The sequence below is a fragment of the Eschrichtius robustus genome, chromosome 15, assembly GCF_028021215.1.
Source record: "Eschrichtius robustus isolate mEscRob2 chromosome 15, mEscRob2.pri, whole genome shotgun sequence".
NCBI lineage: Eukaryota > Metazoa > Chordata > Mammalia > Artiodactyla > Eschrichtiidae > Eschrichtius > Eschrichtius robustus.
This window is the reverse complement of record NC_090838.1, coordinates 92,701,014-92,773,102: the sequence shown is the minus strand read 5'-3', so window position 1 is coordinate 92,773,102 and position 72,089 is coordinate 92,701,014.

The window sequence follows — 72,089 nt, the reverse complement described above, 5'->3', positions numbered from 1 at the left end:
GGGCAATACACTGTTCCTAGAAGCTTGCCTAGACATTACCTAAAAATGCCCAAATTGTGAACTTTGCCGGTAACTTACACACCGTTTATCATGACTGCAAATTCATGAACTTTGTTAATTCTTCTTTAGTTTGTCTCTATACATTTCACATACGTAAAAACAAAAATAGGTATAAAGATGCTCCAAAAAACTTGGTCTGGGAACAGATTGGAATTTGGGTTTTAGTCATCAAAGATGTGATAAACAATACCGGGCATTAATGTAGAAAACAGATTGAGCTTTTTTAATGGGACATCAAACAAGACTTTATTAGCGTCTATTAGGTTCAACCCAAAGCTCAAGAAATCGCATTAATGAGCATCATATATCAGCGTGTCTGTTATTGGATAACAGTATCCCTGAAAACTAGCAAGCCGTATAGGACTTTATACTTTTTTACCTTTACCTTTAGAATTAGCTGACATTCTATCCTGTTACACTGGCCTTACTATTAGTAATAGGGAACCAATTTATAAACCCATTAGTGACACTTTTTCCAGAAGATAAAAACAGTCAAAATTATCTGGCAGCAATTAATCTTAATGGCTGTATGCAGTAAACAGCAATGGGCTAATTCCAGCTCTGTCAGCCCCATCAAACAATCCCGCATTAGGCAGCCTTTCAGTGATCCATTAAGCATATTCAGAACAACAACAAATTCAATGCTGAAGGCATATGCACTAAACATTACAACAGTGATCTTCTGAAGCCATCATTATCTCTTAAATAGTACTTCCCCCATGTATTATCATTATGCTGTACATTAGAAATACTTTGATTAAACTCCCTTAATTCATAACAGACAGCTGCAGACCATTTATGCAGTTAATCTCAACACAACAGCTATTGAGGAAATATAACAAACGAAGGCTGTAAACTGGAAGTCATTACTATGAAAGATACTGGTTTCCTAGCCCTCTTAGAGCAGAGTGCATCATGAGTATAGGCTTTGGGTCTACAAGGATGGGGGTGAAGCCATTAATGACCTTCCACTCTCCCTGGAACATCTGTCCTGAGGGTTGTTGTCTTGTAGGCTGGGCGTGTGACCAGTTTAGACAGGGCTGTTTCCTGGGTACTGACTACCCCAAGGGTCTGACCGAGGAGAACCAAAGCTTTGGTGTCAGCAAGTCAAGGCTTGGGTTATATGAATAATCTCATTGATTTCACTGAATTGTTACCGTAAAGCACTGACAAACCGTTCTGCTTGTGTGGCACCCTTAGGAACAGCTTCCGATTTCCTTTCCAACACGCAGTGTCTGTTAAAGTTTAGTTCATAGTACTTGAGTTCACATACTTTCAAAAAAAGATCCCTACCCAATTTCCCCGGAAGCTTTCTTTCCCACGTGTGTGGTATCTTTATTGAACAATTTAGAAAGATCTCTGTGCAAAAAATTCCCACCCCCAACAATTTAAGTAGCCACACCACAAGTTCATGTTCTGCTGAGTAAAATATGCGCTGGCTTAATTTGATGTACAAGAAAGCTGTGTAAACTTCCCCCATAATATACCTTCACAAATCTTTTCCTTTTCGCAGGTAGAGAAACCATAAACATGCAGATGAATGGGTTCTATGTGCCTGGCAATTTTTCCCCTCACATAGGGTTTATTTCAAAGTTCAAAACCACAGACATCGTGTCTACCTTTTGATGAAATGGCCAACTAATTAAAACATAAATTTTGCGTCCCCTTGCCGACTCTGACAGTATGTTCAGTTTTCGGGCTTAGCATTGATGAATTAAATATTGATTCCAAATGTAAAGCACCCTCACTGTGGAGCGATAAGGGTTTAGCTTCAGAGGCAAAGACCAATCCCAGTGGCGGTTTACTCTGAATGTCTCAGTGGTTAAGTTGGCCCATCCCTCCAAGACGTCCGTGAACTCAAGACTGTTCATGCTTCTGCCCGTTTGCAGAGACCAGATGGGCTGGGTGGAGGTGACTCGGCACTCTGGCCCCTCGGTGACCTCTGGGGCAGTAGAGACCCCTTCTTCCCCTCTCCCATGTTCCCACCCACCCCCTCCTAGAACACCATGCTTTTTAAAAAATGACAACTCTGTGGAACTTTCCTTATTTTTTTCTCCTTTCCCTTAAATTTGTTTGAAACCCGTGAATATAGTGACTGCTTGCTCTATCCCTTATTTCTCAGACTTGCTTTTGTGACAAAGCTGTGATGAAACAGCCCCGCACACCTGGACATCCTGAGGTCAACTTCAGGCCTGAAGTGCAGTTTGGACCAGCCAGGACTTTCACCCATTTTGACAAGTCTTTCCATCCTGAGACCTCACTCCCTGCCACTTCCAGTTCCTGAGACACAGATCAGTTTGAGAAAATAATGTCCCTCCTTAGAAATTCACAACACCTGTCAGCATAGGAAAGCCTCCGAGTTCTAGAAAAAAAGAAGCCTGGTTTGACTGTGATTAACTCAGTACACCAATCCTACCCAACGGATTTCTCCTTCAATGGAATAACCGTTAACATCTTATAGGGCATCAATCTATTATGGTCTCTATTTTGGGGACATGTTTTTCTAAATTCCTTCTTGTAATATTATTGCCTCAAGATTAATCTGTGATAGGAAAGAGCAAGGCTGTGATTTGATTAATTATGTTTTCTTCTAATTTTTGTTCATAAGATTTGGTTTAACTTAAAGCTATTCCACTGTTGACAAGTGCCAGCAGCAAACGAAAATGTGTTTGGAATTCACAAGTTTTTGGACTTCCATTGATGTTGCCATTCATTCCAGGAATCTAAAAGCATCAAACAGTGTTTACAGGGAATTTTTTGTTTTCTGATTGAGGGTAAGCTTTTCTTCAACTAATGATTAGATCTTCGCAACTGATGCTAAACATATGGATAATTCACGAATGTGCTAATTTTCCCTGCTGTGGAACATTATCTTAGCTACAACACAATTATATCATGCATCCAGAGTTCTATCTAGACATATTTACATACATCAATACCTGCGTCTATTCAGGAAACTTCAAATTATGAGCAGGTAACTTCTACATTCTAATTTGAAGTATGTTGCTTGGGAACTCAGTACACACTTTCCAAAAGAAATGTATTACAAATGGTGTTTATGTTCGCGATCTAACCTATAAAAGTCTGTTTAATCCACTGCACCTGCATGGCTGAAAAGCTACATACCGCAATAAGCCAAATATCAGTACAGTTGCTATGCTGGTAAATTAAACCGAGTAGAAAAATCATAAGGTGATGAAATTAGCTAAGAAATTCTTTGAAAGGTTTGATCTAAAATGCTAAAGCTTGAGGAAATATCGGTTTAATTTTAAAAGATGAGGTTGTAGACGGAGATTTGTGTGTGTGTGTATGTGTGTGTAGCTTCTGTTGCAAATTTCTAATTGCAATATTTCTAATTTTTCTTCTAAACATCCTCTCCTACTCCAGCCCTCTGTTATACAGACATCACAGTAAGTCTCTTTCCAGGAAAAAGGAGTAAGACCCCTGTAAGAAATATAAGTGAAACAGAATGAGAGAGAACAGAAAAAAAAGTAGTTTCCTATGAAATCCAGGTAAGAATTGGCAGTGATAAGGAAAGGAGAAAGTACCTTTCGCGCGCGCGCACACACACACACACACACACACACACACACACACACACACACACACACAAGAAACAGAGTTCCTTTGATGGATTTAGGTGAAATATGAGGAGTGAAATACAGAACAACTTGGGGAACAGCATGTGTGCAGCGATGTTTCTGAAGGTGGCCACTTGGAGCGGGGGTCAAGTAGGGAGAATAGTCTTGCACATGCGCCCGGTGTCCAGCGTGTCTTGGATTGTGCCCCACACACCTGTATAGCCACCAACCCCCAACTTTTGCAAAGACTCCTGCTGCAGAGTTTAGCTCCTGTGACTAAGGTCCAGCTCCCCTTCCTGGGTTTGCTGTCTGGTTCTCCACTGAGCTGGTGCCCGGGCACCTCAACCCTCATTAGTCCTTTTCCCCAGAAGGCTGGCCCCTGCCCGCTGTGCTCAACCCACTGCCTCGACCCCGATGTGGACCCCTTTCCAGCCCCCACGCCCTTGCCTCCTCCTTTCCCCCCTGCTCCCAGCTGCTTCCTTCTGTTCCGGGTCCTTCAAGAGCTTCTCATCACCTGGGCTCAGGTCAGCCTTCCCTGCCGTCCACTCGTCTACTCTGCCGCGTCCACACTTTACACTGTTCTCGGAGTAGCCTTAATAAATGCCAGCTCGACCTTGGCTGAACCCTCCCAACGAGCATCACCCAGCCTCTGCCTTATGTCTCCGCTCCCGGGCGCCAGCTCTCCTGACCTCCAGGCTGTTCCTCAAATGTGCAATGTTTATTCTCAACTCCTGGTCCCCTCCCCCTCACTTCTTCCCTATTAACTGCCTCCTACTCATCAATACTGAGTTCATTTATCATGTGTTTGGAACATCTCAGTCTCTGGCTAAGTAAGATGCACCTACTCACTGAATTATAATTCACGGAACTGTAATTACTTTCTTTTCTCACTTTGACCCACGTGAAAGCAAGGACATTTCATTTTGCATCAGGAGCCTGGAGACTATTTCTTGGAACATAGTAGGTACTTAAAAAAATATTCATCGGATGAAGGGACCAGAGAATATACAGAAATGTCAAGTACAACGATTACTCCTCTTTCAGGCATACTGTAGAGCTGCAGAATTCTTAGATGGTTAACAGTGAGTTACTAGTAGATATGAACTACATTATATAGAGAAAAAGGTATTCATAGTGTTCACATAAAAAGATTAACAAGTGCCGATCTGCCTGTGGTAGGATTACAAGTGGTCTCATTCAACTTTTACAGGCATGAGTGTCTCGCTTAAATTGTTCTTGAAAAGCATGGACTATTTTCATTATGAGAAACACTGAGAGAGAATGAAAAAAGTAAAGTGTCTCCTTAGCATGGTGCATGACTTTGCAAAGAGACAGGACACACAGGGCCCACTGCTGCCTCCTGTGTGGCCCCTGGGCCTCTGGTCTATTCGGCTCTTCTTGCCCCTCTGTTTCCCTCATTTTCTTGCTTTCCCCCATGGCGTCTGTGATGGGCGATTTGGCCTTGACCTGGTGAGATTTGGCTCATGTTGGAACGCGGGTGGGATGCTTCCAATATCAGTGTGATTGTCCAGGTTAGTCACCTCTGCTGAGACGGACCGCTGTGTATGGTCGATCAGCTGATCCCTGTGTTGACGTGTCCCAAAGTTGTGGTGGAAGGGGCGCAGAGCCTTGCTAGAGGGTTCACTCCTCCCGGCATTCCTGGAGACGTGGGTTTGCTCGAAGGGAGAGTCGTGGACCGTCGTTTACTTGCCTCAAGACACACGGAACCAATTTTTCATAAGGAGGCAGAGTGGCTGGTTTACCAAACAAAAATAAAGGAACTCAGCCAAGAGGCCACACAAGGTCCCTCCAGCAGCTGTGTGTGTCCCGAGCACCCCTCTGGACCATTAAGGCGGCACCTCTGCCCACGGCAGGGCTGAGTGCAGAGCCCACCCTATAAGTGCTCTTCATGGGCTAGTCTTTCTGAGTTCCACTGAATGGGCCTTTCATTCCTATGAAAGTTAGTGAATTCTCTTAAATAGCAATGCAATATTTCATGTTTTTTCCTAACACTACATCTACATGCATATTGAGGAAAATTGGTGTGCTAGTCTAATAGTATTAAAGATGATCAAGAAAAAACATAATGATACTTGAAACAGGCCAACCTTCTCTATTCATGACAGCGTCAGGTGACTGGAGGCTTTGTTTAATGACGAGGTTTGTTGGTATGCTAAATTAATTCAGTTCAACAAACATTTAGTGGGCGTCTCACCCATTCACGGCACCATGCTCCCATGGTAGGGGCTTTGGGGGGATAAACGATACAGGAATTTACAATATGGTGCCTGTAAAAGAACTGAGATATAAATTCTCTCCTCCTTGATCATAACTTGGTTGAATAAACATTTTTTTTTAAAAAAATAATTAATTAATTTATTTTTTATTTTTGGCTGTGTTGGGTTTTCGTTTCTGTGCGAGGGCTTTCTCCATTTGCGGCTTGTGGGGGCCACTCTTCATCGCGGTGCGCGGGCCTCTCACTGTCGCGGCCTCTCCCATTCCGAAGCACAGGCTCCAGACGCGCAGGCTCAGTAGTTGTGGCTCACGGGCTTAGTTGCTCCGTGGCATGTGGGATCTTCCCAGACCAGGGCTCGAACCCATGTCCCCTGCATTGGCAGGCAGATTCTTAACCACTGCACCACCAGGGAAGCCCCTGAATAAACATTTTTATTTGCATTTATTGGATGATTTTCTTTTAACCAAGATTTACTCTGAGACCTCCTTGAAAATTTCGGTAACTTACAAACTCCGTTATCCATAACTTTTCAGCACGCTTCTGTTTGCTCACTGATCCCTTCATTTATGACCTTTCAACAAATGTTTGTTTAATGCTCCTCTAGGCCAGGAACTGTTCTAGGAGTTTAGAGATATAGCAGTGACCAAAACTTTACACACACACACACACACACACACACACACACACACACACTCCTTACCGAGAATGATTACCGGCTGAGGAGAGACAGAGAGCATCTGGAAAGGGGGTGAGAAGCTCTTCTGAGATGGGGTGTCAGGAAGACTCCCTGAAAAACTGGCATTTGAATGGAGACTTGACAAGCCTGGGGGGTGAGCACACAGGACAGGTGTCCCCGCAAGTACAGAGGCCTGAAGCACAATGAGGTAAGAGTGTCTGCCCAACAGTGAAAAGAGCAAAGCAGCTGAGGAGAGCGCGCTGGGTAGGAGGTGATGGCTGAACCGTGATTAGGCTCCAGAATCGAGGGGCTTGTCGGCTGGGGTAAGGCCGATGGGCCACATCCCAAGTGGAGGGCGTTGGGCTTAGAAGAGTCCTAATTTGACCTTCCCTAAAACTGTGAATCACTCTATTGTACACCTGTAACTTGTATAATATTGTATATCGACTATAATTTAAAAAAAGGAAGATCCCTCTGACTACTCCATGGAGAAGAGCTTGCAGAATAAGTTAACGAAAATGAATAAATAGCTACGCCATTATTTTAGTCCTTGGTCCAAACGAATTTGCACGGACATACAACTCTTTCCTGCTTTCCACTACACTGCTAACAATTTGTCAACACCATTGGTATTATCCAAGAGCAATTTCTGCCTAGAAGATTGGGCTCCATGTCTAGAACTTCCCAGCAACGAGGTCCTGTCTGGAAGGGATCCAAATAGAAACTGGGTGACCCGCTTGTCTGGGGCCTTGTAGGGGTGGTTCCTACCCTGAAAGGACACAAACCCAGGTGCCTCTAAGCTCCTGTCCTGCTCTGAGACTTGCTAATACTCGGGATTCATTTGCTCAGCACTTAGTAGTATCCACAGCGCAGGAGTCTAGGTTTCAGAGAAGATGGGGAGGGTACCGCGGACGTCGGCAGTGCTTCCCACTCGTGCATTCCGGGAGTGGGTGTGGTGGGGGCAGACTACTCTCATCTCTCAGCCTCTCCTGACCTCCTCCTCGGCTTGAGAGAGCTCTTTGCCCAGGGTCGTGCTGGGATACCCCGTGTCAGTGACCAGTCGATGTGGGGTTTTAAAGGCCTGACCCCTTTGCTCCATTCTGAGACAAATATGAAGGGCCATTCTGGCCCCGGAGCCCCCCGAGGTTGCTGGGACATTGTCGACACCGCAGCCCGGCATCTCCCTCTGCCCAGTCCCGCTCTGTTCCCTTCCTTCCTACCACGTTGGACACTGGTCCCTAGACATGTCCCCACTAACCCTCCTGCAGGCTACGTTCCGTCCCTGTGTCTGCTTCTTGGGAACCCAAATAGAGAACATCATCGTGTGAGAAAGCAAAGTGCCTCTGATGCAGCTCAGGGTTCCTGGGAGCATCTTGAGGATGTGCATCTTCACATAAGCCTCAGGGGGGCCTCGGAGCCAGCCAGGGTCTCTCAAGCCAGAAAGAACACAGGGGTCTCCACGCTCGCTCCAGGGATGGGCAGGGAGTGCAGTACTGGGTTCGCAGGGGTGGCTCAGTGAGTTTGTATTAAAAGTCGTCAGCACACATCACAAACCTGTACCCCAGTCACGTGTGCACAAGCACCGTGCTCCAATGTGGAAGGTTCCGAGCGTTGCCCTAAGGGCCAGCGCACGCTGGAGCTGGAGACCTGCAGCTCCCGAAGGCAAGGGGGCTTCTCCATAGTGCATCCATGTGATGCGCCAGGTGGTAAAGAGGTCAGGACTGTGGTTTCTCCTTGGTGGCGAAGGAGAAAGAAGGTTGTCACATGCTCTGCAAACTGCAGGGGGCCCTGGGCCATCTCCCAGCATTGAGTGAGATAACGGGGCAGCGCTGTAAGAGAAATTCAGAAATCACCTAGACACGGAGAAGCTTCCTTTCTCAAAGGTTTTCAGCCCGTGCTATAGTTGATAGCTTCACCCCAAATCATTTTATATCATCCTCTGACACTTTATTATTCCTTTTATGTCCCTTCCTGAAGTGCTTCAAGAATAAATTTTTTGGCAAGTATCTTTCATACGAATTGGCCCGTTGGCATCGAAAAGTTACACTATGAATTTAGCTACAATACAGAAACATTAAATATAATATATATAGGCATAGATGTCACTGGAACTAAGTCTGTATGTAACTGTATTTCGGTCTGAGGGTAGGAGACAAATTTCGTGGACATTAATTTGAATTCTTATATGCACCATAGAAAATGAAAGCATCCGAATATGTTGTATGAAAAGGAATAACTAGTTGAGTCCATTCACAAGAGGGTTTTAATCAACGTTTCTAACCTTCTTGCTGCCCAGAGTCTGGGATGGGTCACTCTGACCAACCACCATTGCTTTTGCAGGATGGTCCAGAGCAGTTCAATGGTCCAGGCCCAGGAAGCCCATCCCGGGATCAAATCCTGGCTCTACTCTCCAGCTGCATGGCATTGAGCAACTTACCTAGTCTTCATGGCTCAGTTTCCTCATCCATAAAATGGGCATGAAAACAATAATACCTACCTTATAGGGCTGTTCTGAGAAGTTAATATACATCAAATACTTGGAATAGTGCCTGGCACCTAAAAGGCTCTAAATAATTGACTATTACTCAAGTGGAGCTCCCCTTTAAAAAAAAAGTGTGCCCAAGATATTTTGAGGCAGTTTGTGTGTTGTGTATCACACTTGACTTCTCCCACCTGAGAATGTTACAAAGTTAGGAAGCCTATTTAGGAATCAAATATGGTGACAAGGGAAGGCTGATACCCTCTACCACCACTGGAAGCGTCCCTGGCTTTTCTCCCATTTCCAGCTCTATAATTCATTCATCTTGGCTTCGGAGAAATATTTTACTTTATGCATTTTATTTCTCTCATCTGTAAAATGGGCAGAAAATACTTAACTCTCTAGAGTTCAGGGCAAAATACTTGCTGAATAATTAGACTCCTTAGAGTCCAGTGGGAGCTGCTCATATAGGAAACCAAGATCATACTTGGTTTTGCAAGAACATTCGGGATGAGAGGTGGCTTCTCTTATCGTCTCTTGCATAGCTTCTTCTCCAGCGCCTGCAGCACGCGGCTGAGGCATCTGGATTTGAGCCTTGACTGTTCCCTCTCATCACTGGATCATCTCAGGCTGTAAACAAGTCTTGCTTTGGAGTCCATCGGACCGGGGTCCAATCCAGGCTCTGAGAAAGCAGAGAGTTAGTTAGGCAACCTCCTGTGGGGTCTGATACCTTATCTCACGGACAGCTGTGAACAGGAAGGAAGCATCAGACAAGGCAGAGGACCCAGCAGTGGTGGTCTCCTTCTCTTCCTTCTCATGCTCAGGGGTGGTGCTCTTATACCTGCAAAGCTCCATGGTTGGCACATCACAGGTGCTTCATCCATGATGACAGAATTCGAATTTGTGGTACTTATTTCCAGAGTTCAATCTAAGAACGATAACACGGTGTGTTTCCACACGAACTTGAATCATCGTTTCCCTGTGGCGCACACGTGCCTCCATATCAGTAATCTATACTTGTCCCTGTGTCTTCATTCCTTGACTAAAACAAACAAACAGACAGACAAAAAAGATAAGAGGTGAGAGATTTACTCATTTCAATTTCCACCGTGTATTTAACTTAGAGTGAAGTTTCAGAGGAGTTTTCTGATTTTAGGTACCTTATTTTTCCATTCTCTCAAATGGGTAACTTGCTAATCGAAGAGTTAGAATTTAGTGAAAGTATTTTCTCCATACTTGAACTGTTGCTTGCATTTTGTCCATTTCATTGGCATGAAATCTTTCAAAAACAAATTTATTAATTTTAACATTAGGAATTACATCATCATCTAAGGAGTCAACATGCATGTCTACACAGAGATACTATTAGGGGCTATAGTCATTATAATAGCATCCAAGAGAAGTCAAGAAAATTTATAGCCGTGCGCTAATTATCCTTTGCATTTTTTTTTTCTCTCTCAAGTTTACATCACTGTGAAAATTCTTCTTTTAGGGTTAGGTAGCATCTCAGGTGACTCCTAAGGCAGGTATTGGGTATGTTTATTATGGTGTCTCTACACAAAGCAGAGTGGATACAGATGCTGAGAATACCATATATTCTAAAGGAATAAAATCTAATACGCTGTAATAGTATTTCCTGCTTCTATACAAGACAGATACCTAAACGCGAAACCACACTTGATTCAGTTTCTTTAAAACATCCCTCTTTAATAATGAATTTTTCTTCTGCATTCCCACCCCCCTCAAACTTATTGGACCCATCATGCTGGCTTTCGTGTACACGGGGCCTTTACACTCTACCAAGAAGGAAACCTCTAAAGGTTGTGCTCTGAACTGTAGTTTTCTCTCTCAAGTCAAACACATTTCTTTCTTCCTTTTTTTTTTCCAGCTACAAAGCTACAACAATGTTTATATTCATATGAAGTATTTCAGCAATTCATAGCCAATTTATCAATGACCACGCAGCTGCAGGCCCTGCAGTCTAAAAAAATATACCAGCTCACTTGGTGTTTACACAGGCCTTGAAAGCCCTGAGTTGAGGCAGGGGGATGGAAGGCATGGGAGTCGTTAGAAAGGTACAGTGGAGATCCTGCCAATGATGGTGGAGGGATGTTTGCATTATAGCCCAACACATCATTAAGGACACAATTGTTATTTAATGTGGTGCAATCATCTTTCTACTCTTCGTGAAACCCACTTAAGTAATTACCTTCTTAGCTCATTGGCTCCACAAGCCACCTGGTTAGAAAGGGTTATATCTAAGGAAATATTAAAAACGGGCTTATACAATTGCCCCCTTCAAGCTGACTTTTACTTATTAGCATATTCAAAACGAAGATCTTTTTTCCTACTCTGAGACTCTGGAAACTCCAAGATAAATAAATGCTCTGGAGCATTAGAAAGATTTCAAGAGAATAAGAACACATTAGCCAAAGTGTATTCTACTGTCAGGCATCCTTAAAATGCAGCTGATACCCACATAATGCCTGACTTCTTTGTATTTTCACTTTGACATCTGTTTTAGCCAATCAATTTTTCATTAAAGCCAAAATGCTGTCTTAAGAACTGCCTTGACTTTCTCCTTTTAAGACAAGAACGAATGTATGAAGAAAATATTCCTTTACAAAACTCAATGCCAGCTTACCAAGCTGTGTGTATCTTAATAAGTGGCATCATTTTGAAGGCTCGCTTTGAATAGTCTAGATATTAAGACGGAAGATTTAAAGAATCCACAGAACTTGTTTTCAGAGCACATTTACATGTCTTTTAAACAGATTTTTTTTTTTTTTTATTATGACGTGTCCAAGATATTTAGCACCCTTTAAGAGGAGCAGTGCTGAAGCACAGAATTGAAATTGCTTGATAACACACATCTGCATTTTAAACTTTAAGCTGGCTTTCAAAATACACTGTACCATCCATGTTTACTATAAATACAGCGAGGTAAGTCTGAAATACCTTTATCTGATTTGGTAGCTCTGTGTTGGAGCCTCTTTGTTTGAACAGAAGTGTCAGCTGTATTTTACTTTATTATATAAAAAAGTTTCAGAATTTAATTAAGGGTCAAGTACCAGCAGTAGATAAATGCAACAGCTAAAGCGTATTTCTGATCACTCTGAAGTCTGCAATCATGAAAATTATTATCATTGAGTAAAACTGGTCTCAATGATGGTGACTGGGAGATGGATTCTGTGTTACTCAGCTGTCATTTACATAATAATGGGTTCCCGTTTTCATCAGCACCTTTTGTTTGTACGGTGCTTACTGCTACAGTAAATTGTCAAAATGTCATTCCTCTCCAATCAGCCAGAAAATATCAACAGTAAACAAGGCACAGGAAGAAATTCTCTGATTAGAAGTGTGGCCGAGGAAGAGTCGGGCTGAAGTCTCTGTGATCACTGGAAACATGTTATTCTGGTGTCCCCAAGAATACTGCCACCCGGCTTAGGAAAATGACTTCTTGCTTCCGCCCCCTCCACCAGCCCTTTTAATGAAGAAATACCACTCTGCTATGGAGGTCATTCTGAAGCCTCAGGGCTGTCGCTGGGGATTAATAGATTTACATATGTATCTGTCCCTGTCACTCGGTTCCCTCTTCCTGGGAATCAGCCCCACCTTTCTCTGGCAGAGTATCTCCGATTCACCGGGGCTGGATTCTCCTGGTGTTCTCTCCCTGCCGATTCCCTGATTGTTGGCTAGTGGGAGTTCCAGAGAATAAAGGGGTCTTGGACACACTGCCATCACATGGGGCTGCTACAGAGAGGCTCCCACCAGCCGACCAACAACGCGCTTCTGTTTCAGACTGAAGAGAGGCTGAGAGGCGGCTCCCCGAGGAGAGGAGGTGTGTCGGGACTCAGGAGCTGGGGAAGCACTCCAAGTGGCGCCCCTCGACTTTCCACCCGTCCATCACTTGAACTTGGGGACCAGAGATGTGGAAGGTTAAGATGCCAGAGCCCAAAGCCAGTGTCAGCATTTAGGGCGCTGAGTCCCGAGGGCCCAGCTCCAAATTTTCTTTCTCCCTGGTCTGCATCCCTCCCCACTCTTCCACAATATTTTAAAGTCTGTAAGATACATGAAATAGATGCTTCTTTCTGTTCCTCAATGAAATCTGCCCAGGACCAGAAAAGGATGAGGATGAATTAACACAGTATATGCCTTATAACCATTATAGTTACAAAGTATATTAAAATTAAAGACTTCACATTGTGTTTGAAGTAAAAATGAATATAGCAGCATTCTGCCAAGAGTCGCAGAAACCACTCTTGTGTGGAATTGAAACATTTGGCTCATATAATACTTAATTTATTTTTATGAAACGACAAGTTATATAAATGTATGTTTAAAACAGAGGGACACAACTTTTTCTTTTTTTTTTTTTTTTTTGGGTAAGTTTCTCTGTATTCTGGCTTATATAGCTACACATAGTTAGGACTTATATCTAAATAGAACAAAAAATAATAAACTTTCCCAAAGTGATTTTTTTTTTAAGCTACGCGTTCTCCAAATATTTCAAAATGTGATCATGTAGTTAGGTTACCCAGGGAAAGGCTCATAGTACCTTCTTTTGGAAACGAATAGGAGGTTTTAAATCTATTGAAATGAAGTGTTGACATCAGGAAATATTTTGTAGAGCTTTCGGCTTTCTTCCCATGCACTTTATTTTGCTTGGCTACTTTTAATTCCCCCCCCACCCCACTTCTTCTGTTTGAAAATCTGACATTGTCCAAACCCTTTCGATTAAAAAGCTCGGCTGAATGAAAGCACCGTGATGCTGTGCTGGTGCATCCGTAAACAGGGGGGCTCGTGCCGCTGGGCAGCGTGCGGAGAAATAGGGCTGATCTGCCGTAATTACCCTGACACCTCATGCAGTACAGGGAATTAAACTCCTAGGACTTTGGGCCGAATGAAGAAGTTGATGTTTCATGTTGTGAATGCATCAGTGCCTGAACCCATTACCAGTTTTAACGGAGATGGGAATTTACTATACTTTTTTTTTTTTTTTTGGCTGGGCATGTACAGCGATGTGCAGAAAATGAGCCAGGAATTCAGGATGCTGAAGAAACAGCGGTTTGTATTTTTATTATGGCCTCTACCTTCTGATTCTGTTCCCTATCTATAAAACATAAATAAAAGACAAGAGCCATGCAAACACTGTCTTGAAAAGAGGGAGCCTGCTGTCTTAGGGGAGAGGTTAGCGTGTCACTAAAGTGGGTGAAGGTATTCCAGGACAGACCTAGAGGGACGGAAGTGCTTGGAAACACAGAGCAGGAGGGGAAACACAGCTCAAAAGGCAACTAGTTAGCAGCTGGCACTCTGACCTTTAACTGCATCCATGGTAACTGGGCTAAAAGATGGAGTTCCATTTTATTATTCTCACACCCACAATGTTAAGCCTGTGAATCCCCATTGCAATTTAATGGCTGAAATCAGAAGGCAGATCTGTGTTCATTGGACCACTGCCGATACCCTCTTAGCTAATGAGCGCAATAAACATTTTCATGCCAGGAAGCCAGTGCAAGTGGAAATATTATGCCATACAGAAATATATACCCAAACACAAAGAAATGGTCAGGGAAGCCTGTCTTTTATGTGTGTTTGCATATTCTAACATTCAAAGCCAATCATCTTTTAAGGAAAGGATTAAAAAAAGCTGCTAGACTATTAAAAACTGTGGCATACCACAAAGCTTATTGTGAATGAGAAATCTCAAGTTATGAATTCTAGAGTTAATGAGTATTACTGCCTCTTCTATTATTTTCCTTAATGAATCTTATTATTTGTAAATGCATGCTTCCTTTTATGTGGCTCTAATACACTTGGTGCCTTTTCCCTGACTATACACTGTACCGCCAGCGGAGTGGAAAACATTGCAAAAGCAACCCACACTTTTTTGGTACCAGTGAAGAGATTTTTGTTATAACTTTGCCTTTGCAGCCATTTAGTCCAGAGTTCTTTAAGGATTAACGACAACAGTGTCATTCTGTCCTCGTGTACTCTGCAACCTACAAGGATACATAGATCACACTGGTTTGTTTTGAAAAACAGAAAAAAAAAAAAAAGATGAAGCCGACCACCAGCAGATGAGCTTTTGCACAGGCACTGCCTTTCTGAACGAGTGCTGGTAACACTTTTGATGAAAATACACAGATTTAGGTTCAGAAGGAGATGAAAACTGAATCTGAACTCCTCAGCCCAAGAAACAGCCAGTTGCAGAGGTTCAAGTGTAGTCAACATATTCTGTGAATTTCATGTAATTTTTCTGTTGCCATCCTCCCCAAAATTCTCTTTGCAAGACTTACTTCTACCACATTAAAGTTTAGCAGTTTAAATGTACCGCTGCTATCAAAAGGCTGCCAAGAATTATCCTGGAAATGTGTCTTATTTGATTCAAGAGGTAGAGTCCCCGTTCTAAAACTCCGTGAGTACCTGCAGAAAATGTCAGCTATGGAATTTTTTCCCTTGCTTTCCTTCAAATTTTTCCTCAGTAGTTCGTAAAATACTCTTCAATTTTATTTTGGTTAAATGGTTTTCTGAGAAAAGATGAGGGCTTAATAACTTTCCTTATCAGGAACAATAAATGTTTTTCTTGTGGCACGATGCCAGGGATCCTTTGTAAGAAAAAGCTTCAACTCTTTTGCTAACAGAAACTACTTGTTCTAGAAACGACAAAGGTCAGGGAGAAAATAATTTTGGTGCTTCTTATGCTTTAAGACAATGTCACTTTTCTCATTATCAGAGAGTTTTAGGAGGGTTGGGGGAAAAAAAGAGCGAGACAAAGGATGTGAGAACTCAGAGCCCTGAATAATCACACCTGTTTACTTGACTTATGAAAGGGCAGGATGTGCCTCTATCCATTTAATAAAAGATGTTCTATCAATTTAGACAATTATACCAAAGATTAAGAATGTCATGAAGCTGATGAAATCTCCTAGGTAACATTAAAAAATAATATGCTTTTAGATCACATCATATATTAAATGACAACTGCCAATTCTTTTTAAAGGAGTCCTCAAAATTCTTTCCTGAATGACAATTTGAAGTTAAAATACTTTGTTCTTAACAGTTAACTTCATTGACATGACACTTCTACTTCTTGACTCAGGAGACTTGGCGAAGAAGAGCTTTTTGTTTATCCAAGTAAAAGCAGACTGCAAGATACAGTATTTCATGGCCTTTCTGCATCTTTGCTTAATTAAAGAACAACAAGAAATGTTTTGCTAGCATATTACTTGGTTAAAAATATCTAAATCTGACTTACATTTAAATATTTACCATCCACTTAACTTTACTTTTTTGGCTTCTGTACAACTGTTTTTCTTATCATTAGCTTAGTAAAATTAAAAATTCAAGCTTTCAGGAAAAGAATCACCATGGGAAAGTTAAGAAGATGTGCCCGCCATGACCTTGGTCAGCCCCAGCTCTGGGGAGGGCAGCTTGCAGGACCAGAGGCGAGTGGGTTAACGCAGCTCCTCTGCTGCCTGTCTCCCGTTTGCTCTGGTACACAAATTCTATCGACTGGAGGTCTGTTCTTGAGGATGGTTATACAGAGGCCCGACAGCCACGAGCAACCTGGTAGACCCTCAACACGGGAGCTACGGAAACACTTAGAATCGTTTAATCACCTTTAACATATGTATTTGTATAGTCTTAGAACCTGGGTGGAAGGCATCACCGGTCCCCTTGCCCTCTACCGCCTGAAGCCCCACCCTCAGGAAAGGTCCATCTCTCCACATTGGCCCAAATGGTGAAGGGGGAGGGCCTGAGCCCCACCGACCACCAGGCAGACTCGAGGCCTGGAACGTGTGCATTGGTGACAAGCTCTAGGGGACCAGGATGTAAGCAGAGCTATTACCTGCCAGCAAGGATGCTGTCCTTTTCAAGGTACTCTGCTGCCGCTGCTAACTCCAGCTTGGATGATGTTTCCCTTGCCCAGACCTGCCCTCTGCGCCTCCTCCCCCACCTCCATCCTCACCTTCTGGCTCCCAGCCCAGTTTCACAATTTAACTCTCTGCCCGGCAAAGCACCAAGTGCTTCTGGCTTGTTTGTGACAAGGTGTAAAAAGCCTATTGTCATTCTGCACTTTTCAGCTTCTGGGCCCTGGTATGCAGATCCTTTTGTTTATGTAGTAGATGTGAAACTACCATTGTTATTATCAACAGCATCTGCAGGACCGATACTCACTTGGTAAGCTCTTAGCCCGGGCATGTCGTAAGCACCATCTCATTTAATCCTTAGAGCAATTCTATGGGGAAACCAATTTGGGGAGGTTAAGTAAATTATCGAGATAGTAAGTCATTTAGTCAAGCTGTAATTCTCAGAAATCCAAGCTCTGATGACATAAATCTAAGTTTTGGTTATATTTTGTGGTGCAGATGCTGTGATCTGGGGATCCTTAACCAGTGTTTCTATCTGTGGAATTGGAGGAGGAGGGATGTTTTTGTATCAGATTTTCTTATAAAGATCCTAGAAGCGTCATCTACCTGATCGCTTAGAGAGAGCCTGCACGTCATTGGACACCCACCAGCCTAGATCGTCTGTGCCTCTTGGGTTTGTACTCTGAACCTTGCACACTGACCGCAAAGCAATGACAGTGGGGTTTCACTCCAGCACCCTCCTTGGGCCATTCCCCAGTCCACGACATGCCCGTGAGTGACTTCATGCTACAGTGTCCACGGGCCATTTTACGTCCATGGCCTGGCTTGTGGTTCGTATTCAAAAGTGTATCCATTGGATCACTTGACAAATTTTAGTGGCCTCTTTTAGCAAAAATCATCTTGCAAGATGACTTTAACAGAAAGAGAACGTGGACGAGAAATGATCACAAAGTTATCAGTTGAGGTAGGATGTTATTTACATGTAATATCACCATCACTCTTTCCTCCAAGGGGAAAGTAGGAGACATGTAAGATAATCTATCAAAACATCGTTTGAGTTTTTAAGAAGAAAGACTTAAAAAGAAGGTTGTACTTGACATTGGGAAACATCCAACATGGTCATGCAGGGTCCTCACCAACATGGAATTTTGCATCCCACCTACAGCTTCTGTCTGAGTGAGAGAGCAGGGGCCATGTGATGATCTGGACACACTGGGCAGGGAACCAGGCTTTTGCCAGAGCAGGAAACTTCTCTAGACAGGATCAGTGAGAGGAACAGCTCTGAATCCAGAAGTGTCTTCTCCAATTTCTCACTGTATTCTGACTACAGGGGAGAAAAAGTCACATCACAGAAGACTCGTGGAAAGAAGGCAGACAAGCAGTAGAACACAATTTTCTAACGATATCAGTTCTCAGACTGTGGATGACAGCAGAAACGAAAGCAACATGGTTCAAACGTGGCCCCGTGACAATCTAACACCAGAGCGATGGAAGAGAAAACGACTGATGGAAAGAAACAAAGGAGAGTTGAAAGGCACAAAATTGGTTTATGGGAATAAGGCAAGTAATGTCAGGGGAATGGAGAAAACACACAAACTAGAGGCCCTGATCTCTGGGCAATAAATAAGGCAATTTGCATGGGTGGCTCAAAATGGAATTGTATGGGAAGAAAATCAAGCAATAATTCAAAATGAAAAATGATTCCATCCTCAAATAAAATCACAACTCTTCTTATCAAACAGTAGAGCCAACCGATCAATGTAGAGAATCTAGTACCTTTGGTAGAGGGTTCAATTTAAGATTCAGAAGGAATTATACAGGAAGGGTAAAGATGACTTTTCCAAAGGCCAAGATCATGACTTCATATGTTGGTGCTATTAGTATTATCACTGTTAGTTTCCTTAATGGAAAAATCAAAAGGGTAAGAGGTCAAAGAGAGAAGAGTATTCACATGATAGTTTTTAAAAAAATAAATATCACATACTGCTGTTTAGAGTGGGTTAAACATAATGAAATTACAGATAAAGTCCTATCCTCCTAACGTATTTGGAACTTTTAAAATTATAAATCAGGGCTTCTCTAAGCAGATGAATAATGCTAATCAGGCTTCTATTTATTTCTGCTATAGCATGGCAGCAACTGCACCATTTGGGTAACACTGATAATTCCAGTAGAAACCAAAATAGACATCCATAGAGGGGAGACTGTCAGGGTAAATGTACTCTAGGACCAGAAGCACAGCAGACAATTTGTGTTGACACCTTAATCAGGACATGCTTCCCTTTGGTCAGTCTTTCTGGATGGTAATTGTTTGGGCTCTGAGATCATCTGACAATCTCGCTCTATCTTCCTGTGAATCCAAGGAGAGTCTAAAGCCTTAATTAGCAAGTAGGCTTTAAGAAGAAGGCAGTTTGGATTTTCTGGGTAACTGAAACATCGTCAATTAGGGCCAACAACTTTGGGTTCTTTCCATTTTTACTGATAATTTCCTCAAAAATGTTGTCATGGAGTTTCACATCTGCACACTTAACTTGCTGAAATTCAAGTGCATACATTTCGGAGAGGAAGTATCAGAGAGAGAATTGAAAAATGGAAAGAGCTCAGGCCGAGCTCCCATCCCCCCTTGCTCTCCATGAGCATTGCTGTAGGGTTTGGGCAATGAGAGGCCTGGCGCTTCTGGTCTTTCAGTGACCACAGAGCTGTCGCACCTCCTCTCTGAGTGGGGTCCTGGGGGTATGGACACAGGAAGTGCTCTTCACACAGAGTGGCGTCCAAATACAAGACAACTGCACAATTCTTTGTTCAGCCTCAGAAACAATGATCTATTCCAGTTTGAGTGGAAAAATAGTCTATAGTGAATTTATGGAGAGTTTGTACCATGTTATTCTGTGGTGGATATAAAGGGTGCTTCTGATCATATTTTTCACTTTAGCTGAAATCCTCACCTCTAAGTAAGATGTGACTCACCTTACACACATATTTAAACATAATAAATCAAGTTTAGGGACTTCCCTGGTGGCGCAGTGGATAAGACTCTGAGCTCCCAATGCAGGGGACCCGGGGTTTGATCCCTGGTCACTGAACTAGATCCCACGTGCATGCTGTGACTAAGAGTTCACATGCCGCAACTAATGAGCCTGCGAGCTGCATCTAAGGAGCCTGCGAGCTGCAACTAAGGAGCCCGCCTGTCGCAACTAAAACCGGGCGCAACCAAATAAATAAATAAAAAATAACTAAATAAAGAAATCAAGTTTACTACTGGTGGGCTTTATCTTGACTTGGGGCCATACAGTATCATGTAATCTATACGATGAAATGTTTACTAGTAAATTTATTTTATAAATTTTTTGTCATTTACTTCCTGTTCCTAAAATTATAGTTTAGAGCAGTAGCTATGTAATATTTTGGGGAAAATGGTATATTGGTAAAAAATTAAATACTATTTTATTTTATTTATTTTATTTTTAATTTAATTTTTATTTTATATTGGAGTATAGTTGATTTACAATGTTGTGTTAGTTTCAGGTGCACAGTAAAGTGAATCAGTTATACATATATATATGCCCTCTTTTTCAGATTCTTTTCCCATATAGGTCATTACAGAGTATTGGGTAGAGTTCTCTGTGTTATACTGTAGGTCCTTGTTGATTATCTATTTCACATATAATAGTGTGTGTATGTTAATCCCAAACTCCTAGTTTAACCCTCCCCCTACCTTTTATGTTATAAAGTGATGGAATTCTATATTTTTTTGATTTATTAAGCCACATTAATCTCTATTACCACATCAGAAATGACTTCTACTTTCTGTTGATTTCAACCACTTGTTTGTTTCATTTGCATTGCACCTTTGCTGTTCAGTACGGTAGGCATTAGCTACATGTAGCTATTTAAATTTAAATTATTTAAAATTAAGTATAGTAAAAAAGATCAGTTTCTTACTAGCATTGGCCACATTTCAAATGCTCAGTAGCTATCTGTGGCTTGTGGCTACCTATGCGTTGTTGTATTCCTGCAACTATAGGCAAAAATAGGAAACAGCATTATTGATTTACGATAGTGCTAACTCCTCAGGATTTTGTTTTTGCTTTTGCTTTTTTAAAAAAATTTTTGCTCATCTCAAGATTTACTGGTGTTTGAGATATTTAGACACGGTAGAATTTGAAATTGTAGATTCTTTGAATTACATAAACTATTTAAAATACATGGTGCAGTTTCCTGCTTTTTGGAACAGTGAACTAGTTTGGTGGAATGAACCCTCCTATGGGTAGGATAAAAATGTAAAATCAAAACAAAAAGTAAACTCCCAAAAACCCAAACAACTTGCAGTTACTTTTGAGAGACAAAGCAGACAAGAGACTTAGAGGCGAGGGATCTGACTTTGGAAGATGGGTTACAACAGGTGAGATTTGGGAGTTTATGGCCTTTTGCCAGAGGACACGCCCTAATCTGAACATGGTTTGGGTGGCAGAAAGCCATGGTTGGCTTGAGGTGTCAGGAGACAGTTTTAGAAGCTGGCTGAGCCGCCAGAAGCTTAGGGAATAAAACCCAGAAGTGTGAGCATTGCAAAGCGGGGTGAACCCCCAATTTGTGTAAAAACTTTTCCCAGATCTTTAGATTTCTATCAAACAGTATATAGGGGAAGACCTTAGGGAACACAACAGAAAAGCAGCAGATGGAAGTTAAAATAATTGAACAGAGACGTTTGTTGCTACCAGCACTTGGGAGACAGTGTTTGCAGTTTGAATGTAGACAAATACCCAACTATATATTGTCTACAAGAGACATACTTAACATGCAAAGACACAAACAGGTTTAAAGTTAAATGGATAGAAAAGATACGCTGTGCAAACACGAATCATAAGAAAGCTGATCTGTATTAAGAACAAAGTAGACTTGAAGAAAAGGGGTATTACCAGAGATAAAGGGAATTTTCATCACAGTAAGAGGATCAATACATCTGGATGGCATAATTATATTAAGGACTTTATTATTATATACGTGATAATTATTATGTACATACCTGGTTTTATAGCACTCACTTCACTGCGCTTCACAGATATTGCATTTTTTACAAATTTAAGGTTTGCGGCAACCCTGAGTTGAGCAAGTCTGTCAGCTCCATTTTTCTAACAAACAGTATTTTCTCACTCAGTACCTCTGTGTCACATTTTGGTAATTCTCGCAATATCTCAAACGTTTTCATTATTATTGTGTTTGTTATATTATTATATTATATTTTCATTATTATATTTATATTATGATATTATACTTTTATTATATTTCATTATTATATATATGGTGATCTGTGATCACTGATCTTTGATGTTACTTTTGCAAAAAGATTACGACTTGCTGAAGGCTGAGATGCTAGCTAGCATTTTTAGCAATCAAGCATTTTTAAATTAAGGTATGTACAATTTTTAAAGACATAAGGCTATTGCATGCTTAATAGACTATAGAACAACATGAACATAACTTTTTTATGCAGTGGGAAACCAAAAATTTTATGTGACTAGCTTTACTGAGATATTTGTTTTATTGCGGTGGTCTGGAACTGAACCTGTAAATCTTTGAGGTCTGCCTGTAATGTGTACATAATAATTATGATGTAACCTATAAGAGAGGTTCAAAACAAAAACTCTCAGAACTAAAAGGAGAAGTAGATAATCACAATCACAATGGAAAATTCAATACTACTTTCTCAGTAAACGACAGAACAACTAGAAAAGTCGGCTGTTTCTAGAACTAAAGTCACTAAAGGCATAGAAGATGTGAATGACACCAGCGACTTGACCTAACTGACACTTATAGAACGCAAGACCCAACAATTGCAGAATATGCAGTCTTTTCAAATGCACACAAAATGCCTACCAAAGTTGGTCATATACTGGACTGCAAAACAAATCTCACATTTCAAAAGCATGATATCTCACAGAATATGTTATTTGAAAAAAATAGAATTAAATTGAAATGCATAATTCAACTTCTTTTGAAAATCAGATTTTACATTTTTACAGAGTGCGAATTATAGTATTCAGACAGAATTCACTAAAGCATTTTTTATACTTCTACAAATGACACTATGATTTTTGGAAGCTGAGATTTCAAAATAAAATTCTCAGAAGTGGAGGATTACATAAGACTTAGTGCTGAAGCTGAAATGTAAGTCCTCAGTAGAACAAGGTAGCTCAACATACATTCACTGGACAGAAAACTGGGTTTGATATTGCTAGGAAAATGTTATAAACACTAGTGCCAATAGAGCTGTCTACATTAAAAATTTATACGATACTCCTACATTTGGTTAGAACTCCAAAATGAAAACATTTTTGTAACATAATTTGTCGGTATGTTTCATAAGTCTTGGAATAGATGCTGTTATGGCACTTTTCAAAAGAATATTGTCTGTAATGTTCTGATTTGTAATATATCCAGTACAGTGTTATTGATAACCACGAATATGACTATTTTACTCTTATTATAGAATATTATTCACCTAAAAATAAGCTCATAATACACTGCTAGGAAACAAATCAAATCATATGAAAAGTATCTAAAGAATGATACCATTTTATAAAAATAATAAATGTATATGTACATTAGAAAATAATAAAAAAATTAACGGAAAATTAACAGTGTTTTCTCTAGTAATTGTCTTCTTTGGTGCTATCTTTAACACATTATTTGTTAAAAATCTGTAATGTTATACTTCCTCATCAAGACTATGGACTAATCTGTGATCTTGATATCACAGCTGGCATGATGTGACTACTCACTGTGTTTCAGTGCTTCATGTGAAGCACTGAAAGGCAGTGCCTTGAAGCAATAAATATTTCCATTTTACAGATGAGGAAAGTGAGGCAGAGAGATTGCCCAAGTGCATGCAGGTGGCACGTGGCTGAGCTGAGATCTGATCCTCAGGAGAATGACTCCAGAGTTGCAGCTCTTAACCCTTGTGCCACTGAAGCCATCCAGAAGGGAAAATACAAAAAGGGAAAATTGCTAAATAAGATAAGCCTCTCAGCAGACCAGCAAAGAGAAAGAAATGCACAGTGCTGTGGTCAGTGGGGTACCTGCAGGGCTTCAGTTCTCGAACTATGTAGGAACAATAAATTTTGCTATTGTGGGTAACAGGGTCCAAAGATGCTTCAAATGGGATGGGGGCAAGATATTGGGGTTATTGCTTGAAAACAGGTCTGGAGTGGAGCTCCCAGGCTGGTGGGAGAAGACTGGAGACACCTGCCTGGTGCTGCTCTCGGGGGTGGTGGCCTCTGTGAACCTGTGTGTGCAGGACACGGGCACTGCTGCATCCTCAGGACCGAGGCAGGCATCCCCTGAATATGTGCTCTCAGTGACACTACAAGACAAGACACTGAGGACTTCTACAGCCATATAACACCTGCCTCTGGAGTCAGGTCCCCAGGAGGGTGAAGTAGGGTGCCCAAAAGGGTCCTACACAAGGGATGAGCACAGAAAGAGATACACACACACAGTATGACGGAACGTTTCACAGACGAGCCTACCAACCAAAATTTCAAGGTGTGTTGAAGAATTCTAGTGCTGAGAAATGGAACCTAAAAGTAAAAAATGCAAATATATATGCCCTCTAGACAGAAATCAAAACAACAGAACAATTCCTTTAAAATGCCTTTAAGTGTGCTTAGGAATCGTCAATGAGACCAACGATGGAACAGCCCTGTAACAAGAATAATAAATCACAGAAGACAGGAGTTAAACAAAGAATGATTCATGTAAAATAAGTTGAAAATCTTGGAAGTAAAAAAAAAATTGTAATTCATATAAAATACAAAATTGATGAGGTGAATTCTAGACTGGACATGTTACAAGGGAATTAGAAAATTGAGAGATAGTACTGAAAATTTCGCCCAGAATCTCTTTCTCACTCTCACTCTCACTCTCCTTATCTATAAAATGGAAATATTTACTGCTGCAAAGAATGAATGAGATGATATATATATATACTATATATCTATATATATCTATATCTATATATATATATATATCTATCAGAGGATGGTTAGCATTTTTAGCAATAAATTTTTTTTTAAATTAAGGTCTGTACATTGTTTTTTTGACATAATGTTACTGCACACTTAATAGACTACAGTATGGTGTAAACATACTTTTATATGCACTGGGAAACCAAAAAATTCATGTGTCTTGCTTTATCGTGATATTCATTTTATTGCAGTGTTCTGGAACCAAAATCACAATATTTTCGAGGTATCTGTGTGTGTGTGAGAGAGAGAGAGAGAGAGAGAGAGAGAGGGAGAGAGTAGGGAGGAATACTCTTTCTATACATCTATTCTCAAAAGGTACAAACTTCCAGTTATAAGATAAATAAGTTCTAGGGGTATAATGTACAGCATGGTGACTATAGTTAAAAATACTCTATATAAACTTTAAAATATATTTTAAAGCTGCTAACAGAGTAGATCTTAAAAGTTCTCATGACAAGAAAAAAAGATTTGTAACTGTCTGTGATTATGGATGTTAACTAAACCTATTGTGGTGATCATTTCAATATATACATATATCAAATCATTATATTATACGCCTAAAACCAAGACAATGTTATAGATCAGTTATATCTCAAAATATAAAGAAATATATTGATATGTACAGTAAATAAACTATACTTTAATAAAATAAAAAAATAAGTATATTTATGTAAATATAAACTGATAAACTTATGGAGGTCAAAAAGATCAAAACGCTCAGCCATAGGTCAACTAGGACTTCAGGAGAAAGGAATAGAAGGGATGGTGGAGAAGTCATATTAGATGAAAGGATGGCTGAAAATTTGCCAACATTGATTAAAAATACAAGTTCTTAGATTAAAAACGTCTTTCAAATAAGGAACCAAAAACAGAAAAAAAAGGAAAAGAAATCCACTTTTAGACATATCAGTGTGTAACAGCGTAATATAAAAGAGGTCGCCAGGAAAAAAAGACGGTTTACAAGTGTCTGACAGCAGATTCCTCATTGGCAATAAGAGATGCCAGAAGACCACAGATAAATACCTCCAGTGCCATCAACCTTGAGTTCTACACCCAGCGAACTTATTATTCATTAAGGAGATTTTTAAAAAAATTCAGAAATGCAGAGATAGAGTTTACTACTTGCAGAACTTATTGAAAAAATTCCTGATGATGTACTTCAGTAAGAAGAAAAATAAATGTGGAGAGGAGTAGGATAGAAAAATAATAGAAAAACTGATAGTGCAATTGTTAAAAAAAAGCAAAAACAACTTTTTTCTTTTGTTTTTAAAGATGGAACTTAAAAGTGTATTAAACAACAATAGTAGGACAGAGGAGGTGGTGAGAGAAGCAGAGAGAGACAGAGACTGAGAGACAGAGAGACTGTGGGAGGGGAAGAAGGAATGGGTCCTGTTCAGCACGCAGTGTGGGCTAAGACCCTTGTCTTAAGGGGACCAGAGACACCAAATCACCGTAGATCTGGCTAGAAACATTTATGTTAATTTTCTGGGGTAAGTGAAGGAAAAGAATACTGAAAACTTTGTATCAAACACACAGAAATCACAGTTAGAAGTAAAGAAAAAACGGGGCAATGAAAAAGAATTGCAGTAAAACAAGTTCCAAATGTATCAGTAGTTGCAATAAATGTTAATAGATTAAACACACATATTTCGAGACTGACACCAGCACAGTGGATTTTTAAAAAGAGTATACCGTATCCTGTTCATATGAAACAAAATCACACAAATATTAAAAATAGAAGAACGGAAATAGATCTAATAACTTCCAAATGTTGGTGTAGCAACGTTAATACCAGACAAAAAAAGAGTTTATGGCAAAAGTCATCATTATGGTTAAAGAGGGAAATTGTCTGACTGAGGGGATTAAAGAGGCAAACTGTCCAGGTGAGCATGCATATGCAGTTTAGAATTTGGAGTAACTATGACCTTGACAACCAGAAGGTATGGGAGTCTCCCCTCACCTCCTCCCCAACACATGCCCCTGACACCAAGGCATTTTGTGAGATTAAATTCTTTTCCTTCTGAAATCCTGGCTATTTTGATGTTCAATCTCTATGAGTTGAAGACAGAGGAAATTCTTTTTCCAATTCTGTTTTTTATTGTTATAGTTTAACTCTTCTCCCTTCGTTGTAGGCACGCTAGAGAAATCAGGGAAAAGCACGTACGAGAGACATGGAAAATGAGCAAGATACATGCAAGGATTTCCTGAGGTGGAAGAGAGGAGTATTCATGTAGGAAGATAAGGCAACTCACTGGACAGAGTGCATGGCCTGCAGAAGAGTGGGCCCCGTAGGTGTGAGGGGGCTTCCTGGGCTTAGGGGAGGGGCACCCCCCGGACAGCTGTGGGGACCACATGAAGTGACAGCCACCAGCCAGTCACCATCCTCCTTGCAAGACCCCTTAGACAGAGGAAAGATTCATTCCTTGTTAACGTGTCAAGGATGGAAAAGGAAATCAAATATAGGGTTAAAAATGTGGAAGGTGGGTGGAGGAATCTTTCAAATGTTGCAGGAAAGATGTGAGCTGAAGTCCTTCATGGAATTTCAGAGGATTCCAGGCTTCAAACAAAAGAGACACGGTTTGGCTGTAAAATATATATATATATTTTTATAAATTTATTTATTTATTATTTATTTTTAGCTGCATTGGGCCTTCGTTGCTGCACGCAGGCTTTCTCTAGTTGCGGTGAGCAGGGGCTACTCTTCGTTGTTGTGCGCGGGCTTCTTATTGTGGTGGCTTCTCTTGTTTCAGAGCACAGGGTCTAGGCGCGTGGGCTTCAGTAGTTGCAGCATGCGGGCCTTAGATTGTGCGGCCTTTGCTAGTTGCAGCACATGGGCTCAGTAGTTGTGGCTCGCAGGTTCTAGAGTGCAGGCTCAGTAGTTGTGGCGCACGGGCTTAGTTGCTCCGTGGCATGTGGGATCTTCCCGGACCAAGGCTCGAACCCATGTCCCCTGCAGGAGGATTCTTAACCACTGCACCAAAAATATTATTAAATGTAAAGGAAAGATGCTTGGGTGTGTCTTTAACACAAACTTTCAAATTTAAGTAAGAGTCAAATTCAATCTGAAGCATCACATCAAATGTGCAATAGAAAGGGAATGAGTATTAATATTTTAAAGAGATACTTCCTTACGAGACAAGGTTGCCCACTCTCACCACTATTATTCAACATAGTTTTGGAAGTTTTAGCCACAGCAATTAGAGAAGAAAAAGAAATAAAAGGAATCCAAATCGTAAAAGAAGAAGTAAAACTGTCACTGTTTGAAGATGACATGATACTATACATAGAGAATCCTAAAGATGCTACCAGAAAACTACTAGAGCTAATCAATGAATTTGGTAAAGTAGCAGGATACGAAATTAATGCACAGAGATCTCTTGCATTCCTATACACTAATGATGAAAAATCTGAAAGTGAAATTAAGAAAACACTCCCATTTACCACTGCAACAAAAAGAACAAAATATCTAGGAATAAACCTACCTAAGGAGACCAAAGACCTGTATGCAGAAAACTATAAGACACTGATGAAAGAAATTAAAGATGATACAAATAGATGGAGAGATATACCATGTTCTTTGATTGGAAGACTCAACATTGTGAAAATGACTCTACTACCCAAAGCAATCTACGGATTCAATGCAATCCCTATCAAACTACCACTGGCATTTTTCACAGAACTAGAACAAAAAATTTCACAATTTGTATGGAAGCACAAAAGACCCCGAATAGCCAAAGCAATCTTGAGAAAGAAAAACGGAGCTAGTGGAATCAGGCTCCCTGACTTCAGACAATACTACAAAGCTACAGTAATCAAGACAGTATGGTACTGGCACAAAATCAGAAATATAGATCAATGGAACAGGATAGAAAGCCCAGAGGTAAACCCACGCACATATGGTCACCTTATCTTTGATAAAGGAGGCAAGCATATACAGTGGAGAAAAGACAGCCTCTTCAATAAGTGGTGCTGGGAAAACTGGACAGCTACATGTAAAAGAATGAAGTTAGAACACTTCCTAACACCATACACAAAAATAAACTCAAAATGGATTAAAGACCTAAATGTAAGGCCAGACACTATCAAACCCTTGGAGGAAAACATAGGCAGAACACTCTATGACATAAATCACAGCAAGATCCTTTTTGATACACCTCCTAGAGAAATGGAAATAAAAACAAAAATAAATGGGACCTAATGAAACTTAAAAGCTTTTGCACAGCAAAGGAAACCATAAACAAGATGAAAAGACAACCCTCAGAATGGGAGAAAATATTTGCAAATGAATCAACTGACAAAGGAGTAATCTCCAAAACATACAAGCAACTCATGCAGCTCAATATCAAAAAAACAAACGACCTAATCCAAAAATGGGCAGAAGACCTAAATAGACATTTCTCCAAAGAAGATATACAGATTGCCAACAAACACATGAAAGAAAGCTCAACATCATTAATCATTAGATTAATGCTAATCAAAACTACAACGAGATATCATCTCACACCAATCAGAATGGCCATCATCAAAAAATCTACAAACAATAAATGCCGGAGAGGGTGTGGAGAAAAGGGAACCCTCTTGCACTGTTGGTGGGAACGTAAATTGATACAGCCACTATGGAGAACAGTATGGAGGTTCCTTAAAAAACTAAAAATAGAACTACCATACGACCCAGCAATCCCACTACTGGGCACATACCCTGAGAAAACCATAATTCAAAAAGAGTCATGTACCAAAATGTTCATTGAAGCTCTATTTACAATAGCCAGGACATGGAAGCAACCTAAGTGTCCATCAACAGATGAATGGATAAAGAAGATGTGGCACATATGTACAATGGAATATTACTCAGCCATAAAAAGGAACGAAACTGAGTTATTTGTAGTGAGGTGGATGGACCTAGAGACTGTCATACAGAGTGAAGTAAGTCAGAAAGAGAAAAACAAATACTGTATGCTAACACATATATATCGAATCTAAAAAAAAAAAAAAAGGTCAGAAGAACCTAGGGGCAAGACGGGAATAAAGATGCAGACCTACTAGAGAATGGACTTGAGGACACGGGCAGGGGGAAGGGTAAGCTGGGACAAAGTGAGAGAGTGGCATGGACATATATACACTACCAAAGGTAAAATAGATAGCTAGTGGGAAGCAGCCGCGTAGCACAGGGAGATCAGCTCTGTGCTTTGTGACCACCTAGAGGGGTGGGATAGGGAGGGTGGGAGGGAGGGAGACACAAGAGGGAAGAGATATGGGAACATATGTATATGTATAACTGATTCACTTTGGTATGAAGCAGAAACTAACACACCATTGTAAAGCAATTATACTCTAAGAAAGATGTTAAAAAAAAATAAATAAAGAGATACTTCCTTGCAAAAGCTAAAACCTTAGAAGACAGTTCTGTTTTGGCCGCAGGGAGCATGTGGTGTTTTGTAAAGTGGAGGAGGATGAGCAGTGGTTCTCTGTATTCTCTCTCTCCCATTCCCACTTTGTAAAGTCTTCGGAATTTACAAAGACTCACTGCTTTGGATTGGAGTTTCCCAAGTTCTTATTTGAATCTTGCTTAAATAAGATAATCGCTGACTGCGAGAGAGTCCTAAAAGGACCCCGAATTCTCACACTGTTTTGCATTTACGTTTTAAATATTTAGTATTCTAAATATTTTGATGTGGATTAATGTTCAATTCTGTTTTATGTTTCCTCCTTTTTCCTCAAGTTTCTCTCTACTTCTTTCTAGAAGAATCACAGCCATCGTTGGTGGGGGTGGGCTGTGTGGAGTTTGTCTGCTGGAGGTAAAGGAGGCGCCATCACCAGCCTGTGAACACTATTCCTGTAACTGCAGGCACCCTGGGCACCACTGGCCAGACCCCCACTTCCCAAAGCCCAGGTGAATATATTCCCTTTACCTCCTCAGCCCTAGAGAGGGAGGAGAAAACCCAACACAACTTGTTTTTCACATGCCATTTTATTTCACATTGTCAATTTTGTATTACTGCTAAACCATGAAAGTGTCTTTGATCACGTGCTTTTTAAAAAGCCTTGCTACATCTGCAAAATATTTTTTCATACAAGTCCTTATTACTTCCAACCAATAATGACCTATTTGGTTAACAGCAATTAGATATAGTTTAATGGAGCTTCTCTTGTGTGTGATAATTATACATAGATTTTTAAAAGCATCTGTGTTTTTGGAGGAATAGGAAGAAATTTACTCTTGCCTTGAACAAAATGGGCAGTGTAAATATTTGCTGTGAAATAAGTAAATGTGATTCAAGTGACTTGAGTTTTGGCATTACTGAGAATTTCATATTTTTAAAATAAATCTTGAACTTCATAACGGCCTGTGTGGGATATTTTAGGTGGTAAATATATATTTGTGTTTTGACCTTGTGATCAATTCCCAAACTATTTTAGTATTTTATTTTTCCCGAGGCAGCCACCTGGGAGTAACCCTTTTTGTATCTTTCAGACACTGCGGCGTCTATAAATAGCTTTGTAGCGTTACATTAGGTAAGAGACAGTCCAATATTCCATTGCATGAGCAATGTGGAATTTTGGATTTTGAATTAAAAGTAGTTTAAATGGCATTTTGGTTTCAGTAGTGAGATTAAAAACAAGAAACAAATCACGGATGAGGGACAAACAGATGTTTCTCTGATAGTTGGTTTCCTTAGAAAATTGACTATAAACTCAGGAAGATAATTATTAACATTGGATTATATAATCAGGATGATTTGGCTGGTTGTCTACAAAGTCATTAAAATGTGTCAGAAGAATCAAATGTATGTTGTATACGAAGCAGGACCTGCGGCTGGTCTTCACTGAAATCCCTTCTGCATTTCTTGTTGTGTAACTTAATTAGCAAAGTTAAAATTAAAATGAGATTCCAGTGTGTTTAGATGAAACAATTTCTATGAGAGGACCCTTCATTAAGACATTTAATAATGCATTAAACTCTTGGTTATCAAAGGAATCTCTTAAAACTATTTTTTTCCAATGAATATAATTACTCAATCTAAAATATTGGTGCTGTTCAAGAAAACTCCAAATACTGCTCCTGCCATGGGCACGTAGGCTGAGCACTTGTTAGATGCTCTGATTACAATCACTGCTTTCCGGTCTTCCAGCTTTTAGCAATACTGTAATCCAACATCAGTCTATTGAATGTCTAGTATATACATGACAATATTCTAGGTTTTATGGGAATAGCAGTGAATGGGACAAAGCACCTACTCCCATGAAGCTCACATTCTGAGGAAGACAGGCAATAAACATAGAAAACTAACTAATAAGTAACATAGATATTTAGATATTCACAGAGTTGTGCGACCATCATTAAAGTCGATTTTGGAAAATTTCACCACCCTCAAAAGAAACTCTATACTCTTTAGCTGTCAGCCCCAATTCTCCTAATCCCCTCAGTCCTTGGCAACTACAAACTTACCGTCTGTCTTTATAGATTTCCCTATCCTGGACGTTCCCTATCCTGGACCATTCCATAAAAATGGAATTATACAATATGGGGTCTTTTGTGATTGGCTTTTTTCACTCAGCATGATGTTTTCAAGGTTTATCCATGTTGTACCATGTATTGCTACTTCTTTTGGTTGTTGAATAATATTCCATTAAGTGGTTTTTATTTATCCATGCATCAGTTGATGGACATTGGTGTCGTTTTCACTGTTTTGCTGTTATGAATAATGCTGCTATGAATATTCAAGCACAAGTTTTTCTGTGGACATAGATTTTCTTTCTTTTTTGGGGGACGTACATGCTTTGGAGTGGAGTGGGAAGGTTATATGGTAACTCTTTGTTTAATGTTTTCAGGAACTGCCAGACTGTTTTCCAAAGTTGCTGCTTCATTTTACATTTTCACCAGCAGTATATGAATGTTTCAATTTTTACACATCCTCCTCAACACTTGCTATTATCTGTTTTGTTTTGTTTTTTTTCATTTTAGCCATGCTAGTGGGTGTGAAATGCATCTCACTGTGGTTTTGATTTGCATTTTCCTAAGGAATAATGATGTTGAGCATCTTTCCATGTACTTTTTGGTTACTTACATAAATTCCCTTTGAAGAAATGTCTATTAAGATCCTTTGCCTATTTTAAAATAGGATTATTTACCTTTGTTATTGAGTAGTAAGAATTCTTTATTTTACACATATTCTAGATAGAAGTCTCTTATAAGATATATGATTTGCAAGTATTTTCTCCCATTCGGTATGTTGTCTTTTTACTATTTTTATGGTATCTTTTGACACACAACTAAAAAAATTTTTCATGAAGTTTGACTTATCTATATTTTCTTTGGTTGCTTGGGCTTTTGGTGTCATGTATTAGAAACCATTGCCAAATCCAAGGTCGCAAAGATTTACCCCTATGTTTTCTTCTAAGAGTTTTATAGTTTTAGCTCCTCCATTTAGATCTTTGATACATTTTGACTAGATTTATACATATGGTGTGAGATAGGAATAACGTCCTATTTTTGACAGTGCATTATCCCCCAGGAAGGAACAATTTTTTAAAAATAAAAATAGTGTCAGAAAAATAGTGTTAACTTATTAAAAACTGTTTATGCTTATGCCTGCACATTTTATGCCTGTGCATAAAATAGAAAAATCTCTAGCTTTCAAGGTTACATTGTACACTGACGGATGTAAACAAATAAATACATACAACAAAATTAAGTGGTGTAAGAAGTACAAAAACTACAGAAAGATAAAAGGAGTTGGAGACTGCTGAAGGGGCTATTTTTATATCGTGTTATCAGAGAGGACTTTTCAGGTAAGGTGATATTTGGGCAGAGACTTGAAGAAAATGAGGGAGTAAACCCCTGAAGACATCTGGCAGGAAAGCATTCCAGGCAGAGGGAAGAACAGGCACAAAAGCCCTGGGGTGGGAGTGTGTCAGGCATGTCTGAGGAACAGCAGGAGGACAGTGTAACCCAGCAGAGGAGTGATAGGCATGGAGAACGGGGAAGTATTCAGGAGCTGGAACACTTGGGGCCCCATGTATCATGGGAGAATCTTTGGATGTAACGCTGATGAGTCTAGAAGACACTGGTGGCGGGGGAGGTTCGAACAGAGGGATCAAGTGATCTGATTTACGTTTACGAAGGGTCACCTTGTTTGCTGCAGATTGGAGAATAATCTGAAACTGATTAGAAAGCAATCATTCAGGCTAGAGAGGATGGAGGATGGAGTGTTGGAGAAGGTCAGAGGCTAGGTATATTTGGAAGATATTAACGAGACACATGAGATGTGATGGAAAGAGAGAAGGTCAGGATCATTCAAGGTTTTTGGCTGGGCAATTGGAAGCATGAGGTGCCCTTAACTAAGATGGGGGAGATTACAGGTGTGCTTATCTTAGGGCAAAGATAGAAGTTCAACTTGGGGCATATTAGGATGGAGGTGACTATTGAAACCCAAGTGAAAGTAAGGGGGTAGTTTGTTACAATTGTGGCTTTGAGGGGAAAGGTCTGAGCTGGAGGTATATATTAGATGGTTTATAGCACGGAGCTGGTGTTCTCAGCTTTGGGACTGCATGAGATCACTTAAGGAGTGAGGAGGACAAGAGAGGGAGGAGGTATAAGCAATGATTCCTGTGGTCCATTTCTAAGTGGAGAGAGGAAAAAGAATTGGCAAAGGAGTCCAGGGAGATGTGAGCAGTAAGCGAGGTTACTCCAGAGAGGGTGATGGAGTGGCCTCGGGAGAAAATTGGAGGAAAAAAGGGTAGAGACAGTGAGTAAGATTACAGTAAGTTATTTAGGCTCGAAAAGCATTTACTGAGCACTTCCTGTGTGCCAGCGGTTGTTTCAGAGATAAATTGGTGAAGAAAAGAGACCCAAATCTAGCCTTTGTGAGGATGGCATTCTAACAGGGGCAGACAGACAATAAATGATGCGTATGCAAGTTACACAATACTAGAAGGTGATTCCTGCGTTGAAAAATAGAGTAAGCAAAGAGAGAGAGGAATCCGAGTAGGGTGCACATTTTTGACCTGAAAAGCTACGAGGATTGGGTCTCCACCTAAGATGGGGAGAACATGAAACAGATGGGGGGGGGTTTACTTAATAATTTTGCTTGCTCAGCCACTATTTATAAAATACTAAAGTAGTAAGTTTTCAGGGAATTACCATTTAGTCAAATATAATTAGCAATAATAGTCTACTAAACTTAACTTCGTTTTAATGTTTAAGGTCTTTCAAAATTTCCTGATTTTTAATGTTAATGTGGTATTGTCCTGATCCTATGACACACCATGAGGATTATAATTTTTTTTTTAATAGCTACTTTATTTATTTATTTATTTATTTATTTATTTATTTATTTATTTATTTATTTTTAGCTGTGTTGGGTCTTCGTTTCGTGCGAGGGCTTTCTCTAGTTGCGGCAAGCGGGGGCCACTCTTCATCGCGGTGCGCGGGCCTCTCACTATCGCAGCCTTTCTTGTTGCGGAGCACGGGCTCCAGACGCGCAGGCTCAGTAGTTGTGGCTCACGGGCCCAGTTGCTCCGCTGCATGTGGGATCTTCCCAGACCAGGGCTCGAACCCGTGTCCCCTGCATTAGCAGGCAGATTCTCAACCACTGCGCCACCAGGGAAGCCCAGGATTATAATTTTAATAATAAATCTTTGACTTTAGCTAGTAAGAGTTTTCCATTAAAGAAATTATTGTAGAATATGTTTTTAATGACTCTTTTTTGAGCTCCTCAATTTGGATTCTGAATAAACAGCCATCTGTTATGTATCAGTGACCCATGTTTGTGAATGATTAATGCTCTTAAAAAGTAAACATCTTTGGTTTGGGAAAGTTAAATAAGCCTTTTAAATACTCAGGCTATATAGTCCTCTAGGAAATGTAAAATTTAGATAACAGAGGAGGTCTTGTCTGTGACATTTTTCACCTATAACTTACGGTTCTGTAGTGTGTTAATAATATATTTCATTATTAACCTCGGTTGTATAGCCACGTATTTACCAGCTGAAATAAAACCAACTTCCAATACCCTTCCTCCTTTCAACCAAAGTGAATCTCTGGATGAGAAACCTCCGGCTTGAATATCACACCCCATGAGATTCCTCAGGGCACTTGTGGCTCATTGAGGGGCCCTGTCATAGCGGTTGGTTTATATCTCAATTATAAGCATCACCACACTGTATTTAATTATGTGCTCGCACGTCTGTCCCCTTGGTGCTATCAGGTGCTCCTGACAGCAGAAGGTCACGATCTGTCCATTTCGTAGCCCTCAGAGTCTACCTGGTTCCTGGAGTATGAAAGATGCCCAGTAGATGTTGAATGAATGAAGACATCCATGAATGAGTAAACGCTTCCATACGCTGTAACATACATAAAGGTTGTATTTGAACTCTCCCCTTGAGAAGTTAAAACAATGACAAGCCAAAGGCAGCTTCTCCCCTGTTCTTCACTGAAGCAGAATCACAGACTTGGGGGGCCACCTTCGGTATTCCTCCAAGGCTTGCTAAGGAGCCCGAGAAACTCAAGAGGGAACAAGGCAAAGCCACGAGAGCCCAAGAGCAAAAATGGTCCCTTCTCAGAATCCCTTTTGGCTACAGGAGTCAAAGTTTCCTTGCTTAGCTTCTACTCAGACGTGCTAATTCTATGACATAATACGCTTAATTTTTCAGAGACTAGATCCAAACTAATACACACACGAATGGATTATATCCCTTTCTGGGTAGCAGACTAAGGCTATAATACTGCTTCTCCCTGATGCCATAAAAGACAGCCAGTAGTGGGACAACTAGGTCTTTCTAGACAGCATCTTGTCTTCATAGCCACACCGCCCACTTTGATGTCACTCACATCCTCAGTGTTCTGAAGAGTGCCTATTTAGGGCAAGAGAAAATGCAGCTACCTAAGTATTTGCACGGGGCAGAGGACTAGTAAAAAAATCCCACTGGTCTAGGATTTCTCCGTTGCTTTGAGGGAACCAGGGGATTCTCTAGCAGCCATAGTTAAGGGTCACTTTAGCAATTGGAAACAATGATCAAGCAGCAAATTGTTGGCAGGGGAAATCCAGACAGAAGGTAGCTTAAATTGATGGCTTCTGTGGAAGCCAAGGGAATTTGAAACAGAATTTGCCTGGGATTTTGTGTGCCCAAATCACCTTTATGAAAGAACTGTGATGCCCAAACAATGCCCATACCCCAGATCAGATTCCCAAGCTGGAATCGAGAGTTTCTAAATAAATAAGAGTTATTCTAGAGGGACAAAATGACCATCTTCCAAAAAACGCTTTCTCAGTTTATTGCCCCAATTTGCTCTGAACGCATCATTATTCTCCACCCATCCAGGGGCTTCAGCACTTGGTGTTATCAGGCGCCAATCAACTTCAAAGAATCTTTTATATGATCTCTGTGAATTTAAGCTTTATTTAACTATAGTTGTTTATGACCTCTTTCGTTGATACTCATTTGACATGGATGGCAACTTAACTCAGATTAAAGCTGGATGAGTCCAGCTGGATATACATCTCTGTCCTGAAAAGATGCAGATGACAGTGGAGACAACTGTCACCATCATCTCCCACCACCTCTGTCAACAACACACCCTACTTGTTCCCTCTTCCTCTAGCTTTTTCACGTCAGAACCACAGCAGCCCGCCTATGTGTACCCACTGCAATGGTCCCCCACTGCCTGAAGGCTAAAACCAAAGATGCTTGGCAAGCTATGCACGTAGGATTGGACCCATGCTCCCCTCCCCAGCCTCACTTTTTGCTGCTGCCCCGGCATTGGCTCTACTGAGCTCTCCAGGTCTCCACGAGGCTCAGGGCTCTCTTGTCCTCCACGTGCTCCCTCTGCTTAGCAACTTCTGTTCCAGGGCCAGACCCCGCCTCTCGGCTGAACCCTGCTCACTCTTCTATCAGCTAGGATGCCTTTGCTGAACACCAGGAGCCCTCACAATACCCACAACTCTCTGCAGGTGCTTCTCTGTGCCGTGCAAAGTCCTCACCCCTTCTCAGTACTTACTGTGCTTTGCTGTGTGGTAATTGTCAGGGACATAGCCTGTTCTCCAAGCTATTCCCAGGACCTAGTTTATTGTAAAGGCACAGTGCACATTTAATAAATAAATGAGACCACCCAAACAGCCCCCTACCCCCAAAAAACAAAAAAGTCTGAGGATTTTTGCCTTTGAAAGAAGGCAGTCTTGGTGTAAAAGAAAAACTAAAACCTGATTTTGTATCACAAAGGCATGAGCTTCAACCAGCTCTGTTATCACCATGCTTGCGTCCTCAGGAAATCACTTCCGTTCTAGAAGACCCAGTTTGTGTATCTGTAGAATAAGGGTAATGATGCTTTTCTTATAAGGCATCTGTGATGACCAAAGGTTTACTACTGTATGACAGAATCAGTACAGTATTTAAAACATTGCTGGTGACAGTAAAATCATTCATCATGTCCACGGATATGCTGGATGAATGTTCATGGGCAGTGCAGCTGGGCAAAGCCTATGCCTCCGTCCCCTCACGACCTCATCATGTCTTTGCTGAGTCACCACAGCTGAGTTCCAGGCTTCCTTGGCAATCATCCCCTGAACCGCCCTACAGGCACACACTGGTGTCACTGCAGAGGAAGCAGCGTGAATACTTCACACCCAAACCCACCAAATGAAAACTTCCAGTACACTCGCCAGAGGGGATTCTTTGTGGTCTGTTTATAGGCGACGTTAAGTTATTAAATGTAACAAAAATGGTATGTGCTTATGGTCCAAGAAAACAATAGATCAAGGAGGAGAGGACTAGGGTAGAAGATGTAGGTTTCAGCACTGAGTCAGTGTGCGGTGCCTGTGTGCATCATTCTTCCTTCGACATAATTTTTTCTTTAACAGGTCTTGTTAAAGGAATATTAGCCATGTCTCATAAATTTTGCATCATTTTCAAAGGGTCAAGTGGATTATTTTATTTTATTTGGAAAAGGATACTTTGTCTTTGGGATATGAAGGTGCTGTCAACTTTTATGGGCGACAAAAGTTATAACAACAATAAAAGTAACACCAATTGAGAGCTCACTGTGTGGCAGACACTGTAATAAGAATGGTCCATGTGAAGTGAGTTGGAGATTTGATTCCCCAGTGATATTTGAGAAGGTTTCAGATGTTAAAGGGAAACTATCCAATCCTACTGTTTCCATAGAGAGAAGGAAATTTTTGTTTCACTTTCCAGGAGAGACAAATAAAGGTGGAAATGTCCCACCTTATCTCTGCCCCATCTTCCCTCCTTCCTGATGGGTAGGAGGGGCTTTATGTAAACAGTGAGTTTGGAAAATGAGCTAAGCACGGCGGGCTCCTCACAACCTGCTCTGCTTGGATGCACCTGTCTACTAGCAAGTACATTTTGGCCTGTCCTTGGCTTCAGTAAGCTCGCAGGAGCAGGCTTTGCCCATGTGGGACCCTAAGCAAATGGTAAAATGACCAAGTTGGAGGAGGTGCAAATCTAAAACATATTCTTAAATCAGCTTTAGTAGGAATAAAGCTGATATTTTCATTTCTGTCTCCTGTGTCTTAATTCTTAACGGATTCCAAACCAGGAGGGAAGGTAGAATTTTTATTTGCCACTTCAAATTCCCAAACCAAAATGTTAACTGGAAAACCAAACACCGACGGAGTAACCAGCTTTGCATTACCAACCGATTCCATAAGTCTGTGAGGGGGGCACACAGCACTTGTTTGAGAACGAGACGCCTAATTCGGAGCAGCCTCAAGGAAATGGGATTTGTGAAGATCTGATCCCCAGAATATAGATCCTTCTTTTGAAGAGAGAGAAGGGATTGATTTGAGTCATATGGGCGTTGCCAAAGCTTTGCCTAGGAATTTAAATGCCCTTTTGAGTACACACACGCACACCCAAATCATTACTTCTAAAACAAACATCCTTTGGGACTTCCCTGGTGGTCCAGTGGTTAGGACTTCCCCTTCCAGTGTGGGGGGTGCAGGTTTGATCCCCGGTCAGGGAGCTAGGATCCCACATGCCTCGCAGCCAAGAGGCCAAAACATAAAACAGAAGCAATATTGTAACAAATTCAATAAAGACTTAAAAAAAAATGGTCCACATCAAAAAAAGAAAAAAACTCTTAAAAAAAAACCAACATACATCCTTCTTGTTGGGGAGCAAAATGTGAGTTTTTTAAACAGAATCCTACCATTCACCTTCTCACCTGAATCTCACTTCCATTTATCCTATACCATCATCTCCTTCTGCATAACAATAACTCTTCTTACCATTTTAAAATTGAACTTTGAACTATTAGTAAAATAAAAATATTCAGGTCATCCGCATATCTCAACAAAGTGGAGGAAAACAAATTCTGTAAGAATTTTTTTTATTATACCTGTTGTTAATCTTACCTGTGTCCTTTGGATACAAATGTTTGATCTGTGTGAATAACACATGGTAAACCCCCCATTATGCATTTGGGAAGGTAAACATGAATTAACTCTAATCCTACCCAATTAATTACTTAATGATTAAGATTAATTTTAATAATTCTAATAAAGAGACACATTGTCTAATTTGTACAAACACAGTATATTTTTAGAACCCATGCATGCAAGACTATTTTACAGGTTATTTTCGCATCTACTCCTAGGAGGCAATGGTGCAGTGCCATTGCTAAATCTGGGTGCTCCAGGGCTTTTATCTTCCCCTGAGTTATAAAATGAGTTTTTCTGGGATAAGATCACAAGAGTTCAAGGTGGTCTGAGTCAACTAGAGCCACGCTTTCTGGCAATAAAACACTGTACAGAATTTTCCTCTTTTCTCTGACACTATGAAAGGAAGGTTAGATTAGGTCTGAGATCACAAGGAAAATTCCCTGGGAAGTAAACTTTTCTATATGGTAGTGAAAAGTACCACTCCTAGGAGTCAAAGAGATAGCCCTCTCACCTCAGAGTCAATAGGAAATTCAAGTCCATTGACATTGTGATTGGCAAAGGGAGTTTTTGGGTGATTGACATAAATTGCTATCTTGGAAGAACTGTAAAGAAATGTCATTTCCAAAATTAAATAGCTCCAAGCTCCGTGACCGGGGGCTGGGTGGCAGGTGGATTCCCACCACACAGCAGGGAGTTCGCCTGGCATTTAGCTCAGTTACACTGATGCACTGAACATAAACATCTGAAAGGGGAAAAAAGACAAGGAAAGGGGCAGAGAGACTCCATTGCTTTGAAAACCAAAGCCTCACTACACTCAAACCAAGCAGAGAGACGGACAGGTCCCTTTCATACCTTGCCTTGCTTTGTATCATACTTTCGTCGTTAAAGAAAGGAAAGAAAAGAGGACATTTTCTGACGAATCATCTGATGTGACAAGAGAGTGAAACAGGAGCCCTCTCTCGGAATCTCCGCTGAGGAGTGGGGATTACCTGTGTTTGCAGCTCTCTCTAGGAAGGGAGGAGGAGGGAGCTCAGAAAGGTAACTGATGAATAACACCTCAGCATACAAGTTGCCAGCTTTCATCCCGTCACACAAGATAGCAGGAAGAAACACAATACGGGCCGCTGTCCGAGGAGGAACCTGGTGGTTGCAGAATCAGTGTCGTTCTACTTACACGTGAATTTAGTGCTTTGTTTGCTTGCTAATTGCATTGTGTCAACAGAAGCGATTTCTGCTAGAAAAAAACCCGAAACGGTGATTTATCGATGATAGTCTGAATCGACGTGTCTTTGAAGAGTGAGAAATGGTATAACGAATTGCTAACATTTAAACTCACGGAAGGGCGCTCCTTTAGAAAAATGAGATGTGTACTTAAATTATCTTGAAGTGTCGATGGTTGAAAGGAACAAAAAATGCCATGAGAAAGAATAGTTTGGTGTCCTGCAATTTGCTTGGGGCTTTGCTTTCATTTCAGATCTTTGGAGGAGATTGGCAGATATTCCGGGGAGTCAAATAACCATCCACTTAGATCGGTGTCGTCCTGCCCCTCTGGTTAGTACTGTGTTGCTGGAGAATGCTGTCCCAGCTAGCCAGCACTTTCAAAATCCTGATTTCAACATCCTATCATCTTCCCTAGATTGACGCCCTTCAAAACTGTTAGGTGAATTTTCCAGTTATCTATGGCTCTATAGCAAATGATTCCCAAACCCAGTCCTTAAAAATAACCATTTTATGATGCTCAGACTTTCTGGGGGTCAGAAATTCAGAATGGCTACAAGGTGGCGGGGTAGGGCTTGCCTTGCCTTCATTTGTCTGGGCCTCAGCTGGGAGGTCTTAAACTTGTTGTTTTTTTTTGGTTGCAATTCCCTGTAGTTTTAAAGGATATTTCACATTTTATTTTATGGAAAAGGAAGGTAAGATGTATCCTGGCTCTTTTGTTTTAAAATTTAAAAATACAACCATTGAACGACGGTAAAATGGAAAGATTATAAAATGTTAAGGGTGACGGTGGAGGATTTGCCATTTTTTGTCTGAGGCTTTAGAAGGGAATTTTTTAAACATTAAATAAATGGGCATTACATTGGGAATACACACTGGCATTACATGTGAGGAGCCTGAGGCAGGGCTCCCACCTAGAAACGTGGAGTTGGAACCATCGGCGTTCGGATCTGGGAAGACACCTGCAATTTTCTGTATTTAAGCCTATTTCCCATTGCCCTAGCTATTGACAATACAATTGAGAGCATTTTTTTTTTTTTTTTGAGAATCAAAAAGAATCATCTGAAAAGGCTACATACCGTATGACCCCAACTGTATGACATTCTGGAAAAGGTAAAACTCATTTTAGATCAGTGATTGCCAGGAAGTAGAGTAGAGAGAGGGATAAACGGGCAGAGCACAGAGCATTTTTTAGGGCAGTGAAACTATTCTGTATGATGTTATCATGGTGATACATGTCATTATACGTTCGTCAAAACCCATAGAATGTACACCAAAAGTGAAGCCTAATCTAAATGATGGACTTGGGGTGATAATGACGCATCACTGTAGGTCCAGTGATTATAACAATGTCCCAGTCTGGGGTGGGGGGGCTGTATGTGGAGACAGAGGTAAATGGGAGTTCTCTGTGCTTTGTGTTCAATTTTGCTGTGAACCTAAAACCACTCGAAAAAATAAAGTTTATTTTTTTTAAGAGGTACATCAGGTGAATTTGCTTTCATATAATTTGGAAAAATTAGGTGTTTGGGACTAACATATACACACTACTATATATAAAACAGATAATCAGCAAGGACCTACTGTACAGCACAGGGAACTCTGCGCAATATTCTGTAATAACCTGTATGGGAAAAGAATCTGAAAAAGAATGGATACATGTATCTGTATAATGGAATCACTTTGCTGTACACCTGAAACCAACACAACATTGTAAATCAAGTATACTCTAATATAAAATAAAAATTAAGTTAAAAAAATAAAAAGGCACATCAGGTGAATTTGCTTTCATATAATTTGGACAACAAAAGTTTGGTACTCAGCACAAAAACTTTATGTGAAGAAACAGGCTAGCAAAATAAGGGTCCAGTTAGCGAAAAGATTCCAACAAGTACATCCTTGTTTCGAAGACTGAAGATTCATCAGAGAAAAGGCAGCCAATCCCCCTCTCCAGGTGAACCGTTTGGAGAACATCATCAAGAGCCAGCAGATATGACCATCTGCCAAGGAACGTCGGACTGTGGCGGTTTATGTGAAGAGGTGCTCACGTGCAGAGCAAGCTAAGCAATTATTCCTTTGACGTGAGCAGGACGGGCTCCATTGGGAGCCTGGGTTTGGGGCAATCCGCCTTTCACAGACAGAACAAATTAGAGGGAGTTCTGAAGGGAGCATCCAAATTGATAAAAGATTTAGAAAATGTGACCCAGGAGACAAGGTTAAGAGAACTGGACACATTCAATCTACAGAAAAGAAGACCCGAGGGAGACATAATAACTATTTTACTCCTACATAAAAGGATATTATAAAGAAGATGGGGCCAATTATTCTCATTAGTCAATGGGACAAAATAAGAAGTAATAGGCTTACACTGCAGCAGGGCAGACCGAGGTTAAAAATCAGGACGAGTTTTAACATCATCAGAAGTTAGGGAAGATGAAGGAGGGTTTGTGTAAGCTTGTCTTCCTTCGAGAAAGCTGGGGTTGAATTTAAAGTGTGATTAATTGGGATGGGTTTGGATTTTTTTAAAATCAAGTTCTCTCTGATAGATGTAGCTCGGTGTGTCATTTAATCCTCTCCCTCCATTTAAACAACAGATTTCGGTATCGATGTGAATGGGGATGGATATATATGTCTAAGGGTTTCCCATCCTACATCTTTACATTATAGTGTCAAGAGAGGGAATGCTATTCTTAAATGAGCGTCAAAATACATTTATTACATCTGTTATTAGAGAGTGCACAGTGTACTATTTTCTAATTCGGGAAATGTACAACTTCCATCAACCTTTGAAATGTTTTACAGAAACATAACACTCAATAATGTCTAAACAAGTGTGTGACAAGAACATTGAGACGTGCTTTTTCTATAAGGAATAAAATCGTATTACCGGTAGGTTCTCTCTCTCTCTCTCTGTCTCTCTCTACCCCTCTCAGTCATTACCTGGTTTCAATCAGGCTTTAGAAAACCCTTGGCACCTGAACCAAGGAACGTAGGGCTCCAAACACTCACCCCCTACTGTGGCTTATTGGAATTTTATCTGCCTAAAGATTGGGCAAGTTTACCTCATTATTTCTCCACTCTCTTATTGGTCACAAAGTTTGTAGCCCTTGATACATCTTTTCATGGAGCCATTAAGTGAAACAGCCAGTAATGAGTGTCTCCATAATGACTCATTTAGTTCCTTCCACTGGAAGTGATGCATGTTACTTCTGCAACATCTCACCTATTCCATTCAAGAAACCAGCAGCCCTGGTTAGTTGCCGTTCCAAACTTAACTTCTCTTGAAATCACTAGGGCTACAAAACGTTCCTTTAACTCCCCATCCTCTTGATTTTTAAAACATGTCTCATTTATTGTGAGAGCGGTGAAACAATTTTAGAGATTCCCATGGTTTTCATATATTTACATATGCCCCAAACTCTTTCAGCCGCCGATTGTTCATTAAAATCAAGTCAACTGCAGTCATTTATAAGCAAACAAAGTAGTTTAATACTATACTATGTCGACCTTCCCAGGATATCTTTGTGAAAATAGCATGCTTCAAAATAATTCTGAATTTCTAAATGGATTGTTTAGAGACAAGCTTTCATTCATTCATAGCTATTGATACTACAGATGCCATGCCTACATTTCCTGGTAAATAGAGCCTAAATTACCACCCAGGCCCTGAAGATGGGCAAGATCCTCTCACCAACACTGAGCACCAGTTTATCATGTAAAGAACTGTACCCAGGAGACACACTTGAAACAATTCAATGCTGTATTTCTTGGCTTGGAATATGTTTTCAATATACGTTAATGAATAATGGGCTTTGTATTCTTAAAGGAAATAGGTCCTTAAGAAAAATTGGAATCAGATTTTACTAGATAATATTTACTCCACACTAAAATGTAATAATTCAACATCCTAACTGTATTTGAAATTCTGAGACCAAAATCAGCAGATATTTGAATTTGAAAAAAGTTTTTAGGCAGTCTTACGGAAGTTACTTTGGGCATTAAAACATAAATAAAACGTGTCTAAATTTCTGATACATACAATTAGCCAATTCCAAGTCCTTTATACCTTCTCGGAATTATAGCCACCGCCGATCTCTTATTCTCAATGATGCCAGGTTCACCTTCTAAATTGCAAACTGACCATCCAAGTTCTCTGTTTAAAAACTCTTACTGCAAACTATTACATGTAGAATGGATAAACAACAAGGTCCTACTGTAGAGCATAGGGGACTGTACCCAGTCCCCCGGGATAAACCATAATAGAAAAGAATATTAAAAAAAGAATGTATATATGTGTAAAACTGAGTCACTCTGCTGTATAGCAGAGATTGGCACAAAACTGTAAATCAACTATACTTCGATAAACAAACAAACAAACACCTTACTGACTCCGAATTGTCTACAGACAAAAGCCCAGACTGTGCAGGATCTCTCGCTCTTGTCAACACTTCTTCGATTTTTTTGAGCATTAACTCTTTTTGCTTTTGATTATACAAGCAATAAAAGCTTACCATATCCTATTTGGAAAATAGTAAAAGCTTAAAGATTACAATAAAAACCAACCATCACCTCACACTTAAGCAACTTGAAATCCACCGGATGAGTCTGAAATCCACCAAATGAGTCTGAAATCCACCAAATGAGTGAGTCTGAAATTCCACCAAATGAGTCTAAAATCCCCCAAATGAGTCTGTCTCCGTGCTTTACCTGTAATGATTTCTGCCAGATCGCCTTCCTCCTACTCAGCCGTCTTAAGACTGACTTTTTAACCTTGAAGATTCAGGTAACATCTTGGTAATGCTTTCTATGGCCCCTGACCCCAGGAGGTCAGAGTTCTTCATGCTGTGGTCATTTGGTTTAAATACTTGTTACTCTTCTCCATCGGATGGTGAGCTGCATCAAGGTCAGGGCTGTCTTATGCATTTTTATATTCTCAGCCCTTAACAACCTGCCTGCATCAAGTGGGTTCAGTACATTTTTCATAAGTGAATAAATGAATCATTTCCTTTCAGTCACTGCAGTGTCACCTCACTGCCATCCGTGCCCTGCCCACCCTCATGGGGAACAGGAAAACCATCCAATATGTAGGTCTGGGTAGAAAACCTACATGATGGAACCAATTCTCCTCAAACTGGTTCATCTCTTGATGTTGCTATTTAAGTCAGCCTTCTCCGACAAAGTTTGAGCCTGTAGTACTCATCTAGTTACTGCGTTATTCGTTTCAAAGAAAATCATTTCTATTGGTGAACACTCTTTCTGCCACTGATGTAGATTAAAAATAGCTATATTTAATGAAACCATCCTGCCCGCCTTAAAATTTTACTAAGCACTGATTCTAGTTTTCACTAAGTTTTATGAGCTTATCTGTTGTAAACTCCAAAAGGAATGCTGTTGTATTCAGTCTCTACAGGACCAGGCATGGCCAGCACCCGCTTCTTTGCCAGCAATAAATCCTCACACTGAAAAGTTTGAAGCTGGCATTTCTCATTTGTGCTGCTACACTTGTATTCCACCACAAGATTGATTCCCTGAATTCAAAGAATTCTAGCAAACGAATGATTAGAAATACATAATTTTAGGTGACAACCATAGGTCTGCAGGAGAATGCTTTGATATTTGAAGAGAACACTTATCCTAAGAAATATCATTGTGATGTGATTTGAACCACAGTAAGTTCAAAAAGAAAGGAAGTGGGGGGTATCCTTTGGGAATCTTGAAAAACCACTTTTTTTGCAGTAGATTGGTTGTTTTAACTCTGTCTTGAAATATTACTATGGCTGAAGCTTAGAATGAAAAGAAGTTTTCGGTAATGTGGCGTCATTTATATGGCTTTCCACTGTATGTAGTCAAGTTAACATACAGTTTAATTGATGAGGTCTCTTTTCGGGACCTCATCGTTTTCTTTCTGGAAAGGCCTTGTGCATACACGTGTGGTGGAGTGTGGCACAGAGAACGCAGTGCTGTGGGTCGGGAGACCCGGGCCCTGGCACCGTCTCTGGGCCACGACCTACACAATTTTGTACAAATAACTCAGCCGCTCTGGCCTTCCCAGTCCCTGTTTATTGTCCTTGAGGTCTCTTCCATCTTTACCATTGCATGAGTCTATTTCCCATGTGGTTTTTATGGTCCTCCCTCTAGGGATGGCTATTGTTCCTAAGATAATTTCCCATCTTTCTATGCACTGGGTTCCTGCTCTGAGCGTTTGAAGATGGTCATCCTCACGGGTACCTCCAACTGTGATGTAAACCTTTGGACCACCTTGGAGCTTTTTGAGCCGTGAGGGTCCAGTGAACCTGTTCGCTGAAATGCATGATGTGCCGTCAGAGAGGCCTGAGGGTACACGTTTGTGGACTCAACAGGGGATGTTCATTCTCAAGGCCCTTGATGATGAGGCCTCGTCTGCCCTGCGTCCCTCTCACCCCCCCCGGGGGCCCAGCACGGAGCTTTCCGTGGCCCCCATCTGCTGATTGCGGGGCACCCGGGGAGTGTGGAGAAGAGCATAGGGAACGTGGGTTAGAGCTTTAGGTGCAGAAGCCAGGGTACCTTCAATCCAGATGTGCAGAGGCCTTGTGTTATCCAGCCTTTGAAAGAGACAAAGGCTATTGTGTGCTTATGGCTTATTTTCCTCCAAGAGAAAAACTTAGTAAGCGTTTTTGACACATGGACTCAGTATGTCTGCGTAGCAGCTGGAATGATACAATGGACCCTAATAGCTGTTTCAGGTTTTTTCATACTATTGCACACTCAATCCCTCCTCTTCCCTCAGAATATCTGCTTACAAACCACTTTGCCCTGGGCAGTGTTCAGATTTAGATATTTATTACGTGAAATACAAGAGCCACGTAGCTTCGAAGACCCATCCCTTGAAGGAGGCACTTTGTTCTTCACACACGTTTATTCCTTGGCAAGTCCAAATGCTGCCTATGCGTGAGATTATTTTCCATTTTGGATGGTGACATGGCTTATGCTGCAAAGATATCAGGTCTCTGAAGTCCGTTTTTGTCCCCCCAGTTCTGTTCACTGCCAGGTGTGTATCCCTAGGAGGCTGTAAATGTGCGGTTTTGGTAGCAAGGGTGGCCGCGTGGCTGTGATTACGTCTGAATTAACACAGCGATGTTATGAAGCTCAGAGAAAAACACGTTTCTCAGACGTGTATTTGTGGTTTGTAAGTTTTGTAAATGGAACAGATGAAACAATGACACACTCTGTCCCTTGTTTCTCCTTGCATGTTTGTTGGTTCGTTTGCAGTGTTTTGGATACAGGGAAATGAAAGACAGGTAGGGATGTGTGTATAGATGTTTATCATTTATAAATAGAGGGTAAATTGAGCACGCCGCCTCTCCATCAGCCGTGATATCAATGGTTGATGTTAGAATGCATTTCTCCACAAGGGATCGTCTCTGTGGCTTTGTTTATACCAGCTTTTTGCTTCCAGTTCTGGTTGGAGGAGTGCGGGGGGGCCGGGGGGGGGGCGGGGGGGCTGTGAGATTAGAGAGCTACAGCTTTCTGATGGCCACTTTCTTTTCCAGCAAATTCTTGTCACAAGCCACAGGCACATGACTTTAAATAGATCCATGAGAAAGAGTTAAAAAAGCATTAGGTCCTTTTGTTCTTCTGTGGGCAAAATAACAACTTCCGCTTGTATTTCAAGATGCATATTTGCTGTGTTGGTCCTAAGGACTTAAAAGTGAAGTTGAAATCAATCTCAGATGGATTATCTGTGTGATATAAACATGTGGGCATGGAATGTATGGAGTGTACATATGGCAGCCCCATCTGATATAAACAAGTGGGGCTTAGGAACACACATACATGCCTTGATTGATTTGTTAACTGTGTCTGTAAATGGAGCTGAAAGCCCATTTTCAAGCATGACCTGCGATAAGCAAACGCATATAAACACACAATAAACCAAGATAACACAAGAATAACATCAATTAAAACAATTATGACAACTTCCAGTCATCACGAGGCATTGTTTCAGCTCCATCTTAAAACAGGAAAAGCTTCCAATTGTTCTTAAATCGACTGGTAACTGATTCCACATTTGTGGAGCCTTGACACAAAAGGGTTTTTGTCCTGCGTTTGTATTCACCGAGGACATGTGAGTTCCAGAGCCTCAGAAGGGAAGTTCTGTGTGGCTCTCTGTTTGCCAGGTTAAAGTGATGCCTACCAAGAAGACGCTGCCTTTATTTCATCGTTGGAAATACGCATTTTCTATTTCCCTACCAAGCTGAAAGGATGTGAGTCTAAGCATTCATATGTTTAATGGTTTCCTTAGAGTCTATAGGCTAACGAATCTAAAACACAATTTATACTTTGGTAAATCAATTTGCCTTATTTGGTGATGTAATCAAATTGAATAGTATGCACAGTAACATACCTAAATTCATAAGGCAGAGAGTTACGAGGAATCCATGCTCCCGTGACACGAAATTATTTTGTTCATGTGCATGGGTGCACGTCTAGCGTCAAGAAGCAAGTTTTACAAAATATTACAATATTTTGTAATAACCTATAAAGGAAAAAATGTGAAAAAGAAAAAAATATATATATATAACTGAACCCCTGTGCTGTATACCTGAAACTAACATGACGTTGTAAATCGATTATACTTCAACTAAAAAAAAAAAAAAAAAAAGAAGCAAGTTGTATTGTCACACAGCCAGGGCACCAGCACTGGCTGTTTTATATATTTGCATCTGGGTCTTTGTGTGGACTTTGCTTCTGAATCAGCTTTTTCTCCACAGTTGCTGAAGAGGTGGTTAAAACACCTGCTCTCTGAAGCCCGGCTGATTCCCCAGGCAGAGGGTTTGCTTCTTCTCACAGCTTCTCCCCTCTTCTCCTCTGCAGCAGAGACCCCTGCCCTGACCCTCATCGCTTGCCCCTGTTGACCCCAGTTACACAGGGTTATTCATGGACCCGTTTCCCTGCGAGGCTGCCGTCTTGGGCAGAGAAAAGCATCTCATGTGTCTTACTGACCACTCTGTCTCAGCATCGAGATGGTGTCCACCTAGAAGGTTCTCAGCAAGTGGATGCTGAATGGCTTACACCATTCTAGAATTTACAAATCTTTGCATAGACTCAGAATTTCAGACATTTCCTAGATACCCACAGATTATCATCATAGCAAAATCAGAAGTATCTCCACCCGGCATCTACAACTATATTTTATGAGAGACCAGGGCCAAATAACCCTGATTTAGAATCTGCATATCATCTCTGACTTGACCTCTCCAGTGAAATCTTGACCCCGCGTGAGGAAGGTCTGATCATACTGACACAGCGATTCCTTTCTCCTCGGAGCCCTCCCAGCTCTGCTGCTCCACTGGTCACCACCTCCCACTCAACCAGCACATTCTAGGGTCGCTATTTGCAGTTGGCTGTCATCTTTCCCCAGGAGAAAATATATTTATGGATTTTTTAGCTCCACCTCTGAGCGGTGGCCTTCAATTCTCTATTTACTTTCTTTGTGAGGTACTCATTGAATTACAAAGCCATCTTGGGCATAAATTCTGTTACTCATAGTTTGAATAGAATTTGTGAAATCAGGAGACTTGGTATTTAATTTGAGCTTCTATATGAGATGTGATTCAGTCATTTCTTTTGAAACTCATAGGCATACGGCACAGCCATGCAGGGAGACATTCTGTCTTCTGACTCAGAATCAGACCAATTAGCCCTTTGACACAGCTGTACTGATCCCCTGGTGTAGACTGACCACCAGGGTGATTTGCAGAAAAGCTACGGAAGTCTCTTCTCCACTGCGTAGGCTTCTTTTCTCAGTGTCTCAATACGACGTGTTATAATAAGATGAAAGGAGCTGTTGCCGGGGCCGAGGGAGGGGGTCTCTTCACTTCCCTGAGCCTGTTTCGTCCTCCACAGAGCCAGGGGCTGGACCAGGTGACGATTGTGTAAGTTCCTTTCTGACAATAGCAGTGCATCTCTACAGCCATGAAGGTTACCAACGCACACAGCTTTTAATTGTGAATGTAATGCTCCTGTTGGGGTGACACATGTCCTCTGTAGAAGGTCACCTGAGGTCACTGGTCAAAGATGCTTATTTTAAAAGGCAACATCCACCCAGGTTTTCTCAATTGTGACCAAAGAGACCGACCAATTTTAAATGATGCTTAGCTACGTGGCTACGTCAAGTGGGAGGATTCCTGCCTCAATTCTGTCAGGAGGGGAGATGTATTTCCTGTGGAATTCGGGAAAAAGACTCAGTTAACCTCTGTGATGATAGGTGTGGCTCGACTCACCTGGAAGTGAGGGTGGTGCCATGTTGAGTTGGAGGAGCGATGGGCAGTGTGATAGGACGGCAGATTGAACACAAGGCAGGGAGTGTAGGAGATGAGGGTGGACACACAGGGACAGGGCCAAAGGGGGCATAACTCACTGAGTTAAGGACACATGCTCTTCCCCTAGAGGTGAGGGGCTGTTGAAGCCTGGTGAGCAGGGAGGGCTGTGGTCAGGTTCCTCAGCCCGTGACAACCCATGGGATGGACAGAGGTAGACACACACTGCCGGGCGCCTGGTCACCAGTCTGGGCTTCAGAAAACCTACACTACGAAGGGCTTTGCCCACTGGGCAGGGCCAGCCTGAGCAAAACGTGAAAGAGGAATGCCTACTGATTTTACAGATCTCCAGTGAATCTGGACAGGACTTTCATTTGTGCTGAGAATCACTATGGAAAATCAAAGGACTGAATGTTTTAGTGAGAAAGCTGTAAAGGGAAAATACGTAATCATTTCTGTGGAAACTTTTGCCCAAACAAGGCCCCTTGTTTGGAGCTCTGAGAAGAGTTATCAGTTCCTCACAAACCATCCCTTTATGATACAAAAGCTTCTCTGATAGCCAACAGAAGAGTGAGATGTACAGCTTAAGACAAAGTCAAGTTGGGATTTGGTTGTGATATTCCCACCAGAGTCTACATCTGCAGATCTTCTGGGATAAAATGAAGAGCATCTTCGGGCGGGGTCTCCAGAAGCAGGTGGGAGGTGAGGAGTCGTTTGCAAAGGAGATACAAGGTAGGGCTCCCAGGAGGAAGCCAGCCAGGGAGTCTTCTCAGGCAGTGGCAGCCCCAGCCTGAGCCCCAGGGGAAGCTCTGGGGAATGAATTAAAGCTGAGAGGTATCCTGATGGAGGTGAGGGAGCTGGGTGCTTACAATCCCACTCTTGTTAGGCTTTGGTCAGGGGAGGCCAGGAGCCCAAGGGCAGTCCTCTGCAGAGACGTCCCCATGCAGGCATGAGAAGCAATAACACAGAGGAAACGGTGGGGACCAGACCAACAGCCCCATAAAGGGAAGCAAGGGAATCTTCCTGGAGCAGGAAAAGTATCCCCACAAACTTTTACCAGCCAAGGTTTGCATAGAGCCTAGTGGGTACCACTTGGAGCCAGATGTACGGTTTTTTTCTTGAACGTCTAAGTTTCATACTAGATGTAGAAACTTGAGCAAGGTCCTTAGATTTTTCCACACATAAGAGCTCAGTTTTTACTTTTCAAAACAGGAATAATGTTATTGCTTCCCTTATGGGATGGTTGTGACACAGAATACATGTAATGCTCTGCTCTGAGTCTGACCCCAACTTAATAAATGGTTAATAGATGGGAAGTGCCACGAGAATTGAATGTCTTATGCTTAAATAATCATCACTGGCTAAATGTTTAATCAGAAAACACACACATAGTGTGGATAAGGGAAACTACAAATCAAATTTGTCCTGATACTTGAGGGCAAACATATCATCTGGCTTTTGAATTCAGATACCTCAGCTTCTTTTGATCTGAATTATTCGGGGAACAAATTCAACTTTCTGCCTCAGTCCTGTTTTGCTTGGAAAACACAAATGCTACTGACATTATGACTCTTTCATTACACAAATCATAGAACTTCTCTGGGCCAAACTTTCCCCTCTATAAATAAGATAGTTTGACAAATGATCTCTAAGTTTCCTTCCAAAGTTTACTATGATTCTATTATTTTGTGCATGCCATTTTAGAGTGAATTAATCATAGGAAAATAAACTTTTCAATTGTACTGAAGGTTTCAAACAAACTCCTAACCTTTACAATTCAAGAACATTATACGAACACTGTAAATAAGAATTCAATTAGCGGGATGAAGATAGGAACATAAACTGTTTTGTTTTGGTGCTGTTTTGATGTTTTGTTATTTTGGATTTGAAAACAGTGCAAGGTAAGAGAAGAGGTGAGGGTTGCCTTAAAAAAAGCTCCAACAACTTTAATTATTTCTGCAGAAAATTTGCAGACCAGAGAAAAAGTCGTATGCTGCATTTTGCCCTACATGAAAGAAACTGTCAGAATGATAAAGCTCTTTATGACAGAGCTATTATGTTGAAGGCGTTTACTCTAGCAGTGTTTTTTGGAGGTACAAAGCATGGCCTTCGTAAAATACACAGATTCTAAGTTAGGAGAGTTCTCAGTCTAAGATATGCTTATCCTCTTTAAAAGAAACCTAAAAGCAATTAACAAACAGGATAATGAGATTTGATCATTTAAATTATTCTAGAGAAACTCAAGAGGATATGGAAAATTACATATACTGAATTATAATTGTGATGATTTAATAATATGATCCTTCTCGATCCTACTATGAAGCAATATTTTTATGGTAGTTTATTTTACCTTTGAAAGATCCTCCCATGGAGACTTCCCTGGTGGTCCCGTGGTTAAGACTTGCGCTTCCACTGCAGGGGGCGTTGGTTCGATCGCTGGTTGGGGAACTAAAATCCCACATGCCGCGTGTTGAGGCCAAAAAAAAACCAAAAAACAAAAAATCCTCCCATGGAGGGATATGAAGTAAATAAGAATTTCTTCATGGATTTAAATATTAGGCTTGGAAACGTGAAGATTAAACAATGCTATCTACATTTGGGATACTACATTTATATTCTTAGGTTGTCCTTATATTAATTATATATATGGAGATATGTTTTATTTAATTAAAAAAATGTTATTGGAGTATAGTTGATTTACAATGTTGAGTTAGTTTCTGCTGTACAGCGAACTGAGTCAGTTATACATATACATATATCCACTTTTTTTTAGATTCTATTCCCCTATAGGTCATTACAGAGTACTGAATAGAGTTCCCTGTGCTATTCAGTAGGTTCTTATTAATTATTTATTTTGTATATAGTAGTGGGTATACGTCAATCCCAATCTCCCAATTTATCCCTCCCTCTCCCCTTTCCCCCCTGGTAAGCACAAGTTTGTTTTCTACATCTGTGACTCAACTTCTGTTTTGTAAATAGGTTCATTTGTACCATTTCTTTAAATTCCACATATCGACGATATCATATATTTGTCTTTCTCTGTCTGAGTTACATCACTCAGTATAAGGAGTTTCAGAATATGAGAAATTAAAATTTTTTGAAAGCTCAAAATGGGATAGTTTGCCTCCCTCCACAATATATCCTGCGCCAGCCTCAAGCATCAGTCTTAGCTAAGAAAGGAGCCCCCTTAGCACAAACGTGAACTTTTCCTCTGCAGATTCCAATTAAGATGGGCAAAGGAATATAAAAACAGGAGGTGGGGTGGGGAGGAAATCAGTGCTGAAAATTAAGGTGGTGTTACAAAAATATTTAGAAATTCAAGTCAGATATTATGCAGCCGGACTAGATTTAACAAAGACACCAAGAGAAAACTCTTGCTTTTCCTTCCTAGAAAGAAATGTGCTTCAACAAGATATAAACAGAGATTCTGTGAGAAACCCAATTGCACCAGTTTGGAGGGGCAAGAGCAGGTCACAAAGAAGAAGGGGAGTACCACTCAGAACCTGTTTTTCTAGCTTTTAATAACAGCATCAAAAATGGAGATCAGGCATGGCTACACCAAGCAGCAGAGCATGGTTTGATGGGCATTCCCTGATGCTCGATGGAGCCAATAGAGGACTTTAAGGCCTGCGTTTTAAAGGCATGAGGTAGTCAAATTAAAATAGGGTATATAACTTCATAATTACTAGAGAAACTTGATCAAATAGATCATAGTTCACACTGCCAAAAAGAGAAAAAGAAAATAAAATAGAAGAAAGAAGAAAGAAGTAAAAAAAAAAAAAAAAATCATAATGACAAAAAGGGACTAAACATATCACTTAATGACAATAAATGAAAATGAGATAATGCTCTCTATTAATATCTGGCAAAGCATATTTGAAGGCAAATAAAAGCATATGACAAAACCAAGAGGGACACTTTCTTTCTTTTAAAAATTAAGAATATAATCACCAAAGAAGATAATGCTCATGAAAGTTTATGTACAGAATTACCTAGTAGCAAACTATATAAATAAATGTGGTTGAAAACACAAAAGGCGATTGACAGAAAATCAATAGAAGTGAGAGACTTTGATGTATTTTTATGAATGCTTACCAGATAATAGGCAAAAAACTAATGGATATTTAAGATCTAAGTCACGAAGCCAATTTGATGTGATGAAATAAATATGTAGTTATACTGTACATTTCAAATGTCCATGACTAACTTAAATACGATTATATTGTTTACAAAGCCAACCTCAGTACAGTCCACAAAATAGAAATTCTCTCAGTGTCTGACATCAGTGCAAAAAACTAGAAGTTAATATCAAAAAATATAAAAGGTACTCATAAAATCATCTCTTTTTAACAAATAAAAAAACATAAATAATGCTTAACAAAGGAACAGGAGAAATGGTGGTTATGGAATATTTAATAAACAAAATAAAAACTCACATACATAGAAATTTATGGGATGTTGTCACAGTTCTAATTAGACATAAATTTACAGTATAAAATACTTCTGATATTAAACACGAAAGAGTAGAATGACACAAGTTAATTATTCATATTAAGGTTAGAAAAATAAGGGTGAAACAAAAACAAACCAGGAGTAAAAGAGAAAGGATCTATTACTCTAAAAGCAGATTACATAAATAAATCTGAGGTTTTCTTTTTAAGAAAATGTTATTTTCAATCTCTAGCTAGTCTTTTTAAGAAAAAAGATCAGAAAACTCATATATTCCTAGATTCAAAGGAAATTAAATTTATGAAAATTACAATGCACTATTTTATATTGTTTTGAAAAAACACGAATTAAATGGTCAGTTCTCCCCTGTTTTAAAATACAACTTTTGTGATATACCAAATACTTATATGTTTTATGTTTTATTTCTGGAGTTTTATCCCATACCTTTAATCTGCCTGGCTATTCTAGGACTAACATCACACTGTTTTAATTATTGCAAGTCTTTTAAGACACTTAAATAGGAGGGAGGTCAAGCCTTTCATTATTTTGCTGTTTCTAAATTTTCTTAGCTACTCTTATTCATTTTTTACTCTAGAATAATTTTGTCTCGTTACAAATTTCATTGAAATTACAGTAAGTATGTTATTTGATTTTGGAAGTATTAAGTTATTTGCAAATATTTAATTTTTTAACCAAAATCATAGTATGTCCCGCCACTCTTTTGGATTTTATTTTAGGTCATTAAAGTTTTGGGGATTTTAAAAAATAAACATATTTATAAGTCTATTCTTAGGATTTTTTTTCTACTGTGAATTTTTTTATTTTCTACTCGATTTTTCACTGTAGAAATCTGTTTATTTCCATATATTTATTTTATAGCTAGTCACATAATTGAAATATCTTACCAATACACAAATTTGAATTTCTTTCCTTGGTTTTCTAGGAAGTCAATCAGAATATAAGAAGAAAAAGATAAATCTGACTCTTCTATTCCAGGTATGACCTCTCTTGTTTACTTTCTTGTCTGATTGCACTAGGTAGAAGTTTCACAAAAAGTTCACTATTCATGATAAAAACATACATTTTTGTTTAAGGGTACACTTTTTGTTTTGCTCTGATGTCTGATTTTTAATTATTTTAAGATATTTTTATTATGTTAGGAGAGTAATCTTTCAATTTTACTTTACTGTGACATTTAAAAAAATTCAACTTTGATAGAACAACCACTAAGAAAGCTATACAAAAGGGTATACACAAAAACACTATAAATAAATCAAGATGGAATCCTGAGAAAATGTACAAGTATCCCACAGGAATTCAAGAAAAGAGAAACAGAGGAATAAAAAACTGAGAAAACAAACAGTACAATTTCAGACTTATGGCCTGTCATATCAATAATTACCTTAAAAGTAAATGATCTAAGTACATCAACTAAAAGATAGAAATTTGTAAAATGGATTTAAAAAAGAAAGATCCAACTATATGCTGTCTATAAGAAACTCAATTCAAATACAACCTACGTGGGTGGAAAGTAAAAGAATGGAAAAAGATGTGCCATACAAACATTATTTTTAAAAAAGAAGGATGACCACATTACTATAGTAAAGTAGACTTCAGAACAAAGAAAATTACTAGAGACAAAGAGGGACATTACATAATCATAAAAGGATCAACACACAAAGAAGACGTAATGATCCTAAAAATAGGTATGTACCAATTATGTGAAGCCTCAATATACATGAAGCAAAACTGATAGAGCTGAAAGGGGAAATAGAGAAATCAACAACTACAGTTACAGACTTCAACACCCTACTCTCAGTAATTTATCAAACTACTAGGCAGAAAGCCAACAAGGATATAGAAAAACTGAACAACAAAATCAACCAAAAGAAAAATATATCAAAAACCCATAAAATATTCAACGAAGTAGACCACATCTTGGGCCATACAACAACCCTAGCAAATTTGTTTTAATAAAATCATGAAGAGTTTGTTTTCTGACCATTATGTACTCAAACCAAGAAAGACAACAGGAAAATCTCCAAACATTTGGAAATTAAACAATATACTTCTAAATAAACCATTGGGTAAAAGAGAAAGTGTGAAAGGAAATTTTAAAATGTACATAATTCAATGAAATGAAAATACAACGTATCAAGATATGTGGGAAACAACTAAAGCAGCCCTGAGAGAAAAATTTATTGTACTAAAATGCTTACATTAAAAAAGAGGAAAGTTCTCATATTAATAATGCAAGTTTCTATATCAAGGAATGAGAAAATGAAGAGTAAAATGAACACAAAACAAGCAGAAAGGAGGACATAATAAAGGTAAGGGCAAAATCCAATGAAATTATCACAAAAATAACAGATATAAACAATGAAACAAAAGTGGGTTCTTTAACAAATAATAAAATTATAAAAGTCTAGCAAGACTTACAAAGATAAAAAGACAGAATACAAACATCACCAATATCAGGAATGAAACAAGATATTACTACAGAATCTTCAGCCATTAAAAGGAAAATAACGGAATACCACGTAGTTCTTTATGTCCATAATTTCAACGACTTAGAAGATTGAACTAATTCCTCAAAACCACAAACTACCAAAACTCACCAAGATGAAATAGACAATTTGAATAGTCATAAACCATTAAAGAAATTGAATCCATTGATTAAAATTTCCCCCCAAAGAAATCTCAGGCCCAGGTGGTTGCACAGGAGAATTCTAAGCATTTGAAGAGGAAGTAACACCAATTCTACACAATCTTGTTCAGCAACAGAAGAGGAAGGAACATTCACAACTCATCGTATGAAACTACTATCAATACTAGATAGAAAGAGGACAAAAAAGAAAAATACAGACCCATATTTCTCATGAACTTAGTCAAAAAACTCCTCAGCAATATATTAACAGACTGAATCCAAAAATGTATAGACATAATCATATACCATGTACAACTGAAGTTTCTTCCAGAAGTGCAAGGCTGGTTCAACACTTGAAAATCAATGTAGTCTACCATTTCAAGCTAAAAGGAAAAATGATATGATTATTTATATAATTTTATATGATTATTATTATCAATTTATGCAGAGAAATCACTTGAAAATTCCAATACTCATTCATAATGAAAACTCAGAAAAATAGGAACAGAGGGAAATTAATTTGATGAAGAGCATCTACAAATGATGTATATCTATCATAGTATTTAATGCTGAAAGAATGAATTCTTCTCCCTAAGATCAGAAACAAGAAAGAATGTCTGCCTTCATCACTCACATTCAACAGAGTGCTGGAAGTTTTACTGAGCAATAAGAAATAAAGAGCATGCATGCCTAAAAGGAAAGCTATTTGTAGTTCCCCTTATAACTTTATTGTCTACATGGAATACCCCAAGACATCACAAAACTGTCTCCTAGAACTGATCAATGATTTCAGTAAAGTTTCAAGATACAAGATCAACACAGAAAAATCAACTGTTTTTCTATAAACTAGCAACAGACCAGTAGAAACCAAAACTAAAACCAAAATATAATCTATAATTATGCCAAAGCAAATGCAGTAGTTATAAATCTAATGTTATATATACATGTTATATATATAATATTATAGATGTATAACCTCTATGCTGGAAATTACACACTGCTAATGAATGAAATCAAAGAAGATCTGACTAAATGAAGAGACATACCTCCTTCATGGATTGGGAGACTCAACATAGTAAAAATATCAATTTTCCCCAAATTGATCTATGGGTTTAATGCAATTCCTATCAAATTCCCGGCAACATTTTTTGTAGACTTAGACAAGTTAAATTTATACAGAAAAGCACAGGCTTTAAAATAGCTAAAAACGAATTTGAAGAAGAATAAAGTGAAAGGTCTCACTCTACAATAATAAGGCCACTACATAGTAATTCAAGACAGTGTGATATGGGTGGAGGGACAGACACATAAGGGTGAGAACCCCAAAATAGTCCTATACAAATATGCCCAATTTATTTTTGACAAAGGTATAAAAATAATTTGATAGAGGAAGGATAGCTTTTTCAATAAATGGTGCTGGAGAAATTGGGCATCAATATGCAAAAAAGACAAACCTTTACCTACGTCTCCTACATTATACAAAAATTAACTTAATGGATCACAAATTTAAGTATACTAAAAGTGTAAAACTTTAAGAAAAAATACTTTAAGAGAAAACCTTCAGGATCTAGAGCTTGCCCAGGAGTTCCTGGACATGACACCAAAAGCACAAGTCATAAAAGGACAAATAAAAGGATAAATTGGACTTCATCAAAAATAAAACTTTGCTCTGCCCAAACTCTGTTAAGAAAATGAAAAGACAGGCTACAGACTGGTAGAAAATATTTGCAAACAAACCAATTAGAAAACGGGCAAAAGACAAGAATAGACATTTTACTGAAGAAGGTACACGGATGGCAAATAAGCACATGAAAAGATGTGCAATATCATTAGCCATTAGGGAAATGCAAATTAAAACCACAAGGAGATATTACTACACACCTAAAAGAATGGCTAAAATAAAAAATAGTGATATAACCAAATGCCAGCGAGGATTCAGAGAAACTGGAAAACTCATATATTGCTAGTGGGAATGTAAAATGAAAATGAGTATGGCAGTTGGTTACAAAACTAAACATATGCATACCATATGACCCAGCAACTGCACTTTAAAAAAAAAAAAATTTGAAGATGAATTGAGCCATTTATTCAAGAGAAACAAAAACTGATGTTCACAGAAAAACCTGCACATAAATTTTCATAGTAGCTTTATACATAATAATCAAACTACACTAAACAACTCATAAGTCCTTCAATAGGTGAATGGTTATACAAACAAACAAACAAACAACAGCTGTGGTACATCCATACCATGAAATAAAGCTCAGCAATGAATGGAATAAACTATTGATACATGCAACAACTTGGATGTATCTCTACGTCATTATGCTGAGTGAAGAAAATCAGAAAGGTTACATGATTATATTGATACATATATAACATTAATGATTCATTTATACAACATTCTTGAAAATAAAATGACAAATCATAGAAATAGTGAACAGATCAGTGTTCATCATGGGAAGTGTCTGTGGCTATGAACGTCAGCATAAGGGGTCCTTATGATGGAAGTGCTCTGCACCTTGACTGTGGTGGTGGTCACACTGGTGACAAAATTGCATAGAACTAAACACATGTAAATGAGTGCATGTAAAACTGGCGGAATTCGAATAAGGTTGATAGAGTTCATCAGTACAAATTTCTCAGTTGTGATATTGTACTATAGCTATGTAAGATGTTACACTGGGAAAACTGGGTATATTATCTCCATGTTATTATTCTACATTATTTCTTACAACTGTGTGTGAACGTACAATTTGCTCAAAATGAAAAATGTTTAAAAAATAGATCTTTGGTAATGTTTTATGGTAATCATATGGTTTCTCTATTGATTTAATACTAATAGGTTCCCCATAATGAACCATTCATGAAAGCCCAGATTAAAGCCCAACTGGGTATGGCATGTTAATTTTTCTCTGTATATCTAGATTTGATTGATTTGGTCTTCTAATATGGTTTAGGTGTTTTAACATCCATGTGCACAATTGAGATTAGACTGTAGTTTTGTTTTTCAGTGTTGTGCAACCTTTGCAAATGTAACCAGGAAACTTTCCATCTTTTTCTATGCTCTGATTCAGTTTATATAGCATGGAACTTCTTTGAATTTTTTGAAAGAATTCACCCACAGCACTATTTGGATCTACATTTCATGGAGACAATTCTTTGAAGACAATTCCAGTTTCTTCCAGTGTTTATTGTTATATTAAGTTTGTTAACTTTTCCAGCCAATGTTGTCACTTTATATTTTCATAGATTCTTTAATGTTTCCAAATCTATTAGTACTGAGTATATATTTGATATTATATTACAATTTTAACATCTTGTTTATGTAGTAATAGCTAATATTTCAGTTCCAACTCACCCTAACCAAAATTTATGTGTTCTTCTTGTTCTTTCAGTTTTAGCTTTTCCATGCAACCTTTAAAACCAGTGGGAACAATTTTGGTGTAAGGAATCTTGTAGGGTTCTAATTAATTAAATAATTTATATTTATATAAAAGTCCCTGGAAAACATGGAATTTATTTGATCTCCGGTTGGAGAAGCCTTTTCTAAGCATAAAAGCAAAAGGGAAACATAAAAAGATTGATATGTTTAACTAAACCAAAAAGTTACGAGAAAAACTGTATATATCAAAACATTGTAGATATTTCAACACTTGGTGCAAGAACAATTAGGTATCTATAACCAACAAATGGACTTTGACCCATATAATCTCATCATATGAAAAAATTAACTTAAAATGTATCATCGACCTAAATGTGAAACCTAAAACTATATAACTTCTAGAAGAAAACACAAGAGAAAAATCTCTGTGACTTTGCCAGCGTACAGATTTCTTAGCTACAACGGCAAAATCACTATCCGTAGAAGAAAAAAAAGTGATAAATTTAAATTGGACTTCATCAGAATTGAAAATTTCCTCTCTCCAAAAGACACTATTAATAAGAAGCAAAGCCAAGCCACACACTGAAGAAAATATTTTCAGAGCAAACATTTGAAAAAAGACTTCTTTCTGGAAAGTAAAGAACTCTCAAAATTCAATAATAAGAAAAGAAAAAAAATTCAATTATAAATGGGTAAAATATTTGAGTAGACACTTCACCTCAGAAGTTACACAGATGACAAATAAGCACATGAAAAGATGCTCAACATCATTAATGATCAGGGAATGCAAATTAAAATCACAATGAGATACTACTGCATACATATTAGAATGGCAAATGGCTAGAATTAAAAACACTAGTCCTCACATATGCTGATGAGGATGTGGATGAATTAGAGCATTGACACCCTACTGATGGAAATGCAAAATGGTGCCACTCTTTGAAAAATTGTTTAATTGGTTATATTTCTTAAAATAGTAGACAAACTCCTGCCATATGATCCAGCCATCTCACTGCTATGTATTTATGAAATACAATGACAATGGAAATATAAGTCCATGCAAAAACATTTACACAAATGTTCATCTAGATTTGTTGATAATATTCAAAAACTGAAAATAACCCAAATATCCATAAAGTGTTGCATGGATAAACAAAATGTAATATATTCGTAGAGTGAACTAGTATTCATCAATAAAAAATTATAAACTCTTGATATATGCCACAATATGTATGGTTCTCAAATAATGTGTATTGCTATTGTATGTGTAATATTTAAATCATTCCATAGTTGTTATGCTGATAATACATCTCAGATTCAAATTCCAAAGTGAATCAAATCAGAATTCCTAAGTAGGAATCTGTTCTGTGATCCTCTACAGTTGGAAATGCTGTGCTTCTTAACCAAGCTCTTTTTTTCTGGTACTGCTCCTTCTCTCTGAACTAGACTCTCCTTTCTGCTGCAGGTCACTCCCCAAATGTATTTCTCTGTCCATGGGCATTTCTACATTTTCTTTCTCTACAAAACAAGTATCTTAGTTTCAGTATCCTTTCCCCCCAAAATATATGTTTAAACTCGAGCAGTTAAAGTTTCCCCACCTGAAGTAACTTTTTCAGTATAATTATAAGTGCAGTGCTTTTTAAATCTTGCTTGATTTGTGTTGGTTTCTCTCTGTTGCTTCTACCTGCTTCTCTATATTATTCCTTTATTCAGCAAGCATTCAAAATATCCTTCTTAAAAACGGTACAGATGAACCAGTTTGCAAGGCAGAAATAGAGACACAGATGTAGAGAACAAACGTCTGGACACCAAGGGAGGAAAGGGGCGGGTGTGATGAATTGGGAGATTGGGATTGACATATATACACTAATATGTATAAAATAGATAACTAATGAGAACCTGCTGTATAGCACAGGGAACTCCACTTTGCTGTACAGTAGAAACTAACACATTGTAAAACAACTATACCCCAATTAAAAAAAGAAAAAGAAAAAGAATCCTTCTTATATGCCAGTCATTGTTCTGGGTTGTAGAGATACAAAGTGGGGTAAAACATGATCCTATTTTTGAAGATAAAATGATCTGCTTGGAACAAGAGACAAGAAACAAGGATAACACCAATGCCCAGAGAGCTACAAAGAAGATGTGCACAGAGGGTCCAGGGCAGGGGTGGTGGGGTTCTTGTCCTGAAGTGTTCTACTTTCTAAACTTCGAATTTTGTGGACAGTCAACAAATGCCATTGCCCAAATGTTCAGATATTGTTTCATAAGTGGAATATAATCCACATGGAAATAAAAACACATATCTGAAATGTATCATTGAATATAGAAATGCGATTCAAAGATAAGATTAAGAAGACTACTTTAGTCTTTGAAAATCTCACCATTGTTTTCATTGTGCACCCTTGCGACGTGGCACCTGGCTAAGATCTGATAAGGGGATCCTAAGGTTTCTGGCTCTAGTAGTACGGTAGATTAGATACCATGAATGTCCTCTGGGTACAAACACCAAAAAGGCAAGATATTATTTAATGAAGATTCTTTTAATGATCTAAGGTGGAAACTCCTCAAGTGGCAGAATAAAGAGTGGTACCCGTTTTTGTGCTAGTATCATACAGTCTTGATTACTGTAGCTTTGTAGTATAGTCAAGGGAACCCTCTTGCACTGTTGGTGGGAATGTAAATTGATGCAGCCACTATGGAGAACAATATGGAGTTTCCTTAAAAAACTAAAAATAGAACTACCATACGACCCAGCAATCCCACTACTGGGCACATACCCTGAGAAAACCATAATTCAAAAGGAGACATGTACCACAATATTCACTGCAGCACTATTTATAATAACCAGGACACGGAAGCAACCTAAGTGTCCATCGACAGATGAATGGATAAAGAAGATGCGGTGCATATATACAATGGAATATTACTCAGCCATAAAAAGAAACAAAATTGAGTTATTTGTAGTGAGGTGGATGGACCTAGAGTCTGTCATACAGAGTGAAGTATGTCAGGAAGAGAAAAACAAATACCGTATGGTAACATATATATATGGAATCTAAAAGAAAAAAAAGGTTCTCATGAACCTAGGGGCAGGACAGGAATAAAGACGCAGATGTAGAGAATGGACTTGAGGACACGGGGAGGGGGAAGGGTAAGCTGGAACGAACTGAGAGGGTGGCATGGACATATATACACTACCAAATGTGAAATAGATAGCTAGTGGGAAGCAGCCGCATAGCACAGGGAGATCAGCTCGGTGCTTTGTGACCACCTAGAGGGGTGGGATGGGGAGGGTGGGAGGGAGACGCAAGAGGGAAGAGAGATGGGGATGTACGTATATGTATAGCTGATGCACTTTGTTATACAGCAGAAACTAACACAACATTGTAAAGCGATTCTACTCCAATAAAGATGTTAAAAAAAAAAAAAGTGGTATTCGAAGTGGACAGTCAGCATAGACTACAGAATACAGATAAGTAACCATTGGAGGCTAGAGTTGAAATTCAAACATTTCCAGACAGAGACTCAGAGTCTACCATTCACAGGCATCATTGAAAAAGGCTACTTCAGGAATTAAAAATGTATACAATGGAATATTACTCAGACATGGAAAAGAATGAAATAATGCCATTTACAGCAACATGGATGGACCTAGAGATGATCACACTAAGTGAAGTAAGCCAGACAAAGAGAGACAACTATCATGATATCATTTATATGTGGAATCTAAAAAAATGATACAATGAACTTATATACAAAACAGAAATAGACCCACAGACATAGAAAGCAAACTTACGGTTACCAAAAGGGAAGTGGGGGGAGGGATAAATTAGCAGTTTGGGATTAATATATATACACTACTATATATAAAATAGATAAACAACAAGGACCTACTTTATAGCACGGAGAAATGTACTCAGCATTTTGTAATTACCTAGAAGGGAAAAGAATCTGAAAAAAATTAGATATATATGTATGTATAACTGAATCGCTTTGCTGTACACCTGAAACTAACACAACATTGTATATGAACTATATTTCAATTTAAAAAAAGAGTAATGACAATGGCTACTTCTTTTGGAATATATACTCTGGGTTTTGCTAACAAAAAAATGAATCTCTAATGATAAAATAAATATTTTAAATAATTAAAAACATGAACCCTAAAGTCAGCAGAAAAGTGAAAGAGGAAATTAAAAATCATGTAGACAAAAGAAATACATTCATAAAAGAATATTAATGGAAAGGAGGAAGACAGGTACTAAGGCTTATTATAAAGCCATAGTGACTAAATCATTGCGATGCTTGTGGAAGGGTAAACAAATTGACCACTAGAAGAGAATCGGGAGATTGGGAACAGACATCTACACACGTGTGTGTGAGTGTACACACAGGAGCTCAGCATGGTGCCCCTAGATTGTGCTGGGATGACAAATAAGGAGAGACATAATGGGCTTGTCAATAAATGGTGCAGAAAAAACTGGAAGGAGAAGAGATTGAAAAGATAAAATTAGATTGAAAAGATAAAATCAGATAAAGATAATATTGAGTATAGTTCCCTGTGCTATACTACCTCACACTCTTTTCATGAAAACTATATTCCAGATGGACAAGTGCTTTGAATATGAAAAATAAAACTAAAAATTTTAGAAGGAAATATAAGAGAATGTACTTTTGATACAGAGTTTAAGTATTTCTTAAATGACAGCAAAAAAGAACACACTACAAGATTTATTTGTCAGCATACCATAAAGATGCCATAAAATAGAAGTTCAAAAAACAAATTTAAACAACCAGCTATATAATCGTTAAAGAATTAGCATCCATAATATATTAAGAATAAGTTCAAGTAAGAAAATATAAGCCTTAAAATAAGTAGGTATAGAAAGAAAATTTATTGGCAAGAGTAAATTAGGAAAAGATGGTGATGTGCTTTAGTGGGTTTTAGGGTCAGGCTGACTTGCAATTCAATGCCATATTAACTGTGTCACCTCACTGGAATAGAATAAGCTTGAATTATGATAGTGGTGTCCAGAGGAGAATTATCATCATAATGATATTTTATTCATTCAACAAACAGTTCCATAGGGCTTACCATGTAACAGGGACAGAGGTACTGTTACTTCTCTCTACCTGGGACATGAAGAAATGCAGGTACAAGGAGCGTAAGAAACTAGTACTCAAACCCAGACTGCTGACTCGGGGTTCAGAGCCTGTACTCCTTACATACCCTCTCTCAATTCAAAGGATGTATATGTGTATGTATATGTGTATTTGTATGTATATTGTGTATATGTATGTGTATATGGGTCTGTGTATGTATACGCACATATATGTATGTGTGTATGTGTATATGTGCATGCGAATGTATATGTGTATGTATGTGTGTACATGTTTAAGTGTGTGTATATTATATATGTATGTGTGTACTGTGTATATATGTGTATGTGTATGTGCATGTGTTTTGTGTATGTACGTATGTGTATGCATATTGTATATATGTATATGTGTATGTGTATGTGCATGTGTTTTGTGTATGTATGTATGTGTATGTATATTGTATATATGTATATGTGTATGTATATTGTATGTATGTGTGTATGTGTATGTATCTGTATCTGTGTCTGTATATGTGTATGTGCATGTGTTTTGTGTATGTATGTGTATATGTGTATGTATATTGTATGTATGTGTGTATATGTGTATGTATATGTGTCTGTGTATGTATATATGTGTGTGTAACATATACCATCAAGTATACACTAGCAAGATTAGTACACATTTATAGAATAATTAGGATTTTTTAAGTTGGGAGATTTTGGATATTTACACTCTGAAAAGGCTACGTATTTTTAATTTGTAGGATGACTCAGAGTAATTCTGGGGTTTTGCTCTAGCGGTCTAAAATGATTCTATCAAGAAATATATAGAAAGTCTCTCAGAAATAGTGTTATCTAATGGGAATCAATGAGAGTTCAGTCCTTAAAAGAAGACTTTTGCTACTGAAGAAAAAGAATTTGGCAATTTACTTCAGTAATTAAGTCGGAAAAAACCCTCTTGCTTCAATAACAAGCAGAGAGCATACTTTTCAGGTTTTTCCTTTTCATCTTTCTAAATGAACTAGTGTAGACAAAAACGCTCGTGTACACTAAACAGTACACGCAAAAGCCAATTTCGCGTAAGGCAGGGCTGATTTCCCAGCTCTGCCCTCCTCCCACCCAAGGGCAGCTCCATCTCTCTGGCTTTCCCCTCTGGATCACAAATGTCTTAGTGACACCTGAGTGCCCCTCCACCTTCTTACACCTGGGAAATAATTTTGGGTCTTCATTTATACTTTAAATACAACAGGTACATCAATTGTTAAAGCTCACAGATATTGGAATCTTTATGGCAGTAACTCCGATTTGTAGGATGAATGTCTTTTTCCTCCTCCATCAAAGAAAGATAGGCAATTTTGATCTGATGGAGCCTAAATCCGGGGTCTACTCCTAACTCTGAAACTATACGTAAACATGGTTTGTGCAAGGTGTGTGTGTGTGGAGGTAGGTGAGAATTGTGTCCTTGGAAAATTGAGGAAATGTCTGGACCAGCCCCTCCCACCGATGTAAGCATAGTCTCTCTTCTTTGTGTCCAAGATGCCCAGATGCCAGGGATTTGGTGCACGTGTCTCTGAGGTCACGTGTCTCCTGCATTTCTCCATCCCCTCAGCTTCAAGATGGGTCTCTGGGCTCAGGCAGCTTTGGGAAAGGGCCGTGGTGACTGGAACCACTTCCTTTCTAGGTGCTCAAGGGAGGAGCTCAGGGAAACTGCTGACACTGAGGCTGGCTGGAGATGCTGGGAGATGCCAAGTGAGGAGACAAACCAAACCTCCATCTATAGCTCTTTCTGTGAACAGTTTTCCTTCTTCCTAATTACCCTGCAGCACCATCATGGGTATCTGTACCGTGCCCTCCAATGTGTCAGCTTAACAGTTTGGGGCCTTCTGTTTGTCTACACCAGCAAACAGTACGTGGACAATCATTGTATGGCATGTCCCACCCTCCCCTCTGCGGTGTGAGCAAGCAGAGGTTAAAACTGTGAGGCAGCAGCACAATTTGTCAAGAATATGTGTTCTGAGTCAGAGAGGCCTGGGTCTGCATACGGTTCCAGCTCTTACTCTGTCCCGTTGGAAAGTTATTTCAGCTAGCCCTCGCTTTCTCATCTGTGAAATAAGGATAATAGTGGCTACTTCAAAGTGTTTCTGGGAGAATTAATTGGGACAATGCATGCTAAGTGCCTGGTACATAGTAAGTACACAATAATAATAGATGCTATCATAGCATAATCATAAGACCTCCCTTTCATGATAACATAAGGCACTCAAAAAAACCCATTCCTTTATTGAATTATATATTCTGAGGTCTTAGAATGTTATTAAACTATGAACTCATTTAAGGCATCATGTGATTAAAAAACGAATTGGCCAGAATTGGGGGATCAAAAATTGGTTAAAAATATTGAATTTGTAAAATTTAAATGTAGTGATTTTGCTAAATCGCTAGAGAATACTGAAGAACAGCTAGTAATAGAGGACAGGATAAGTTTAGATCGCAAAGACAATCTAATTCTTAATTTGATTTGTAACAATGTAGGCTTCTTGAGCAACTATCTGTAGTATCTCCTGCCTTTTTTTGTCTCACCCCATAAAAGGTGAGATTTACAAATGAAGAAATGTTCATTGGGGAGGGAACAACAGAGAAAACCAAGGGTCTGAATAAATCTCCAATTGGATAAACCAGTTACATTCACAGATACGGTGCCCCGTGGTTAAAGAGAATCCATTATTCATGGGTTATTTATTGGAACAAAGTTTTGGCCACGCAAGTTTCCCTCATAACTGCCCAAATGAACTATTGTGCAATTTTTTCCTCCCTAAATATCACAATGCAAAAGGAAAGCATAGACAGGACAGGTAAAGGTGAAGTTGGTGTTCAACTAACATTTTTGTTTTAAAAGTAAAAAGAGCAGAGATTTCTGTAGCTTGTTTGAAAAGCCCAACAACCACAGCTGAAACTGACAAGGTCTGACATCTCCCCCTGCTTTTCCTGCTCCCATTTTCTATGAAAATACTGTAGACACTGGATCAGGAAAGACAGCGGAGCCTTAAAATAATCACTCTTTCAATTTGCCCCGTGTTAGTTTCCATAAGAGACAAAAGTGGGAGCTGTAGCCGGCAGCGAGCAACTGTCTTGTTAGAACCTCCCTTGTCGATTCAGCTGTTGGCTGAAATCTGAAAGTGGCATTTTTCAAAAGGCCCTTTGGCTTCTGAGTCGATGGAGTTTTCACTTTGGAAAGCAATAAAAACGAATGGAAAAAAAGTGAAAATTACTTCCAAGTTTTCATATACCTTAGGATACTATTTCTCATGCAAAGAACTTTTTATTTCTCTGCCTGGTAGTTTATGTATGAGAACCGAAACCCACTTTATAAAAGTGAAAAGATACATCAAAAAATGAAACTGTGCATCTTTGGAAGGTTAAATCCTGGGTCTTGGATGTGGGCTACCGTAACTGTAAACCTTGTCGTGTGAAATTGCTTACATAAACATTCCATTTCGGGAGGTAGCTGAGTTTCCATCGAATACCATTCTTGGTTCCTTCATATTTTACAAACAAGTTGTAAAGTTACAAAAGCTGGACAGACTTCCACAGAAGAAAGGTAGAGAGGATTTATAGAAAACACAGCCAGCCATGGAATTTAAATTGTTTTAAAAATATATTCACTTGGGAAAGAATATTATTCAAAACGTTACCACTGAACAGAGTTTCAAGCACTAATTCTTATAAAACTTTAAAATACAGAAGCCTCAAATAATCCTCAATACGTGATTTTTTTGGAGGGGGGGAAGCACTTTACAAACGTTCACTGCTATGAATGTACAATACAGTGAAGTAGTAATTCTTAGATAAAAGTTTTATCAAAAATCTGTGAGGTTTGAAAAACATCCCACAAAAGTAAGTCTAAATGATGTGTTCTGGCTTCTCTGCTGTAGTCATCAAATCTCTAATATGTTTCTTTAAGATGGGGAAAACCCCACTCTACTGTGAGAGAGAAAAGAATGAAAACAATATAAAGAGGAAACATTTATTATACATATTTACGCAATTTAAGTGGAAAGTAATCTGTCAGATACACACTTATACCAGAGAGTAATCCATCCAATACATTAAAGTACGTGATCTAAATCATCTGTGAAACCTTCCACACTTTCACTTTCTCTTTGATTTTTACCTGCAACGTCACAAATGACAAAGACCACAACGAAAGGATGCTGGCTGTGACTTTTTTTTTTTCAGTTTAACAGAAAAGCACATTGCAATTTTCACTTCTGACTTTTTTTTTTTAACATTCGAATACTTATATCTAAAAAAATCATGTGCTTCAACTTATTTCTCATTTCCCACTCCCATCACCTGGGGGCATTAGTGTTCACATATCTTGCTTTTTTTTTTTTTTTTTTAAAATCAAAGAAGAGGCCAGGTTTGTAGATACATTTACATATTTCTGCATTAGATTTAAGTTTTTCACAAATTTTTTTTTTTTTTTTTTTTTTTGATATTCGAGGCTCGATGTTGGAGCAAAGCTAAGTATTAGGATTGGGGTGTGGGAAAGATGCCGCAGACTGGAAGTTACAGATTTAAAAAGAACAGACAATTCTGGAGGAAAATTGCTCCGCTTAAATACATCAGGAGTCTGGTGTGCTTTTCAAGTGGTTACTAAACAAT